At 56.3% G+C, this 69,988-nt stretch overlaps 1 protein-coding gene across 1 annotated transcript; it reads right to left on the reverse strand.

Annotated features, from left to right (window-relative positions):
• Positions 1 to 27,584: 27,584 nt before the first annotated feature.
• Positions 27,585 to 49,300, reverse strand: AHDC1 (AT-hook DNA binding motif containing 1). Its single transcript, XM_065893135.1, has 5 exons — positions 49,187 to 49,300; positions 43,989 to 44,205; positions 43,806 to 43,843; positions 38,508 to 43,409; positions 27,585 to 28,250 (listed from the first exon to the last, which is right to left on the reverse strand). Exon 4 carries the CDS (start codon positions 43,333 to 43,335, stop codon positions 38,551 to 38,553), a length of 4,785 nt encoding a protein of 1,594 aa, XP_065749207.1. The 5' UTR covers positions 43,336 to 43,409; positions 43,806 to 43,843; positions 43,989 to 44,205; positions 49,187 to 49,300; the 3' UTR covers positions 27,585 to 28,250; positions 38,508 to 38,550.
• Positions 49,301 to 69,988: the final 20,688 nt, after the last annotated feature.

Here is a 69,988-nt window from a genome sequence, read left to right on the forward strand (position 1 = left end):
GAGTCCCAACTGTGACACTTAATGGTTCTGTCTTAGCCAAGTCACACCCTCTCTCTGAGCCTCAGTTTCCTTATCTATAAAACAGGGATGATAATAGCTCTGCCTACAGGGCTGTTGTGAGGAGCAGAAAAAACAAGTCCTGCATAAACTATAAAGTGCTCTCAGCACAAGCCTTCCTCTCCTGTTGCTATGGGGATGGCAAGCACTCCAGGAAAGCAGCTGAAGCCAGTATAGCGTATAGCAGGAAAATTGCCATCTCTGGAAACAGTCCTGGATTCGAGTCCCAGAACTCCCTTTTATGCCTGAGTGACCTTGGGGAAGTCTTAGCCTCAGTTTTCTCATCTATAAAATAGAGTGAATAATACTGATCTTGTAGGGCTGGAGACAAAACATAGTAAAAGAATGCATAAAAAGCCATGAGCCAATGCCTAGTACAGAGCTGGCAGAGCACAGTCGGCTAAGGGATTCTAGGGATTCAGAACAGAGGGACTAAGGAGAATCACCCTGGCCGCTCCACACCACCCCTGCCTGAGGGCAAGAGGGTGGAAAGTACTGTGATCAGAGCCAGAACGGACTCCAGCCACTGCCCTGCCTCTGGCATCCTCAGCTCTGGCTGGGTCCACTGCATCTCTCTCTCTCTCTCTCTCTCTCTCTCTCTCTCTCTCTCTCTCTCTCTCTCTCTCTCTCTCTCTCTCTCTCTCTCTCTCTCTCCCTCTCCCTTTCTCGTCAAACAAGTTCTTCTCCACTGAGCAATCCCAGGGGGCCCCCGAACCTCAGTTCCAGCCAAGCTTGCAGGCTTTCCCCGCCTCCACATCCTGAATCCACAGCCTTTGCATTTGCCATTCCTTCCACCTGGAATGCTCTCTCCTCCCGGAGCGACTTTGATGGGGAAGGTGGGGGGCGGTGCTGGAGGGAAAGGATCTGGAATGATGCTCCCCCACCACCTCACTCCCCTTTCCTGCATCTCCCACACTGCAAGCCTGACCTCCCCCTTCCCAGCGTGGGGGACGAGGCAGCACCGGGAGGGGTAGGGGAAGGGGGAGGGCTCAATGAAGGGCCCTCTATGGGGTTTTTCACCTGCTCAGAAGAGGCAGACAGAAATGAAAGCTCTAGAAAAACGCCTGCCGCTCTGTTCCCGAGGCCCCAGCTCGGTGAAGCCTCCCTGCCTTCCCACTGTGCCATCTTCTCTCCCTCCCCCTCCTCCTGCAGGCAGGTGCCACACAGTCAAGGAACATGTGTGGGTGGCAGGCCAGAAAGACTTGAGTTCAAATCCCATTCCTGCTGCTTACCCAGTGAGTGGCCTTAGCAAGCTGTTTGGCCTGCTTACACCTGATTTCTTTGTAAAAGGGCACAACAATCCCTTCTTCTGAGGCTGCTGTGAGGACCAAGTAAGATGCCAGATAAAAGTGCCGGGGCGCAACCAAAGCGCTCAGCCATGGAGATAATAATAGTGATGGCAAACACACCCAGAGCCCATGTGTGCCTGGCACAGCTCTCAGTACCTTGCATATATTAGCCTATTTGATTGCTGGTGAGGTGGATACCATTACTATCCCCATTTTACAGATGAGGACACTGAGGCACAGAGAAGTTCTATAACTTACACAAGGCCACACAGGCAATGAGAGGCAGAGCTTATCTCTGTTCTTACCCATCATACTATGATGCTCTCAGTGGTAGTTTTATTTGCTTTTATCTGTACTGACTCTATGCCCTCAGTAAGTACATGTTATTCTTTTTTTCCTCCCACCTTCAAAATCCTGCCTGAATTTTCCCTCCTTTGTTACATCTTCCAGTCTATTAATTTAATGAGCATCTATTGCTGACAGCTCTGGCCAGGCCTGGGCACGGCACTGGGGACCCAGGGATCAATCCACTCAGTCTCTGCCTCGAGTGGCTCCCAATCTGGTGAGGGAGAAAACACATACATAAAAATTACAGTAAAAGAGGCAGACACCAATTGCAGCAGGAGCTGTGAGCTCACAGAAGCATAGAACTTAACTGGAGGATTGGGGCAGGCTTACCAGAAGAGGAGTCATTTGAGTGGGGTCTTGAAGGGTGAGTAGGAATTCCTCAGACAGTTATGAAGTAGAGACATAGAATATGATGTATAGTGCAGACCCTGCAAGGGAGACTGAGTCAATAAAGGCTAGAGAATAACATGCTGGGGTCAGTTCTATGCCACGTCTTGTACTGGGCGCTGCAGATACAGAGGTGGAAAGAAATTAACTGGGCCCCCAGGGAGCTTACAGACTTGGTGTCAGGGGATGGAAAGCAACAAGTAAAGCAAAAATAGCAACATTAAAGAAAAATCCAGAGGGGCTTTGGGACTACCAAAAAAGAGACCTAAGCTTGTCAGTGGGTCAGTGAAGGCTTCCTGGAGGAGTAGTTGATGTCTAGGCTGAGATTTAAAGATCAGAGCCAGATTATATCACCTACCACCACCCCAGCCATTACGTAAATGCAACATAAAAACAAAACCAACTGTGAAATGAGAGTAAGGAACCCCAATAAACGTCAGGTTTTTCCGATGAACACTATATAAATGTTTTTTAAATGATCAAACATCAAATTATTTTTTTTTAAATAATGCTTCTGTGCCCCTCCTTTGCTGGTGTTCTAAATGCGTGCTGCTCTGCTCATTGGGTAATCTGACGGGGTGACAGGCCAGAGGGAGTCAGCCAGGGGAGAGTTGGGGAGGGTGTGGCAGGCAGGGGGAATTTCGCATAAGTACAAAGGCCCAGAGGCAAGAGAAAAGATGGCATGTTGGGGAAAAAAGGAAATCCTTTGATGAGAGCTGGCAAATGGGACGAGGTAGGGACAGAGAATCGGACTGGATTCGAAGGGTGCTGGGGAGGCACGGAAGGGTTTTAGCTGGATGTGCCATGATCAGATGTCCCTTTTGCAAGATAATTCTGAACATGGCTAGAGACCTTTTTGTGGTTTGAATTCATTCATGCAAGAGACACCAAGTACCCACTATGTTTCAAGCACTGACCCAGATGCTGGGGCTGCAAGAGAGAATTAATTAAGGGTTCTGCAGACAGAGCAAGATGTGGCAGGGACGTTGAGTGCCCCTTCTACAGAGCCGTCTGAGTGTATAGAGGCTTGGATTGTGAAAGGGTACGGCTTTCACAAAAAGAAAGCCAAGCCCTGTGCTGGACAACGAAGCAGTGAGATGGGAGATGGCACTCAGGGAACCTGCAGGGTACTTGCAGTGGAGAGACCGACAACTCCTAGGAGAGAAGAAGGAAGGAATGAAAGCAGGAGTAGAGGCAATGGGTTAGGGGTGGAAAATCCTGATCCTATAACCTCCCTAGAAGGTGGCCAAGTGGGCAGAGGGGCAGAGGCCCTGGCCAACCCCGTCAGCACCCCCATGCTTTCTTAGCCCTGCTGAGCCTTGCAGCTTGTCTCCTCCTGGCTCCAGAAGTCAGACCAAACCCTGAAGGAGAACAGAGGCGGGTGAGGAGGGGGCGGGCGGGAAACAAGCCCAGGCCTCTCACCCCAGCAGGGCCTTCCTTCCCAGTGGCTGGAGCCAACCCTGCTGAGGAGCCAGAGGTTACAGGGGAGGATTAAGGAGTTGGTTGCTTTTTTACCCAAATTGTGGCTGCATTTCTCTCTCTTTCTTTCTCTCTCTCTCTCTCTCTTTTTTTTTTTTAAGAAAGAAAAATGTTCCTGTACACGCACCCAGAGGCTTTTGCAGGAGGCGGCTATTGGAGAACCAGGAAAACAAGCCAAGAAACAAGAGAGAGGAAAAAGACCACGCCTCGCTTGGCAGATTCCTAATGGCCCAGGAGACCTGAGGCTTTACAGTGGGAGGCCGGTGGGGGCTGGCTCGGGTGGGAGGGAAGGGCAGGCCGAAGGACAGCCACTTGCTGGCCAGTGACCTTGGGCGGGATGCTGCCTGCTTCCCTCTGGTGAGAATGGGAGGAGGGGGCAGGGGCAGGGCTGGCTGGCTGAGGTCACAGGAAGGCCTCTTCCAGCCTGAAACGCGATCTCGGGATGTGGGGCCTGCCAACCTGCAGCGACCCTGGGCCAGCAGAGATGAAAGGCTGCCTGTCCCCAGCTTCCGGACCCCCGAGGCCCCAGTGCCTCCAACTTGAAGGGCAGCAAAGCTGCTGCAGCTGGCTGAAGCCAGTTGCTGGGCTCCCCCCCGCCACACACACACCTGATGTCATCCAACCCTCCGTTCCCTGTTTTGCAGAGGACACTCAGGCCCAGAGAGGGCTGGTGGCCTGCCCGAGGTCACACAGCAAGTTGGAGGCTGAGCCAGGACTCACCACAAAGTCTTTGGACTCCAAGTCCAGGCCTCATTCCCTTTCCCCGAAACTTGGCTGCCTGGGGGCTTACCCTGGGGAGTTGGAGAGACCCAGGGTTAGGGAGGACAGTTGGGAGCTGTGTCTGTTTGAAGTCACGACTTAATGTTGATTAAAGTGCCTTTTTTTAAAAAAAAACAAAACAAAAAGAACGTTCCCAGCCCTTGCCATGAGCCTGGACTTGCTCTGCTGGCAGGGGAAGGAATGCAGCTCTGGCCGCCACAGCTGCTGGTGGCCAGCTGCGGCCTCAGCTCCTGCCGCTCCCACCCCAGCAGGCAAAGGGACAAAGGCCTCTTCTCAGCCTGTCCCCTCCAGCCCCCTGGATCAGTGGGGGCAGAGCAACAATTAGGAGGCTCTGTCACTGACCAGCTAAGACACTCTTCCTCTCTGGGCCTTAGTGCCCTTTCTGGAAAATGGGGGCAGAGTATCTGCCTGGCCTATGTCTCAGCACCATTTTGAGGTTTCAAAGAGGTAAAGTTACAGAAATACAGACCTCTCAGCACCTTCTTCTGCCTGAGGGTCAGCCTACTCAGAGACCCCTCTGCCTCAAAGGCCCCTCCCTTCCTCACACTCCACCTGGCCAGCCCCAGCTTGCTCAGCTCAGCTCAGCCGGACCATCCCTCACTCCGGAGCCCTCCCTCACCTCCAGACCGTGATGCTCCTTCAAGGTATTTATCACTGTTGTAATTAAATAAGTAATTGTGTAATTGGCTCTGTCTCCCCACTAAAATGTGAATTCTGTAATAATAATAGCTGACACAGAAGGCTTACCCAGTGCCGGAGACTTTCCATGTATCAACCCATTGAATCCCTGTGCCAGGTACGATTCGTGTTCCCATTTTACAGATGAGGAAACTAAGACAATGAGAGATTTAGTAAATAACCTGACGTCACAGCAAGCTGGAGGCTGAGCCAGGACTCAATACAAAGAAGTTGCAGAGGGCTTCCCTGGTGGCGCAGTGGTTGAGAGTCGGCCTGCCAATGCAAGGAACACGGGTTCGTGCCCCGGTCTGGGAGGATCCCGCATGCCGCGGAGCGGCTGGGCCCGTGAGCCATGGCCGCTGAGCCTGCGCATCCGGAGCCTGTGGTCCGCAGTGGGAGAGGCCACAGCAGTGAGAGGCCTGCGTACCGCAAAAAAAAAAAAAAGAAAAGAAGTTGCAGAACCAGGATTCAAATCCAGACCCCAGGCTGCCCCACTAGTCAGGCAGATTCAGCTTGTTCCTTGTCCATCCCAGCTCCCAGAACATCTGGCATACAGTAAGTGCTCCATATACATTGGGAGAATGAGGGCACAAACAGGTTATGAATATACACATGAGTATTTGGAAAAGACTAAAGCACCTTCCAGGAGTGAGTTTTGCAGGTGCCACGTGTAGAGCCATGGTGATGGGAGGGGGTACCCAATATATTGTTACAGACCAATTATTGGGCTTCTTTCTCAAACATACAGGCCAAAAACCTGAGACATCATCTCTGATTCCTCCTTCCACTTTATCTACCAGAGCCATTCAGTCCCCTGGTTCTGCTCGATGTCTCCCAGTGTACCCCTTCTTCTCCATCCTTCAACCCCCATCTTTTCCTTGGATTTTTATAGCAACTCTTACACAGGCTTCTCTGTCTCTAGTTTCTCCTCCTTCAAAGTGGGCCTTTAAAAACAGAAAGCTAATTGTGGGTGCTACCCCTCTTTACCCCCTCCCTCACTAATGAACCTTCCATGGCTCCCCTTTGCTCTCTGGATAAAGCCCACCCTCCTCACCAAGGCTTCTACCACCCAACTCCTGCCTCCACCTGTCCAGTCTCACTTCCTGCCCCTCTCCTCCACATGTCCTTTGCCCAAGCCACTCTATGCAGTAGAAGTTAAGAGCATGGAAGAAGACAAACCTGGGTTCGAGTCTGAATTTTGCCACTTACTAGATGTGGAAGTTTGTAAACAAATCAGTTCCCTTCTATAAGCCTCAGTTCCCACATCTGGGAAAATGGGCATAATTATGATGCCTCTTCATGGAGTCAGTGTAAGGATTAAATGAATACATACAGTACTGAGCACAGCACCCGACATGCCCAATAGTTCCTGTAATTCTTATCCTTTCCTCTGCTACAAAGAGCATTTCTTTTATTTTTTTATTATTTATTTTTTTATTTTTATTTTTAATATTTGGCTGTGTTGGGTCTTCGTTGCTGCGCGCGGGCTTTCTCTGGTTGCGGCGAGCAGGGGCTACTCTTCATTGCGGTGCACGGGCTTCTCACTGCGGTGGCTTCTCTTGTTGCGGAGCACGGGCTCTAGGTGCGCAGGCTTCAGTAGTTGTGGCGCGTGGGCTCAGTAGTTGTGGCTCGCGGGCTCTAGAGCGCAGGCTCAGTAGTTGTGGTGCACAGGCTTAGTTGCTCCGTGGCATGTGGGATCTTCCCGGACCAGGGCTCAAACCCGTGTCCCCGTCATTAGCAGGCGGATTCTTAACCACTGTGCCACCAGGGAAGCCCAAGAGCACTTCTTACTGTCAGTCTTACTATTCTTTATGACCCAGCTCAAATGTCACCTCTTGGAGGAAATTTTTCTTGATATTCATACTCTGTTCCCTAAGTGGAATCAGTCTCACTTTCCAGACTCGCTTGCACTTTGCACCTCTGTAAAGCACTTGTAATATTGTTGTTGCACTCTTTTCCCCATTACCCCAAGAGTTCCAGGAGAGCAGAAACAATACATTCTTAACTCTAGCCCATGCCTGGCATGCAGCAGGTGCTCAAACAGTGTTGGTAGAATTGAATGGAGTCACCACTTTCAGTGCTTTTCTTGAGCACCTTGCAGGGAGGAGGCCTGAGAGATGCTGGGACCTGGTTGCCTGAGTCCCACTCCAGCTCTGGTGTGGGGTATGTTGGTATGTGTATGGGAGTGGAAGTGGGTAGAAGAAACCCCTGACCTCTGGGCTCTTTGTCCTGGCCAGGACTCTTCAGTCCTCTGAGGGAAGAAGAGAAGGGAGAGGAGGTGAGGAGGTCCAGGTGCTGAGCAGGGGTGAGGTAAGGCTATAACAGGAGCTGGGGCGTGGGTGGGAGCTGGGAGACTCCAGTTGCTCTAAGACCAGGGCTGGGCCCGCCAGGACAGGGCGTCATAGCCCAAGTTGCCGCCTGCCATGCCCCGCCTCATCCTGGCACCTGGATTAAGTGACTTTTCAGGTTGTAAAACTACATCTTGATTTGCAAGGAAGCAGAATCCAAGCCTGGCCTTGTCTGGTTGCTGAGCAGGGAGGAAGGGGAGTGTTCCCTTTTATTCTCCTTTTTGTGTTGGCAACCCCTTGCAATCCTGGGCACATCAAAGAAGGTAGTACTCTTTGTAAACCCAGGTTAAGGTCACATTATCCCCAACTGTTGCTTCAGTTGGTGCTCCTGTCACTCCCCCTATGTAAAAACGCTTCTCTCACTGCTTAGTACCCTCAGGATAAAGTCTCAACTCCCAATACAGCCCAGAAAGTCCTGGGTAGTCTGGTCCCTGCCTCCTCGTGGACTTTCTCTCGCTTCCCTGTCCCCCTGCCTCCACGTCTTCTGGCCCTTTCTCAGTTCTCTCAAGCACACCTTGCCCTTTCCTCTGGGTCTTCACACATACTGTTTTCTCTGTCTCAAATGCCTTTCCCCATCACCTGATAATTATGTTTTATGTTGAGTGCTTTTGATGCCTAAGAAATCTTTGCCTATCCCAAGATCATGAAGTTATTGCCATATGTGTTCTTCTAGAAGTTTATAGTGTTAGCTTTCACATTTAGGTCCATGATTCATCGTGGATTAATTTTTGTGCGTTGTCAGATAGAGGCTGAGACTCATTCCCGCTTTAATTCCTACACATTCTTGACAGTTCAGCTTATCCCTCACCTCCTTTGAGAAGTCTTCCTTGACTGCTCCCAGATTAGATCAGTTCCTTCCACTCCACAGCCCATAGCACCCTGTGCTTTATTGTAGCACTTGTCACAATTGTAATTAAACAATTATTCGTGTAATTAGTTGTTTAACATCTCCTCTCCTCTTGTATACGGTAGCTCTCTGAACTCAATGCTTGTGACGGTCTTCTTAAAAAGCTTTGTACTGAAATATACATTCAGAAAACTGCACATATCAAAATATATAGCTTGATGAATTTTCACAAACTGAACACGCTATATAACTGGTACCCAGATCAAGATGCAGACCGTTATGATGCTAAACATTTTCTGTACCCAGGAGTCCCCTCCCCTCAGCTATGGCTGTCTTTTTTTACCTTTATATTCTTAGCACCCAGCACAGAGCTAGGCATTATTAAGCGCTCAAAAAAAAAACAGAAAAATCCCAACTCTTCGCTGAATGAATGAATCAGTTGATGATGCCTAATTCTTCTTCAAAGAACTAGACATGGAATCCAATTTTGGCTCTGGGTCTAGCTCAGCGTGACCTTGAGGAGGTCCCTCTGCTTTCTGGGTCTCAGGTTGCTTGTTTACAAGATGGGTGGGTGGGTGGGGTGATGGAGGGAGTTTGGATAATAATCCCTTTGGGCCTTTTCCAGGTTATGGCATTTGGGGCAGAATTAGCCCCCTTAGGTTCTGACAATACATTGTCAGGAACTATTTTGGTTTTCTGCCTGGAAATGAGGACCTGGCGGGATTAGAAACTATACCCACGTAAAGCACCAGGAGCCTGGGCCTAAGAGTCAGAGGATGTAGGTTTGAGTCTTGGCCTCGCCTGTGGGTGACCTTGGGCAAGTCCCTTCCCTTCCCTGGGTCTCCTTGGTTTCTTCCCTTAAAATGTGGGGCAGGTTGACCTCAAAAGCTTGACGAGCAGTGATGCTGGCTCCAGGCCTCTGAGCACCAAGTTTCTGTTCCTGGAGCGCGGGAAGCTGGCTCTGGGCTCCTCCCTGCCAGGCACTGTGCGGGGAGAGGAAAGCACTCGATGTGATAACCACCCTGCAAAGGGAACTCGCAGTCTGGCCAGGGGGACCCAATGTTCAGCCAGGAACCGAATGGAAAATGGGCTGATGGTCCAAGTGATTCTCTACGTGTGGGGCTGAAGGGAGAGGAGCTGGAGTGTTCCAAGTAGGGGTAGGAGACCTGGCAGTGGGGGTTGGGAGAAGACAGAGATGGCTTCCTGGGGGAGAAGCCTTTGGAAATTGGCAGGGCAGCCCAGGGGCGCTTCCCAGAGATGGGAGGAGGCAGGAAGGAGGAAATTGGGTCCAGGTGACCACAGAGCAGCAACTTGGCCAGGGAGTAGGAGAGGCGGGAGCTTGGGCAGCCGCCCCACAGCTGAGCCTTGAAGGGGAAGGGGGGGCTGCTGCCTCTGCCTTGGCCTTGGGAAAGCGCCATCTTCTCAGGCCACAGGCTAGGAAGGAGGGCATTGTTGTGAGCTCAGGCTAGAGGGGCCTCTCTTGGAGCAGCCCCCCAGGGCCCTGCCCAGCTATGCTGGGGCTGCAGGACAGAGGGTGAGGAGCAGAGTCAAGCCCCAGTCCCCAGTTCCTTCCACAGGGCCCTCCCTTCAGCTTGGATCACATTTCTGACTCTTCCTGGCTTTACAACCAGGGGGCACTCAGAGCACCTTTACTGAATCCCATTCTTCAGGCCCGATGACTGAGGCAGAGTGGTCAGTGGCCAAGTTAAGGAGCTGAGTTACAACTATGCAGATGGTAATAGACAGCAGAGCCTAGAGTTAAGAGCTTGACTGCCGGGGTTCAACTCCCAGCTCTTCCATTTACGAGCTGTGTGACCTTAGGCAAATCCCTTAACCTTTCCGTGCCTCAGCTTCCTCATCTGTAAAGTAGGATGATAATATTACTTATATCATAGGGTTGTTGTGAGGATTAAATGAGGCAATAGATGTAAAGCATTAAGATATAAAGCACTGCCACCTCAGAGGCAGCAAAACGGACAGGCTTTGGAGTCACTCCTCTAGTCCAAGACTTAGTTTCTTAATCTCTAAAATGGTGCTAATAATTCCTGCCTCTCGAGGCATATGTGAAGATTAGTAAGGACAAGCCGGCCCCTAATAGGAGTCCACTGGAGGCCTCTCTCTCGCATCCCTTCCCTGCCTCATCGTTAGCATGTTCAAGCTCTATTCATCTGTCCCCAGCAAACAGCTGCCCCTTGGCCACCTTGTAGGCCTAGGAATCTACCCTGGCAGTGGGGTTTGGATTAGACAAGGGTCATTCAGTCTCTGGGACCTAGCTCAAGGGATTCTAGGATCTGGGTACCCAGAGGTGGTCTAGAGGGGGTGGAGGAGGGCTCCAGGTGGGCATGGCCTCTTGGCCTCTCTCTGACTCCTCATTCCATGGGGAAGGGCCCAGTAGAGGAAGCCTAGAGTGGGCCCTCTGAAAGGGGGGGTTCCTACCTCCCTGGTGGCCTGGGCCTAAGGGCCAAACTAACTAAGAATAAATGATAGGGACTTCCCTGGCGGTCCAGTGGTCAGGACTCCACGCTTCCACTGCAGTGGGCACAGGTTTGATCCCTGGTTGGGGAACTAAGATCCCACAAACAACAACCACAACAACAAAAACTCTAAAAAAAAAAAAAAAAAGAACAAATGACAAAGCGCATAGTAGACCCTTGGGAAATAGTAAGAATGGCTGCCATCCATTATCTTCACAACATTCCTGAAAAGCAGGCACTATTGAGCCCATTTTGAAGATGAAGAAACTGAGGCTCAGAGAGGTAAAGTCACTTGCTTGGGGGTCACACAGCTATATCTAAGGGCACATGGGCTTCCCTGGTGGCGCAGTGGTTGAGAGTCCGCCTGCCGATGCAGGGGACACGGGTTCGTGCCCCAGTCCGGGAAGATCCCACATGCCGCGGAGCGGCTGGGCCCGTGAGCCATGGCCGCTGAGCCTGCGCGTCCGGAGCCTGTGCTCCGCAACGGGAGAGGCCACAACGGTGAGCTGCCCACGTACCGCAAAAAATAAAAATAATAAATAAATAAATAAATAAATAAAATATATATCTAAGGGCACAGCTGAGATTCAAAGCTGGATCTGTCTGATCCCAAAGGGGCTGCCAGCCAAAGGCTAGGAATCCCAAGGTCACCAGCAGACTCTTGTTAGGGCTGGACCAGAAGCCAGGTGATGGACTGGGCATGGTGTGGTCCCAGGATGATAAGCAGATCCACTCAGGACAGAGGGGTTTAATGTACCCTCAGAAACCTGCCTGTGAACCCAGCTCCCAACCCTCTAGTATCGTTCTTACTAAGGTTATTTATTCATTCTACGCACATTTGCACACCCCTTCCCTAAGTGTAGCCATGTGCTGGGCCCTGGGGACCCTGGATAAGTCAGACTTGGACATTGCCCTCTGAGTGCTGCTAGTCTGCTAGGGGAGACAGAGGCATGGCTAGAAACTGTACTATAGGGTGAGGTGGACTAGAGAGTAAGCACATGAGCTGTGGCAACCAACTCCCTGGGCCCCAGCTCTATCACTTATTACCTTTAGAAATGGGGCCAGTCACTAAACCTTTCTGAGCCTCAGTTTCATGTGTGTAAAATGGGGATGATGATAAGATATTTTCTTTCCTTTTTTTTTGGCTGTGCCACACGGCATGCAGCATCTTAGTTCCGGGACCAGGGATCTAACCTGTGACCCCCTGCAGTAGAAGCACGGAGCCCTAACCACTGGACCGCCCGGGAATTCCAAGATATTTTCTTTTAAGATAGCCATGAGGCTTAAATAATATCATGAACATGATATGCTTATATAAAGTCTGGCACATAGAAAGAAGCATCCAGGGGACTTCCCTGGTGGTCCAGTGGGTAAGACTCCACTCTCCCAATGCAGGGGGCCTGGGTTTGATCCCTGGTTGGGGAACTAGATCCCGCACACATGCCGCAACTAAGAGTCCACATGCCACAACTAAGAGTCCATATGCCGCAACTAAAAGATCCTGAATGCTGCAACTAAGACCCGGCGCAGCCAAAATAGATAAATAAATAAATATTTAAAAAAAAAAGAAAGAAAGAAGTATCCAATGAGTATTAGCTGTCTGTAATTAAGTGTAATGGGGGCATAGAGGAGAAACCTATTTTTTGTTGGGGAACAGGAGTCAGGAGAGGCTTCTTGGAGGAAGGGACATCTGGATTGGGCCCTGAAGGATGAAGACTTCATCTGGAGAAGTGGGGGAGGTCACTCCAGGAGGATGTACCACAAGGACAAGTGCCCAGAGACCGGGAGGATATAACCTGTTTGGTTGTGGCTGAGCAGAGTCAGCTGGGAGGAGTGACTGGAAATGAGGCTGGAAAGCTGGTTTCAAGGACCTCGAGTGTCTCGCTGCCGCCGAGTCTGGACTTTAAAGGGCTGGGGACGGAGCAGGGCTTTCAGAGCCGGGAAGGGACATGATTGTGCCTATTTTAGGAAGATGACTCTCACTGTAGTGTGGAGAGTGAACCGGAAGGGGAGAGACTGGATGTCAGGGAGCGGATCTGAGTGTGTGCCCCCCGTGGGTTAAAGTCCCCCAGGGGCTCCCGAGCAGCCTGCAGATCAGGCTCTGACCTCGTACTTCCCATCTGCGCACACAGCCTCTCTCCTTTGCATGCAACATCGACATCTTCCCCCTCAGTTTGCCCACTAATTCCTGGTTCTCCCTCTGGTCTCCGTCTAGCCATGCTTCCTCCGGGAAGCTGTTCTGGGCACCCCAGGTCTAGATTAGGTCTTCCTCCTCCTCCTCGGGACCTGTAAACTTGCCCAGACTGGACTCTGGCCGAGGGCAGGGACTGTGTGGTCCTGCTCAGGCTTGAGTCCACAAGGCCCAGCAGAGCGTGCCCAGCACATAGGGGGCGCTTATCCCACGATGGGAGGAATGATTGAACCGCTGAGTGAAGGGACAAGCCCGTTAGCGGGCAGGTGTGATAGTCAAGTGAAAACGATGAGGCCTGCGGTGCCGTGAGGAGAGAGATCCAGCGGGTGAATTGACAGGACACACGATTGATGAGAAGTGAGCACAGGGGGAAAAGAAAGAGTTGGCGATAACTCAGAGGTCTCTCCCTCTGATAGCCCGATGCCTTTAACCAAGATAGGAAACATGGGTGGGGGCGGAGGTGGGGAGGAGGAGAAGGCCTAGGCAGGAGATGGGGCCCCGGTGCACGCTGTTCCCCGGAATGCCCTTCCTCCCTATCTTCCCACCGGTGGGTCCCCATCAATGTCTGTGACTCTGTCAGAATGTTGCTTCCTCAGAGAGGCCACTCTGCCCACCCTAGGTAGGCTGGCCCCCTGTGGATCACTCTCTACCAACGTACCCTCTCCATTTCCTTCCCAGCCGTCTTTATCTATTGATTTGTATTTTGTTTGTAGTATGTGTTTCTCAATAGATGGGAAGTTCCACGAAGGCAGGGATCTTGCTTGTTTCATTGACCATGTATGACCTGGCAGGTTTCGTGAAACACAGTAGGTGCTCAAAACAAGATTTATTGGTACGAATGAGTGAATGAAGGAAGGAAGGAAGGTCGTGAATGCCACGATAAGGAATTTGACTCAGACTCGAGGAACGGGGAGCCATGGAAAGTTCTTAAGGGAGGCAGTGTCAGGGTTCAGCTTGTGTTTTAGAAAGCTCACCCTGGGGGCTGTGTGGAAGATGAATTGGGGAGGGAGGCAGGAGGAATTGAGACAAAGACAGTACCTGGGGCCAGGCTTGGAAACCCCCTGCCTGTGGGGGCCTGGAGGCCCCTCCCTGTCCTTCCCCACCCCCGGCCAGGCCTGTTGTCTCAGACCCCAGCGGCGAGCAGGCGGTGGGAAGAGCAGGGCTGGCAAAGCTGACACTCACTAATCACGGCCCTCACCCCGGAGCCGCACTGACTGTCTGGTCTCCATGGAGACACGGCAACCTCCGGCCACTTGTTAATGGCAGCTCAACAAGGCTGCAGCAACGGGGACGGGCCTGACCAGCATGCCCCAGCCCGGCACCACCTGTCCCAGCCTGGGCCTCTGCAGCAAACCCCAGGGGCGCCTGAGCTGGGGGACAGGACTGGAGGTCTGGTGGCTGGGAGGCTCCCCCCACCCCTCCGGAGCCCCACCTCTCTTGGCACTGCCAGGCAGCGAGAGGGCAGAGGCAGCCTCTGCCCTGGCTGACTCCTCCGCAGGGCTGCTGGGAAGCTGAGCTCATGCAGGTCACCGAGGCAGGGCCAAAGGGCTGGAGGGGGATGGTGAGGAGAGTGTGTGTGGGGGGACCTGCCTGCATCCCACACACAAGAGGAACGGAGGAGAGGGCGCTTCGCCTGCCACGACAAACCTCTGCTCTGCTAGCCCGCGGCAGGGACCCGACTGGGAACCATCTGTCCAGAACCTCTTCCCTAGTTTGCTGTCACTACATCTGAAATCTGAAATGCCACCATTAGCAATTCACTCCTTCGGGAGGCAGCGTGGCATAGCACAAAAACACTGGCTTTGCAGTCAGGCAGACCTGGATGTAAGACCTGGCTCTGTCTCACCACCTCTGAGCATTGATCTCCCCATCTGAAAAATGGGATAGTAATTGCACCCACACAGACACACATTCGAACATGCACACTTCTCTGGGCCTACTCTGAGTTATCCTAGGAGGCTGAACTCAATACCTGTGACTCCTCCTCCCACAGGCCTTTCTTCACACCCACAGCTGAGCTGGGTGTCTCCTCCATGGTCCCCAGGACAGCATTCACCCTCCTCCTGTAACTGTCTGTCTCACCTTTATCCTCCCCACAGACTGCCCTGTAGGGCAGGGCAAAGTGAGCGGCAGGAGAGGTTTGTCTAGTAAACAAAGGAGGCGGGTAGGGGGAGCCTCCCTCTGCCGTTTGTCCTCCTTCCTCCGCAGGGGGTGCTCAACCCCTAGAGCACTGCTTGAGGGCCTCCTTTCCCTCTCTCCTTCATACCTTTGTCCATCTGTCTGTCCACCCAGCCATCCTGCAAAGACGTGTGAGAGGGCCCAGACGTGACCCCCCGCAAGCAGGTGAGGCAGAGACCAGATTCCTCCGGTCAGGCACCTGAGGCCCGCCCACGGCCGCCCCCAGCCGTGTTTCTCCTCAGTCACTCCCTAGGCAACATTCCAAGCTGAGAGGGCCCTTGGAAATCAGCTAGTCTAATCCACTGCAGCCAGATGAAGAAACCAAGGCCCAGAGAGGACTGGGGCTTGCCCAAGATCCCACAGCAGCTCTGTTTTGGGGTTGACAACGTACCAATTATGTGGGCCTGCTCGGGAGGTGGCTTTTGGCTCTCTTGGCCCTGCCGACAGCCATGTGCCCAGCGGCAGCTGGAATGCTGGTGGGAGGCCTGTCTGGCCTTTGCACCCTGACTCCCCAGGGCAGAACCAGGTGGCTCTGAGGGGGCTTAGGGCCTGGGGGGGGTGGGGGGGGAGTGGGAGGATCTCAGAGGGGCAGCCCGGGTACCAGCAGGGGCATGGGATGTCTGAAAGATAAAGGAGGCAACACTGATCTTAAAGACTAAATCAGAAGCCCTGAGCGTCTGTCCCAGCTCTGCCACACTCACTTGCTGGGCAACCTTGGGTGCATCATTTGACCTCTCTGAACCTTAGTCTTCTTATCTGTAAAATGGTGCTACCTTTGTAGAATGAAAACAGTGTTGTCAATGGCGACAGCAGTTCAGAGGTGAGGAGTTTTTAACTGCTGGACTGAAAAGCTGTCTCTGAAAGGGGGAGGGACTAGCTCGAGGCCACAGAGTGAACCCACGTCTCCCTCCCATGAGGTCTTTGCTCTGAACTGGATACAAGGTTTAGGAGCTGGAGGAAGCATCCAGACCAGGCTGTTCGCTTGCTGAAGGAGAAGGAAACAGGATCAGAGAAGGGGAGCAAGTTCCCCAAGGTCACCCAGCGAGTCTGGGGCCAATGTGGGCCCAGAGCCCGGGCTGGGCACGAAGTCCCCTTGCCCAGCTGCCTCGCTTGCTCATCCAGCCCCCTTGGTTTTGTCTCCCCCAGTGAGTGGGCGCAGAATGGGCCCAGCTTCCTTCCTGCCGCCCTGCCCGCCGTCTGCCACGTTGGCAGAGCCGCCCGCAGCCTCCTCGCCCCTGCTGCTGCCGCTGCTGCCGCGCATCAGCCGAGACCAACCCGCCGAGAGTTTGCCCAGAACAGCCAGGGCTGCCGGAGCCGGGGCTGGGCTGGCCGACTCCGCCAGACAGGAAGGAGCGAGCCAGCCGGCGTAGGGAGGGAACAAGGGTTGCGCCAGCCCCCGACCTTCCCAGTCCTTCCCCACCCTCACCAGCCAAGAAAGGGAGGCAGGAGGCTTGGGTTGGGGGCCTGGGGCCGGGGTGTGTGTGTGTGAGGTTCAGAGAGCCGGGTCTGTCTGTGGGAGTGTGCACGCTTAGGTGTGCAGGGAGGAGCATGCTGGGGGTGATTCGTGAGTCTGTGTTTGCCTCAATGCACACAGATGACTCTGCGTGTGAGTTTGTGCTGCTTTGTGATACACAGGGGCCACTGCATGTTTGTGTGAGCACAAGGGAGGATGACGAGACGACGACTGTTAGTGATAAGGAATCTGTGTGCGTAAAAGGCTCAGCATGTGTGTCTGAGTCTGTGTACTCACCTCATGTCTGGGTGCGTTGGGGCCCCTGTGAATTTGTTATTGTATGCAAGAGGATAACGACGTAACTGTGAGTTTGAGCTCCTCTGTGTGTGCCCAAGGGACGGCGATTGTATGTGCACAGCAGAGTCATGCGTGCGGCTGGGATTTTAGGCCGGTCTCCGTGCCCAGGAAGACACTGTGTAACGGAGCGCGCTGGTCCAAATGTCCAGGGCGTGGGCACGGGGTGTCTCTGTGCCCAGCGGGCTTTGTAAGCGTGCTTATCTCTGGTGATGCAGGGGATGACCGTGCGTGATTGTCGATGCTCGGCTGTGTGTGCAGAGAACAGGCGGCACGGCTGTTGTGTTCCTGGGGTTGCATCCGCACAGGGCCAAAGCAGCCACGGCGGAGGTGGCAGTTGCGCTATGCAGGGAGAGACAGTATGCTACGGGTTTGCACTTGTTTCTCTGCTCGGCAGGGCCCTGTGTGTGATTGTGTTTGTGCGTGTCTGTGAGCACCGCGTGCTGGAAACTGCGTGCTTCTGAGTCTGTGGTGAGCTGAGTGTAGGAAGGGGGAGTACATGGCCGTGTTGGTACTTGTCTGTGAGCCCCGGGTCGGATGCGCTCCATGTGCTGCCTCCTGTGTGCACAGGTGGCCGCTGTGTCCAACCGTGTCTTTGTGTGTTTCGGGTCGTCTGAATGTGCACAGGAGGACGTGGAGGGGGGGATTTGAGTGCGTGCCTGTGCAGGCCCCTCTAACGTGGCAAGTCGAAGAAATGTCGGCCTTCTTGGCAGCAGATCTGGGCTTGGTTCCACTGGGGGTGTCTGCAGAGAGGGGCTCTTAGAAGGGACGTGCTTGAGCGAGAGAGACAGGAAGGGAAGGGGGGGCCAGCCCCAGCTCGGGGTTTCCAGGAGGGAAAGCCAGACATTGGAACTTGTCAACGCTACCTCCTTCCCCACCCCCACCTCCCCGACTGCTGCCTCCCCTCCTGGCGCCTGAAGGCTGCTGGCAGCCGGACAGACAGACAGACAGTGCACACATCGACTGGCTCACCGGCACAGAGCCCGAACGTGAGCCCCTAAATACACGAGCCTGGACGCCTAAGGTCCAGAGAGGGCAAAAGACGTGGGCACATGTGTTTATACGTACTGGGGGGCAGGGGTGCTGTTGGCCTCTGGTGCTTCAACCCAGACTAGAGCCCAGGCCCAGATGGGGGAGGAGGCTGTCGGGGAGCCTCTGAGGAGGGGGCTCTTGTTACTCTGATCAGACTCCCAAGGCTCCCAGGCCCCCGCCCTGTTTATGCAACTGCTGCAGTGACTTTGAGAATCTCCTCGCCTCAGAAATCACCAACTGCAGCTCTCTCTTTGTTAGAAGCAGAAGAGAGATCCAGAGAGGGGCAGCGGCTGATCCAGGGTAACACAGCAGAGTCGGAACTGGAAGCCAGGGCTGCTTCCTCCCCTGGCTGTGTCTGCTGTGCCCACTGGCCCGTGGCCGTCTGTCCTCTCCTAGCCTTCCTGTGGCCCATTGAGCTGTTTCTCCCTCCCAGTTCTTCATGATACGACAATGACCTCTGGCTTTTGCTTTTCTTTTCTTTTTTTTGTCCCAAGTGATGTGTTTGTGTGCTTCACGGCCCATCTGTTTATCACAAGGGCTCCAACAGCCTCTAGGGCAGCAGAACCTGGAAGAGAAAAGGAGAGTTTGGTTCTGGGCCAAGGGCTACTGGGGAGGTGGCGATGGGATGGGGAGATAGAGAAAGAGAAGGAAAGGAACTCAAGAAGAGAGGGAGGAGGGGAGGAGAGCAAAGCGAGGAGGGGCCTGGTGGCGCCTCTGAGAAGCACAGCCTCTCCTGGCTCCACCTCCAGTCTGGGCACCAGGGGCAAACTCTGAGCTCAGAGGGAGCCCTGCCCCTTGCTGGATTTCTCTAGGGCCTAGCCTCAACCCCCAGTCCCTGGGGTCAGCAGGGTTGGAATCTTGGGGGCAGAATTTTGAGTGCACGTATGGTGTGCAGTGACCACACTCACCTTGAGAAAAGAGGGAAGGGGCTGGGGGTGGGAGGATGGGCACGAACCTGGGTGTGTGGCCTCTTTGGAGCTTGGGAGTTAGGTGTGTATGTGAAGTTGTGTGATAGGGCTCTGTGTGTACATCTGTGAACATAGGCAAACAGGCTTGGATTTCACTGGGTGGGGGGAGGATTGTGGGAATGTGTGCATGTGTGTGTCTGCTATAGGCAGGAGAGGAATTTTACCCTGAGGGGATGGTTGTGAGCATGTGTGTGTGTGCACACGGGCACGTAGAGGGGCGTGTGTGAACCTGCGCTTACATGCTTTTGCAGAGGCTATATTCTGTGTACGAAGGTAAGTAAATTATATAGCTATGCACAGTGTGTGTGTGGTTGGATTTGTGCGTGTGTATCGTGTGTTTGATTGCATGAGTATTTACACGGCAAGTGTATAACTGCATATGTGCACAGCTGTGTACACGTCTGTGATTGTTTTGAGGGACAAGGTGGAGTTGTCTGTAGGAGTCCTGACTATGGGTGAGTGCAGTTTTGTATATTTGTGGGACAGTGACTGTCAGGGAGCTGTTCACACGTGTGGTTGTGTATTCGGGGGGACTGGGTTAAATGGGTGGTTCTCGAAGCAATACTTTATTTCCGCCCCCCCCGCCCCGCCCGGGATGTAAACTCTATGAGGGCTGGAATTTTGGTCTGTGCGTTCACGGTACCCTTTGTGTCTAGAATAGTGCCCAACACACAGTAGGCACTGAATCACACTTCTCAGCTGAATGATGAGCGAGTGTTGCATGCTCGGCTAGGTGTGAGAAGTGCGTTATATGTCTGAATTGTGTGTGCGTGTATCTGGGTGTGTGAACAGGTACATTTCGTGTTGTCCGGGAGTGTGAGGTTTTAGGCATGAGTGGCACGTGGACCAAGTGTGTGCACAGGTGCATGTGTGTGTCTAGATCCACACATAACTGTGTACCTGAAGCCGTGCCCCTTAGGCGAGCATTGCGAGTGTTGGGGGACGTGGCTGTGTGCGTGCACAGTTGTGCGTGCATGTGCAACGGGGGCGGGAAGGCGCTGGCGGCTTCTCCCAGCCTTCAGCACTCACTCAGCTTCACCCCAGGTCGCCTGCTGCGAAATGTCAGTGGCAGAGAAGCTAAAAATACCCGCTCTCCTCCTCCTGCTCACTGCTTGGGCTGACAGGGCTGTGGGGCCCCAGCAGGCCCCTTGGGCCCTGGCGGGAGGAGGAGCTGCTGGGGGAGGGGCGGGTGTGGGGTAAGATAAGGAGGCCCTCCTCAGCACACTCCCTCCCCCTTTCCTCCTGGGCTCCAAAACCAGGCCCCAGGCTCACCTCTGTCAGGAAGCCCTCCAGAACCCCCCAGGAGCTGCCACATGCTGGTGTGTGTGTCTATGTGTCTGTCTGTAGCGTCCAGAGCTGCCTGGGAGGGAGACACGGCCTCCGTCAGACCGGACCTCATCTGGGCAGGACAGTGCCTCTTCTGTCAGTCCAGGCAGGGACTGGGGAGGACAGAGCTTCAGACAGGGCCTCCTGGGGATGGGCTGTATCTTTCCCCTCAGTCTGAGGGCTCCCAGGGAAAGAGCTGGTGCTGTTTCCTCCCTAGTGCTGAGGGTACAGCCCAGGCTGTATGGGTTCATCTGGAGCTGGTACTGAAGCCACTAGGGCCCTCTGACCTCAAGGCACATCTGCTGCTCCTCGGGGCTTGTGGGCAGGGAGGAGTCTCCGCTCCGCTCACACCCTAGGCCGGCATGTGTTTGTGCTACGGGTATTTTGTGTGGGTGCAGGTGGGACATGTCAGGGCCCATGGTCCTTCAGGGACTTGTGTCTCTTCACATGTTGGGCTCCTGGGTGTGTCTTTGCTTACATCTGTGCTGTAGCAACTGCCTGCCTTAAGCATTGTGGGCAATCAATAAAAGTTTGGGGAGTTGTGTGTTTCTCAGTGTGCGTGTGGGTGACTCCATACGTGAGGCTGGGTTTCTTTCATAATGCAGACCTGCAAACTCTAGCTGGAATGAACTGCGTTAGTATGATAGCTGCTGGTGTTACCACATGGGGATTTTGGTGTGTCAGTGTTTTGGAGTGTGTGTCTCTTATCAGATGGTCATTGCCTGTTTGTCTTCTGTATCAAGAGGTCTGTGCGTATGTCTGTGTGTTGGGGTTTCAATCACTTGATTACTGCACTTCTGTGTGTCTACCTGGATGTCATTATGTCAATGGGCATCTCTGTGCCTGTGTGTGTGCCTATGTTAGTTTGATTTCGTGGATCTCTGTGTCCATGTGTCCCTGCAAATGCTGGAGGTGTCTGTGTGGGTTGAAATCTGTGCACAAACTGGGCACCCTCATCCCCCAGCCCTTTCTCAGGGAATTTTTTTTTTTCGGCCATGCCACACGGCTTGCAGGATCTCATTTACCCCACTAGGGATTGAACCTGGGCCACAGCAGTGAAAGCCCAGAACCCTAACCACTAGGCCACCAGGGAACTCCCCCAACCCTTTCTTAGTCTCCCACCATTTCTATGTTGAAGGCCTTGGGTTTTGTGTGTGTGTGTGTGTGTGTGTGTGTGTGTGTGTGTGTGTGTGTATCAACCGTCCCCAGCCCCAAAGCCTCCAGCTCTGCGTTCTGCCCTCCCACTCTCTCTCCAGTTGGACTTGAGGTAGGAGCTGAAGCAAAGAGGGCAGGCGGGCACCAGGCACGAAGCCCACCACAGCCAGGAGCTGGGGCCAGGCTGCCACCAGGGCACTGCCTCAGCTTTCCTCCAAGCAAGCGGGTAAGCCAGAGCCTCGGTTACATGTAAACACCAGCTGTGTCAAGACAGCGCAGCTTCTTCTAGGTCAACAGACAGCTGTGGGGTTGCTAGGCAACCGCCTGGCTCCCCCCCCATTAACCCCCCCCCCACTGCCTCTACCTGCAAACCCTCTGCTGGCTCCCCCAACCCTAGAATACCGCCACGCCCCTCCATGCCAATTAAAACAGCGGGCCTGAGTGGGTAGGGGGTCAAGGCTGTGTGAAAGGGGGGCTCAGAGACTGGGATTAAGGTATGGGGAGTTGTAACCCTTCTGGTGCCAATGCCCCCCTGCCCTCAGTCCTCAGTACACTCCTCCACAGCCCCACCTCACCAGTCAGATGAGCAGAACTGGAGTGACGGTAACTGATTCCCCCCCACCCCCACCCCGCCCCACCGCCACACACACACACCATAGGCCAAGCCAGAACTGGAGAGATGCTGGAAGCAGATGGAAAGTGAGGGGTGTAGACTGTATTAGTGATTGGTCAAGTCCCCTCACTCTCCCCAGCCAAGCCTGGCGAAGACTGGCTGGAGGGACCTCTGGCAACAAAAGGGTTAAATTCCCCCTTTATTTTCCCCCCTCCCAGGATTGCCACCCCGGTTTCCAAGACAGCACCTGCGCTCCCAGCTGCCGTGCCCGTTTGGTGCCCGTGCCCAGGCCGGGCAGCGCCCCAGGCCCTCGCCCGCGCAGCCTTTCACCTGGCCTCCTCCGGGGGTCCCGCAGCCCCGGGCTTCCCGACCGCCCCAGGCCCCAGGCCGGCATGGGGGAGCGGGGGGAGGCTCTCGCCCTCTGAGTCGGGTGCGCGGGCCAAGCCGCGGGACGGGGCGACTCGGGCTGAGCTGGAGGAAGGAGTGGGAGGAGGGAGCGGAGCGGACAGGGGGCAGCGCCAGTGGCCGCCCCATTAGTATGCGGCCGCGCTCTGCGCACCATGGCAACCGCTCCCCCAGTGCCGAGCCGGCCAGGCAGCCCCGGGCGCAGCGCGCACCTCTCCTCCCACAGGTGGCGGCGCGCGCGGGGCGGGCACGCTCGCACGGGTACGCACGCGCGGGCACGCACACTCGGGGCGCCTGGGGCCGCCTGGGGGCGAGCCGAGGGCGCCAGGTGCGCTGGGCCGCCCGGGCCCCGCTCCCACCGCCTGTGGGCGTGTCCCCAGGTGCTCCAGAGTGAGCCCCGAGGGGGGGTGTACCTGAGGATGTTCTTCCTGTGCCTGGGTGTGTCCCTCAGTGTGCCTGTTGTGCCTCCGTCTCTGGTTGTCCTTGAGGCTATTTGCCTGTCTGTGCTCACTTGCCTCCTTACTCCTGACTGTATGTGGCTCTGAATGTGACTGTGCCTCTGTATATTTGTGTCTCAGTGTGTGATTGTGTCTCCTATCTTTTTGCCTGTGTGTCTGTATGTTTCTTAGGGTGTGTGTACGGTTGTGTCCGTGTGCGTGCCCATGGCCCTGGGTTTTCCTCTGGAAGAATGCCCCTGGTGCCTGTGACTGTGTATCCCGGTGTGCCTAGATGAGTATTTGTGTGTGTGTGTGTGTGTGTGTGTGTGATTTCTTTGCACGTGACCCTCGGTGTTTAGCATCCGTGTGTGGGGGGTGCAGCTGTGTGTTGAATTGTGTACCTGTGTGTATGTCCCCGAGGACCCACCTCTCCATGTATGACACTGTGCGTTCCTGTGAGCTCCCTGAGTATGTGTCCTGGAGTGTGGCTGTGTGTCCAGGGGCTCCTGGCTCTGTGCCCTTCTCAACTTCACTCCCTGCTCCCTGAGCACTGGGGCCCCTCCTCCCACCTGGCAAGGACAAGGAAGGACACGGAGACAGAGGCGGACATAGAGGCAGAGACAGACAGACTTGGAAGGGGACACAGAGAGCCAAGTAGGCTGGAGAGGTGGTGACCCAGAGTCATGTGATCAGCCTCAGAGCCCAAGACCCAGAAGAGAGAAACAGATCCAAGATCCAGACATTAGAGAGAGGGAGACCCAGAGTCACAGAGAGACCCAGAGCACTAAGTCCGGAACTGCTGAAACAGACCAGAGATCAAGGATGTGGCTCCCCAGCCTCCCTCCCTGTCTCTCCCTCCCTTCCTCCCACTCTAGAGTTTCCAGCCCCAGCTGTGCCTCCTCCACACACCCAAAGCAGAATTCTCTTGGCCCTGGGAGTTTGTGCCCTGAGACTGGAACTCAGCCTCCTCTCTGCAGCAGCTGGCTGTGTGTGTGCTTGAGTGTGCATGTGCCACCATCTGTGTGCCGTTCTAGGCTGGTGCCTACTTTGCACACAGCCCTCCCCCATCACCCCCTCCTACACACACACACACACACACACTGTTGTCCACACTTTCACTGGCCCAGATCATGCACACCTTTATACACATACCACATAGTCAGCCACACTCATTCAAACCCGGAAACATGCCCTGGGTCTCCCTCTCTCAAACACATCTGCACACAGGGCCAGAAGATCCACCCTGCACGCAGCCAACCAGCAAGTCTCACCTTCCTAAGCCCTCCCAGCCAGCCATTCACCCCTTAGCAACCCCCCAGGGGTTCCCAACCCCTGCCACCCACAGGGAAAGACATAAGACCAAACACTATCAGACCATACACACAAAGGCAGGGACCCCATTTGTCTTGTTCACTGGTGTATCCCCAGGTGCCCAGGACAGTGCGTGGCATCTTATAGATGCTTAAGAAGTATCAGTTGAATTAACGTGTTCACACAGTGTCTCCAACCGTCACTGAGAAGAACCCATGGTAATTTACAACCAGCCACTCGGTGATAACCACTGATGGATACCACAGTGTCCACACGAGAAAGCATCTTATGCACACCTAGGACAACTCATTAAAGAGAGATGTGTGCACAGGCGGCTGCTTGTACGCACTCAGCACAACAGCTAGATTAGAGGTTCGCAACTTTGGCTGCACATTAGAACCACCTGGGGAGCTTTTAAAAATCCCCATGCCCAGGCCCCACCCAGACCAATAACATCTCTGGATTGAGGACCACTGATCTAGATGAAGGGACGCGAAAATGTTGACACAAGGATTGTTACCAGGAATGGGGGTAGAGTGGGTTTTCCCCTTGAACAGCATAGTGAAACAGACTCCTGAAGGAGATTGCTTGGGTTTCAACCCTGGTGTCATTATTTACTCACTGAGTGGTCTTTGTAAATTACCTCTCTGCACTTGAGTTTCCTGTCTGTAAAATGGGAATGGTAATCATTACAGTAAAGCCTCATGGGATTGTTGTGGGGATGGAATGAGTCTATATATATGGTTTAGAATAGTAACCAGTACATAGTGTTATATAATTATTTCTTACTCTTATTTCTATCATTTAAAAATTTTATTATAGAATAGATGAATTGAGGGATGAATTTTATAAGCAAGATTTTTTTTCCTTTAAATTGTTATGAAAAAGTAAGGGCTCAGAGCCGGACTCTGGGCCAACCTACTTCTGCCACCTCCTGTGGGATCTTGGACAGGTCACTTACTCCGTGTCTCTGAACCTGTCTTCCCATCTGTAAATGGGGTGAATATTTTTCTCTACCTCAAGGATTGTCTTGAGGAATAAAAACCTCAGGGAAGCGTTTAATAAATGGCGGCAAAACCCAAATATCTAGGAGCCACATTGCCTCGATGTATTCCAGGATCAGGTGTGGGATTGTGGCTGCGAAGGCCCTTCCCCCAGAAGCCCCAGGGCCCAAGGGCCAAGAGAAGCTTCCATCCCAAAGGCTGGGCCCTTGGCCATGGCAGATGTCCCTGAGCCTGCTCTTCAAATACACCTCCGCCCCCCTTAGCCCTCTTCAGCCCAGACTAAGCCACAGACCCTAGACTGAGACCCCTCCCCTTCCTGAGCTCCATTCTCTCCAGGAGCCCTTCCTTAACCTTTCAAGGAGCCCCAGTTCTCACCAAGCCTCCCTCCCATCCCGGAAACCACAAGGCCTTCTCTGGGTTCCATCCCTCTCCAGGTGCCCCTCTCTTTTCAGTGAATCCCCACCCCTCCTACAAAGCCCTCTTCAAGTTACAGAGCCCCCTTGCTGGGCTATAATTTCCTCCCTAAACTCCCATTTCCTTCCTGGGTCACCCGTCTCCACCCCCACCCCAATTCCTGGGCACACAAGTCTTCACCGTCCCTCCTCCCTATCTTGCAGAGCTGCAACAATCCCTTCCACGGAATAATCCTCCCACTACCCCTTCCCCACTGCACCTCCATCTCCCAGCCCTCAACCCCCTCACTGGGCCCCACCCTCTACCCAGCCGGCCCCACCTGGACAGCCTTCCCTGATCTCTTCCACTTCCTCAGCAGCCGCTGGCTGAACACACTCATTTTCTCCCTGCGGGCGATTGATTCTTGGGGCTGAAAACAAACTTCTCCTGGCCTCTCCCACCGGTGCCTTTGAAGCCACCCACCCCCTCCAACCAACCTCCCCCCTGCCCAGGGGTGACCTTTCCAAAGCCCTCTCCCCTCCCCAAACACACACAGTGTCTACTCCAAACAGACCTAGCCATGTGTGGCTTCCACCCCCTGCCCTGCTCTTTCCTCCTCTGGGAACTCCCTCATTCTTCTGCCTCGCACCCTGGTCTTGGCCTCCAGGAAACCCTCGCCGGGTCTTACTGCCCCTGCCCCGACTCCCAGCCCCACCCCGGCTGCAGCTTGAGTGAAGTGGATGCCTCCGCCCTCACTGCGCAGGAGGGTAGGAACAACGGCGTCTTCAGCTGAGTCTTGGGGCTGCACAGAGGGGGCTTGGTGGGAGGCTGAACCTTCACATCCAGCACAGAGAATGCAGTCTTAGGGACTGTTACCTGCCCCTGTCTGAACCCGCCAGCGTCCTCTTTCAGACAGGGGTGCCCAGAAGGTGGGTGTCTGTCTCCTGCCTCAGGTGGAGGGCTCCTCTGACCCTCCCAAGGCCTGGGCCTTACCGGTAGGGTCAGGGAGGGGGGCAGGTGGTGTGGAGCTGTCCCTTGGGGTCTCCTTGAGCTTCAGCAGGGAGGGACATAGAGCAGAGCTTTAACGTAAACTGGGTCTATGGGAAAAGCTGCTTGCTAAGGACCAGGCAGCCCAAAGTGGGCGTATTTGGTCAAGGGCAGCCAAGAGCTCCCCAAGGTCAGGGGGTGTGATACAGTTCGGTCCTGCCAGGTCCACCAGAAATAGGCACAGGATTAGCAGTTTTCTTTTTCCAAAGTTTACAAAAGCTGGGAGGAAACACAGACCCGGCATTTGGGGCTCAGAGTGGAAAGAAAGGAGAAGGCAGATGGGTTTGGCCTAGTCAAGCCCTGGAGTTTGCATAGGCAGAGGCAGGTGTGTTGGGATGAAATAGAGGGGGGCCTGGAGACAAAGGAGACCCAGGCCCTGGGGTAGATGGGAGACACACAAACAGGGGATACTCCAGTCTTTGTGGGAAAGGGGGGTGTGCCACAAGGGTTCTTGCACTCAGGATCGATGGAGTGTCTGAAAGACAGGTATCCTGAACCAGAGTACAACGGTGGGGCCCAAAGGCTGAGGGGACACAGGACAAATGAAGGGGCTGGAGTCAGAGACCTGGGACTGAGGATGGAGTAAGGGGGTCTAGAAGCAGGGGAGACCCAAGACCGGATTTGTAATGGGGGTTCCTCAGGGAGAGGAAACCAAGGACTTGGGGGAGAACAGGGGTCTCAGAATCATGGGAGACCCAGGACCTAGGGCAAAAGAAAGGTCTAAAAGGCAGACTCCTTGGACCTGGGACAGAATGCATGGACCAGGGGCCAGGAAACCCCAGGGGCCAGTCTGGGGAGCCCAGAGGCAGGGGAGACCCAGGGCCTGGGGTGGAAAGGGAGGGGCCCAGATGCAAAGGTGACTCAGATCTCAGGCAGAAGGGAGAGCTCTGAGGGAGGGAACGCATGAAGGTATTTCAACACCTCCGGGGACCCAGTGGCTGGTGACGACCCCCAGCTGTCACACCCCTTCCACTCTGTCCACCCTCACTCACCCCCTTTCAAAAGACACGAGGTTGTTTTTTTGTTTTTGTTTTTTTTTTTTTTTTGCTTTTTTTCATTTCTTTTTAATACAAACTTGGATCTTTGGGTGTGTCCTGCCAACAGAAAACAACAACAACAACAGAAGAGAAAACCCAAAAGAGTGAAAAATAAGAAAAAAAAAAAAAAAAAAAAAAAAAAGCTCCCGCAAGAGGTTCTTCTCCCTCCCCCCCACCATGCGAATTTGCACACCACGGGACCACAGCAGGTTTACAGAATGCAATATACAATCCACGATTTATAATAAAACAGTATATACAATAAATAGGATATTGTTCATTTTTGTCAAACGACCTGTAGATAAATTTCTCAGTGCATACTTGCAGGGGCTCTGGACACCTTGAGGCCCCGCTCACAACCTCTTGCACACGCTCGCGTTCTCTCTCTCTCTCTCTCTCTCTCTTTTTTTTGTCTTTTTTCTAAAACTGTGTTTTGTTTTTAAGTTTTGTACATTTTTAAAAAGTATTTACAATTGCTGGTTTTGTGCAGAAAGGGCTCACCTTCGGCTTCTGCGTGGAGGAGATGGGCAGGGAGGGGTGGGGTGGGGCGATGGGGCTGCAGGGGGTGCAGGGGAGGTGGGGCGGGAGGCAGAGGGGCAGGCGCCTGCCGGAGGACCATGTGGACGCTGGGAGGGGTCTTGGCGTTGGTTTTCTGAAAGCTGCAGAGAAACACAAGAGAAGAGGCAGAAGTCAGCAGCAGGGACAGACCCTGAGCTCCGGGAACAGGGAGGTTAAAAGCAGGACCTCCACCCGGTTCCTACCAGGATTCTGAGAGAAGGGAACTGCATTGTTCCTTCTCCCAGAAGATTCCAAGCGGCCCCATCCATGAGCCTCCGGACTGCTTCTGGCCTGCTCTGAGCTCACTTTCCCCATCTGTAAAATAGGTGTGTGTCCAAGGCCCACACCACTGAGAGGTAAAGGATGTACTGGATGAGGAGCTGGGATTCCAGGCAGTGCAATCTGTTCAGAACCTGAGCTCCTGAGTCAGACACAGCTGAGTTCAAACGCTAGCACCACCATTTAATAGCTCTATGACCTTGGGCAAGTCAGTGAATCTTTGTGAGCCTCAGTTTACTCATCTGTAAAAAGGGGATAACAGAACTATCCCGTAAATTTGTTGGGAAGGTTCAGTGGTTTGAGGCAGATTAAGCCTGGTCCATAAATGTGTCATAAATGATCCTAATTAGTACTAGTCATTATCTTCATGGGGCCTGGGCCAGCTAGGCTCCCCAAGCCTCGGCTTCCTCACGTAACAGTTCGTTTAGTAATTCCTCCTACCTAGGCTGTTCTGAGGAATGACATAATGCGAAGACGGGGCCTTAGCACAGCACAGGTGTGAACCACTGCTTTAATTTCTTCCAAATCCAACCTTCTCCCCATTCCCTATCAATGTCATTCTGTTCCTTAGAGGGGTGAGGTGATGAGGAAGTCTGTCTGAATAAAGAAATTGCCCAACACAACACCATGTGTGTTTGGCTGCACCCCGCCTTCCTGAAGCTCAGAAAATCTCGAGTCCCCAGTCCCTACAATCACTAGACAATAGAGATCTCAAGTACCCCCTTTCCCTAGACAGTCGGTCCTAGTTATGTTTGCAGGGCTCTGGGGACCTGACTCCCTATCCAGACCCCCAGCTTTGCTGGGGTGAGTGGGAAGATGCCCAGTGGGAACGGGGTGGGCTCAGTTATTCTCAAGACCTCCAGTCGTTAGCCTGGCTCTTTCAGAGCTCTGTCCTCTTCTCGGAGCCCTGAAATTCATGTCTCCTACATTGGGTGAGTGACCAACCCACCAAAATTAAGGGGCAGGCGTGGGGGTCCCAAAACCACCTTCTGAGACTCCTCAGCAAGCCATCCACCCTCCCCCACCCCTGCAGGAACCAGGCGGCCACAGAAAGCCTTCCCTCTCTTGTCCTCTTTCTTGGCTTCCCTTCCCAACGGGGCCACATTTAAATTCTGCTCAGCCTTGGCTGCTGTCTGCTGGGCAGTCAGCCCCCAGGAAGACTTTTGTCCCGAGGCTGGACTTGCCAGGACTCCCCTCAGGGAGCCAGGTGGGCTCCTGGGAGGTGGGACAGCACCCCATCCTGGTGCCTCAGCCCAGGTGGCAGGCAGAGGCATGAGGGGGAGGGTAGGAGCTGCATCTTTGTTAAGCTCTCGGGTCTCCTGCTGGTGAGGGGAGGATGGAATATTAGCCATAGGGGTAAGAGGTGTGCTTGTTAGGGCGACAGCTGTATTACAACTGGGGTGATGGGGAGAAGAGCTGTATTGCAACTGGGGTGATTGGGGCAGGGGATACAGTTGGGGTGGGTGTCAGTTCTCCAGTTAGGGTGATGAACAGGGTGGGGGGACAGGTTCAGCTGGAGGGCTGGGGGCATCTATCTGTAGGACAGCTTTACTGCAGTTGAAGAACAGCTGCCAAGCTAAGGAACCTCTGTTGGGGTGACAGATACGGTGTATTGGGGTGACAAGTGAGGGGGAGATTTAGGACGGGCAGCTCCAAACTACTTAGCAAGCGAACTGTGCTGAACCCCAGCCTTCCCTGCTCCCCTTAAGGGCCCCGGGGCAGGCTGGGAGCCTCTGCACAAATCCCTGTCACCCCCGCCCCCTCCAGCCCTTAGCCACTGCCAGTGACCCTCTCCAAGCCAGGTCTCCATGGTGATCTCAGCCCAGCAGGCAGCTCCTGCCAGAACCATTCCCGTGGTGCCCGCGGCCAGGCAGCAGGGAGGCTTTCTCACCCTCTGCTAAGCCACCGCTGTCTCACCTTCCTCCTCACACCGCCCTCCCCAGCTTTCATGACTTGGCCAGAATCTGGGGGGATGGTGGGGGGTGGGGGATGGGGAGAGAATCAAAACCAGAGGTTCCTGAGCCAGGGAGAAAGCAGAATGCTATGGCCATGCAGAACCCTGACTTCACCAGGTTCAACTCGCCACGGAACAGAAGCAGTGCTGCTGGGCCAGGTGGCCCAGTGCTGGGCACTGGAGACAAAGCGGACAGCAAGACGGATCTGGTCTCTGCCCTTGAGGGGCTCACAGAGCACAGAGGGAAGCAAAGCGGACCCCAAACCAGGCGATCACACGCAGGGAGATGGGGGAGTGTCAAGAGGAGCCCTGGGGGACTCAGGGAGCACAGTGGGGGCACCTCACCCAGCTTTGGTGAGAGGGACTGTGGCTCTTCAACACACCGCTGAGCGCGGCGCGGGGCACATGCTGGGGTCAACAAGGTGTGCCGACTGAACGAAAGAGCCGTGACCGGTCCAAGTCTGATCGGCGAGTCAAGGTCCAGGTCAGGTGTTGCACATCTCCGGACGCCTCCTCAGACGCCCTGTTACCATAGCTACCGGGGCACTTATCATTCCCTTCCGTGCTCCTCCTGGGCAGAGACCTGCGTGGGGTACCTCCGTATCCCCGATGCCAGCAGTGGCTGGCGCCCCAGGACACCAGCCATTGTTCACGAGACTTAACCTTTTAGTGCCTCCGTAACGAAGGACTGCACGTTCCAGAGTCTCTTGAAGTGGTCTCTGCCTGTCAGTGGGCGCTGGCGCTGGGGGTGCCAAGGGAGAGCTGAGCAGGGATTTAAAATGCTACAGATCACATATAAGTCAGGTCGTCCAAAGAGAGCTGCTCTCCCCGGCAAAAGGAGCATTCATTCAAGCAACCAGCAGACATGTATTCACAGCCGCTAACTGCCAGGCCATGCGCTAAGGTCTAACCCCACCTTCTAGTCTCTACCCTCCAGAAAGGGGTCTCAACATCAAACAAGGCAGTGGAGCAGAAGGCAAAGAGTGCATGAGGATTTGAGAGACGGATATGCCGTGTGACCTAGGGCAAGTCCTTTCCCTCTCTGGGCTTCAGTTTCTATGTAAAATAAGGGGGTTGAACAGGGAATGGCAGAGATCTTCAGGCACTGAGATAGAGCACCAAAGACAAGGGGTCAGAGACACATCACAGCTGTCCAGGGAGGCTGATCCAGCCTTTCTGATGTCCTCAGGCAGTGTCAGGCTTTTGAGTCCCTTAAATGTGGAGAGGATACTGCTTCCCTGAGGCCCAGACCACACCTGACAGATGGAGATACCCTCTGGACCCAGAGTTCTCTGAGGGATGAAGCTTCCAATTGGGGATGGGTAGGCTGTGGCATGTGGGTGGGTGTGTGGCTCTCCTCCTCACTCCAGGGAAGTTTTTCAAAATCTGTCCACCAGTGACTAGAGGCATTCCTTAAACTCTAGCTCTGCCAGTCATTCATTCCCTCCTTAGAGATCTTCTCCTACCTCCCCCACTGCGGGGCATAGAGAGGGATGCTAGTGGGACCAAATGGGGTTTACTTCCATGGTTGCCCACCAAGCTTGTGTGACCTTGTGCGTATCTCTCACCTCTCAGAGCCTCACGCTCCTTACCTGTCCCGGGAGGAGGCTATACACGCCTCCACCCCGAACACCCACACTCTCCACCCTCCTGATCGGAGATGCCTATATAAGGACAGGCATCTGTCCCACATCTGGGTATGTGTTGGGCATGCAACTGAGTGGAGGCTGAGGAAGTAGCAAGAACATGGAACTGGGTGATCCCCGAGCGACCTTCCTGACTCTACCTTTCTGGGCTTCCCTGCCTGGGTGGCTCTGTGTCTTTGGGCGAGTCCCTCTTCCTCTCTGTAAACTGGAAGGTGCTGAATTTACAGAACTCCAAAAGCCCAGTTAGCCTGAGAGTTGGAACTGGTTTATTTATACACCCCTCCCCTGCCTCATCCTTAGGAGCGCATCTGATAACAGTAGGGTTGAGAGAAACCAGCTCATGCCCTGTTACCCAATGCCTAACCTTTTCTCTCACAATTCTCCCTAGTCTACGTGCCCTTCTTTGACTCCTGGAAAAAAAAAAAATCCTGACCCTTGAAGTGTCCCCGGCATGATGAAACACTGGGGAGACAGGGACAGTGCACAGAGATGAGTAACCAGCCTAAAGGAGCTGATGGCATGGTGAGGAAAACATTCCCGGGAAGGGCTGTCATGGATGCATAAAGGGCTGGAGATTAATTGCGCCTGGGAAGGATCCTGGAACGCTTCTTGGAGGAGGCAGTGTCTGAGTGAAAGATAGGAAATGACAGGTGGGAGATGGATGATGACTAGGAAAGGGCGGCCCAGGCCAGGGAGCAGCTAAAGCAAAGACACAGGGCACACTGGGGAAAGGGCCTGGAAAGCTCCCTCCCGATCCCACAGTATGGAGCTGGAAAGGGAGGCTGTGTGAGCAGGAGGTCAGGGCTGAAGAAGCAGCCTTGAATACCCGGAATACCAGGTTAGGAAGTCGGGCCTTTATTTTGGAGGCAAGGAGGCTGGCGAGGGGAGGATGCAATGAAAAGGTGTTAAGCGGGGAAGTCACCAGAGCAGACATGTTTCAGTCAATTCATCCAGTAAATGTTCTGGGGGGGAGGGGGAGGCTGCTCCAGACACCATGCAACCCAAAATGCTGAGGGACATGCAGCAGCCACAGTGGGGGCTATGGGCTCAGGAAGCGGGGGCAGGTGCCGGGGCAGAGACCTGGCACGCACTGGCTGTGCTGACCCAGGTGGCCGAGCTAGGGCTATAGCTGCCGAGGCCTCAAATTTGTTCAAGACCCATTTTCTGCGCCCCCCCCCACCTGGCCCCCCACAGGAAGCTCTTGCTGTCTGCCCTGCCCGTGGTTCGTGGTCTCTGGTATTTCCAGTGGGAGCATTTCAGTCCCTCCCCTGGAGAGTGATGCCCACATGGAGGCTTGTAATGAACACCTGTTTCAAGGCTGTAAACTCCACGAGGGCAGGACACTGCTCGTCTTGTTCAGTGGTACCTTTAGTACCGGATGCGATGCCTGGCCCGGGGCAGGCGCCTGGTTCGTGCTGGTTGAACACAGAATTAACCTACTTCCTCCTGCCCTCCAGCACAAACAGAGGGCACTATGGCAGCAAAAGTTAGGATGACGAGGAGGGCAAATCTGCCGGGAGAGAAATCATGATGTATTACAAAATCAAAAGGCAATCTTCTTTCGGATTATCTGTACCAAAAGAGAGGACTGCTGTGGATAACTGTGTGTGGACAGAGTTTCTAGCTGACCTGGCTCATTTAGGAGTCTGGGTCCTGTTGCCCAACAGGTTTTAGGTCCCTTGGTGTGGGGTCTGTGACTTACCTTGTCTCTGGACCGCCCAGGGAGGACTCAGCCCCACTGTTAAGGCATATAACTAGGTGGTATTTCACAGCCTCCTGCCTTTAAAGGCCCCAAACCCATACTAGAATACAAGCTCCTTCCTAGAAGGGAAGCAGGAAGAGCAGGTGAAGGAGTGCTGGCTACAGAGTCCTGAGCTCGGAGGAAAGGGTCAGAGGTGTGTGACGTGCACAGACGGCGGGGAGGTATTTTATTCACCCATCTACCAACCACTGATTACATGCTTCCTGTGTGCCAGGGACAGGCTAAGCGCTTCACGGGTAATCTCATTTAATTCTCACAAGAGATGCAGTGAGGTGACGTGACTCACCAGGTCACCCAGCTGGTAAGGGATGGAACCGGGTTCTGCACGCAGCCCTGCCTGTGCCCACAGGCACGCTCCTAGCCACCACCCTCCAGTTTCAGGGCCTTGCTCCCTTGGGTTCTTCTGGGTCCACAGGGATGTGGGGAGATGGGAGAGGACGAGCGTGAGACGGCATGCTCATGGAGAGATTATATTTCCAGGAAATGAGGGCTCAGCACAAGAAGGCCTGGCCTGAAAATGGCTGCAGGAGAGGCAAGAGATCGGATTGGAGGGAGGAGAGCCCCAGAGAGTGGGAAGAGGAGCCCAGGAGAGGCAGGGCAGGCCTAGCTGACCCCTGACGTGAGGGCCTCTTGCCTAAGGAACAGAGGCAAGATCAGGTGACCTCTTGAGGTTTCAAGACGTGGAGAGACAAAGCCCAGAGCGGCCAGTGCCTGGCCCAGGTCCGGGCATGCCTGCTGACCCTGGCTGGTCGGTGGCCTTGGAAGCCGCCTTCTGCTCCGGTGAGGCCCCAGCTGGTGTAACCTTGGAGGACCTGTGACATTTCTCTTGGCCTCAGGTCCAGGCCTGAGAGGGAATAGGGAGGAGAGGGGGGACTCGAGATCCCTAAACACCTTGGAGGGCCCTTCCCACCCTCCCACCCTTTCCCCAGGGTCTAGAAGGGCTGATCTTCAGCCGTGAGGGCCCAAGGCGGAGCCAGTCTGTCTGGCTCTGCATTCCATCTAAGGGACTAGAAGATGTTTGCGGGGCCCAAGTCTCCCTCACCCTCCCACCCCCACCCCACCCCGGCCCCACTTCCCTCTCTGTCCCATCAACTCAGCTCCCAGACCATTCAGGACCCCCATTCCCCACTCTGGCTCCCCCAAGCTTTCTTCTTCTAATTCACATTGGGATGTGACCTGCCCTGGCTCACGGTTTCCTCGGCCTGGAATGCCCTTCCCCCACACCCCGTCTCCATCTCCAGGTGTCCAAATCTTGCCTATTCTTCAAGGACGAGCTCAGACGCAGCTTCTTTCACAGAACCTCAAAATCCGTTTAAAATGTCAGACCCAGAAAGGGTTGTAGTGAGCATCCAACCAAGCCGTCATTTTGCGGATGGGGAATCAGGGGCACAGAGTGGAGGGGGAGCAGAGCATCCAGGCTGGGAGGGGGTGCAGTACTGGGTTCAAATCATGACTCTGCCATTTACTACCTATGGATCCCCTGGGCAGGGTTCAGAGCTGTACCTGTTTCCTCAACTCTCTGATGCGGGGGGTGAGGGTGAGGACCCGCACCTTCCAGGCTGCTGTGAAGGGTCAGTGAGGCAGTGTTGCACAAAGGGCCCGGCACGAATATATGGCCCTTCTCTCACCAAAGGGGCAGAGAGGTGACTTCTGACCCCATGGCCCACCTTCCTGGTGCACGAGCTTTGCTTCTCCCTGTCACTTCCCAACAGGTGTTTGAGGCTCTCTGTGTGCTTGTTTTAGCTTTTTAGGGGTGGATGGGCACTCTTGAGGACAGGGGCCACGTCTGCTTCGTCTTCCCCGTGTCTGGTCTGGTATCGGGACGGGCATGGAGGGGCTCAAGATGTAAGGCTAAGCTCAGTGACTGCTCCCCCTCTGCCAAGGGTCAAAACGGCTCAGTGCCTGTTGGTGAATGAGTGTGTCACTGTCCTCCCTGCTTAAGCCCTCTGTTGACAGTGACACTCCCTCTGTTAACTCTTTTTCCTCACTGTTCTCCTTCCCTATATCCCCAAGGCTTCTTCACTCCCACAATGATTGTAATCAGTCCTTGGGCGGGGCGGGGCGGGGCGGGGCGGGAGCGGCAGGGGGTGGGGGGGTAGAGTTTGCCCTAGATGAGGGAGTGTTTGGATAAAGAAGGGGGACAGCCCTCCCACCACCATGGTCCAAGCCACCACCACTGCTTGCCTGGGCTACCGCAGCCGGTCTCCCTCCTTCAACACCGGTCCTGCTCCACTGTGGCCCACGACATTCCAGCTGAGAACGCTTCAGTGGTTCCCCATTTGTCTTGGGACAAAGTTCAAACTCCTTCCAATGCCCTGCATGATCTGGCCCTGCCCCCTCACCCCCTCACTCAGTGTTGCTGTCCTCCCATCGGCTCCTCAAAGCTGAGCTGCTTCCTGCCTCAGGGCTTTACCCACTGCTGTTCCCTCTGCCCAGAATGCTCTTCCCACTTCCCATTTGGCTGACGCCCCCTCATCTTTCAGGCATCAGCCTCAGCATCTGGTCAGCTGGCCGCAAGCCCTCATGGCCTCCTAGCTTTTCCCCTCTTGCACAGTCCTTCCTACAGCGATAATTACCAACATTCTGTTTACTGTCTTTCCCGCTAAACTGGAAGCCCCCTGAGGACCAGGACCTCGTCTGAGGTGTTCACTGCTGTGTCCCCAATGCCTGGCATGCAGTGGGTGCCGGACAGACGTCTCTGGCTGGAACAACTGAATGCATCGGTTTGAGGACAGTGCTGTGAACTCCCAGCTCTGAGTGGGGAGCGGGGCCAGAATGTGGGGCTGGATGGCATCCCAGTTCCTCCTGCGTTCAGGGCTCACTGGGTGGTTCCATTATGTATCTCACTGAGCCGTGACCTGCCCAAACACCCAGCCCCCTCACCCGTTTATTTTCCCACCCAGAGCCCAGGAGGAAAGGTTTTCGGATTATTTCACATGTCTGGATTATCCATGAGACATCTCCCCTCCAGTGAGAAGGATCAGGAGTTTGACATTTTAAACCCTAAGCAGCTTCTCCCTGGCCTGCTTCAGATCTGCGGCTCTGCTGCCTGCAAGGAGGTGCATGGGGAACGGAAGGCCATTTTTAATCTTGGTCTGGTTTCATCAGGAGGAAATATATGCTGTCCCCCAAGAAATTCTGGTCCACTGTCTATGCCATGCAGAGTTTTAAGAGCCCAAGAGATTATCAAAATCAACTGCCTTCAACAGATGGGGAAACAGAGGCGGGGATGGGGTGGGGGTGGAGGAGGGGCGAAACTTGGTCAAGGGCATGTAGCAAGTTGGCCAGTTGGGGAATGGTCCTTCCCCAGGCCTCTTGACTCCCATGTGCTGCCCTCTGCCATCTTAAGGCACCAAGGGAACCGAGGTCAGGCAGAGAGGGGGTAGTAAGTTTCCACTGACATGACTTCAAGACCCTGAGTCACCCTGGCTTCGAACAGCCTTCCCAGAGCAGGGACGGGGCTTTCCAGGAGCCCTGCTATTCATTCTCCAGGAAAAGGCACTCCCAGGAGGCTGCAGTATACTGTAGCAGAGGTCGGGGGGAGTGAGGGGCTCAGAAAGGCCCCCAGCCCACTCCATCACCACCCACCACGTCTGGGTCAATTTTTGTAACAGGTCTGTTCCAAAAGTGGGATCTCATGGGCCAGTTACGGCTGCATTTCTGGAGCAGGTTGTTCACCAAGAAAATGATTCTTCCAGCTCTGTCCCGTTTTACCACTTTGGGGGCATTTCCCCTCTTTTATTTTCCTTTTCCTACACACAAAATCTTAAGAAAACTCAAGGAGGTGACAGTACCTGATAAAACAATATCTGAATACCTAACAATATTTAACGGAATTCTTTTTTTTTTTTTCTTTTTGGCCGCGCAGTGCGGCTTGCAGGATCGCAGGATCTTTGTTCCCCAACCCGGGATCGAACCCACGCCCCCTGCAGTGGAAACGAGGAGTCCTAACCACTGCACTGCCAGGGAGTTCCCTAATGGAATTCTTAAGAAAAGCAATTGGCTTCAGGAAAGGGACTGGCTTTTTCTAGGTAGGAAACATCCTGCCTGGGGATAGACCCGCGCTGGCTACAGGTCCCCAGGCACAGGGAGATCCCAACACCCCTGTTGAAAAATAGCCTTTGGGGTACTCTGGGAGACCAGAAAAGGACATACTGGCCACCCCCTCAGCCTGGCCCTTGCCAGACTGCATCGTGAACTAAATGAAGCTCCCAGGGAGACAAGGAAGCAGGCAGGGTCAGTATCCTGGATGGGCCTCGGCGGATAATTATCCAACCTGCTTCTTTCTCCATCTGTCACATGCAGGGCGATGCAAACGCCCTCCCTTGCGAGAGGTCAAGTGGTGACCGCTTCCTGGGACTCAGGTGGTCCCTGCCCACGACCTAGCATGGATGAGGGAAATGAACGCTTGATGAACCGAACTAGATGGCCCCATCCAGTCTATGGTCCTCCAGCCATTTCAATAACAGGACCCCCTGAATGCCCAAGCCCCACACTGGGTTCCCCACCCAAGACCCCATCTCCTCCCTAAGACTATTCCCAACATCTAACGCCAGACTCCCTGAATCCCAACTCGGGTCCCCAGTCTTGTCCTCAAATCCTTCCTGCTCGTTGCTATACTTCTTCCCCTTGCCCGAGCTCTAACGTCCTCATCCCCCCACCCCACCCCCACCCCACCCCCGGCTTCTTCCCACTGCACCCACATCCTCAGACTCACCCAGGAACAAAACCTCGAGGTCCAGTCGGCACTTCAGTTGGCACTACAGGGAGGTGACGGTGAATGTGTCCTCAGGGTGAGGTTCCGCCATGGGCCCCAGGAAGCCGCTCTTGGGGCCCCCACCCAGGCCGGGATGCGCCTGCGGCATGAAGCCTGGATACCTGTAGGCGGTATCCTGCAGGGGCAGCAGCGAGTCCCTCGGCACAGGGGACAGGGTTAAGTCACTAAGGAGTGGGCAGCCATAGCCAGCAGCAGCTGCAGCGGGGCCACGGGGTGGGCCGGGCGGCCGGGCCATCTCCAGTGGCTCCTTGTCGGCCTTAGGTGTGGCTGGTGGGCTAGCCAGGTGTGGGGCACTGAGGCACGCGGCCTCCGTCCTGCCCAGGAAGTCAGCCAGCAGCCCTGAACCCACCTTGCCTTCATAGGGCGGGCTGCGGGCAGCTGAGCCTGGCGGGTACCAATATGCCGTACCCTTGCAGCTGGGGGAGTCGTAGTGGGGCTGGCCCAGCGGCAGGTCCCGGCAGCTCAGGTGGGCCTGGGCTGCAGCTGCATGGCTCAGGCTGGCCCCCTGGAGCCCATGCTTGAGGGGCTCACAGGCAGCCAGCTTCGTGGGTGGCGGCCGCAGCTCTTCCTTGAAGCCCAGGGTCGGGGAGCAGGTGGGAGAGTAGGCCTTCTGCAGGCCAGCATCAAACACCGTGGGCGGGTGGGCCAGTGGCGGGAAATGCTTGCCATCCAGCTCAGGGGCGCCGAGGCTGGGCGAGTCGCAGTGGAAGCCTTGGCCGAAGGTGCCGTCCGATGGCGTGGACGGGTTCATGGAGTAGGGTCCCATGAAGTCACAGGGATCTCGCTCGCCCACGCTGAAGGCCCTCGACTGCGAGGGCAGTGGTGACATGCTGCTGTCCCCGCTGTAGTAGTCCAGGCCGAGGTCTGGGCTGTCCTGGAACAGCGGGTTGACCGGCTGGGGCTTGGGGATGAACTTGGCTTTGGCCGCCGCCCCGCCCCGCTCCTTCTTGGCCGAGCAGGCCCCGCCACCCCGTCCACCCCGAGGCTGCCGGGGCCCGGTGCTCCGTTTGGATGGGTAGCCCGCGGCGCTGGCCGAGGCGGTTGACGGGAAGCCCAGATGCGAGGCCTCGAACAGGTCCACCTTCTTCCGCCGTCCGCGGCCCGGCTTGGCGCTGCTCTGGAAGAGGACGCTCTGGTTCCAGTTGTAACCGGGGGCGGACGACGCCTCGTTCCAGTCCATCATCAGTTTCTCCAGGCTGGACAGGCTCGACTGGCCCTCGCTGCTCGAGGCCTCGCTGCTGGCGCGCCGGAAACCGCCGCCGCCGGGCTGGCTGAGCTGGGTGCTGTCGGAGGACGACTCGGAGAAGGTCTCGGACGCGGCCGTCTGCCGCTTCACCTTCTGTGGCGTGTAGTTGGAGATGTCCAGGATCACGTTGGGCTCGCTGACGTGGCAGTCGAAACCGGGAGTGTAGAGCTGACTGAAGGCCTCCGAGGCCCAGTCCAGGCCCCCATAGCCCTGCCGGAAAGGCCACTGAGAAGCCCCCGCAAACTGCCGACAGTTCTCAGGCGAGGGCTGGAAGGAGGAGGACGACGAGGACGCGGCAGAGGCGGCAGAGGCTGTGGTGCCCTTGGGTACCATGTAGCCGCCGGGTGAGACCGTGCTGGCCCGGCTGTCACAGCGCAGGGGTGTGGGGGCCGAACCAGAGAAGGGGCCCCCCTCAGAGCTGTTGAAGAAGGACGCCTTGCTTGGTGGCAGGCAGGGGCCACCGGTAGGCGGTGGGGCGTAGCCAGCGCTGTGGGCGCTGCTGGGTGAGGCAGGGAGGCTGTTGCCACTGCCGTAGGCAAAGCTGCAGTCCTTGCTGTTGGCGCAGTCCTGGCCCGTAAAGGGCTTAGTGGGTGCGAATACACTTTGTCCAGCCCCGTAGCCCCCGTACTGCGGGGGGTAGGTGTTGGTGGGCGGGTGTGCGGTAGGTGAGCGAGCCACGGCAGAAGGCAGAGGGGCCAGCTTCGGGAAGGTCTCGGCTGCCCGGCAGTCTGAAGTGCCGGGGGTCAGCCCATAGCTCGCTGCCCGGCCCGGCGGGAAGGTCTGGCGAGTGGGCAGAACGGGCTGGAAGGAGGGCTCCGCCCCAGCCCCGCTGCTGCCCACTGCCACCGGGCTGGCCTTGGCTCCCCGGCTGGGGAAGGTGGCCAGGCCCCGCTGGGTGGGCAGGGCGCTGCTGGGGGGCCCTGTGTAGGTGCCTGATGCCTTCCGGGACTCAGGGCGAGAGGCTGAGAGGGCAAAGTCCAAGAGGTCGGAGGAGTCATCCGAGTCGAGCAGTGAGCGAAAATAGCCGGTGAAGAGGTTTTGGCGCTCCTGGCTGAGCTCCGTCTGGCCTGCAGGTGCGGCTGTGCTGTAGTAGCTGCCACGGCCCGAAGCCCCGCTCTCTAGCCCAGTGGAGGCAAAGGCCCGGGCTTCGGTCCCCTGGAACCCGCAGTTTCGGCCAGCTTGCCCGCCCGGGTGCCCATGGTGAGGGGCCCAGCCACCACCCTTGTCCCCGGCCCACTCAGTGCCCGCCTCCCCAAAGCCTGGGCCACTGGGCACCTGTTCCGGGAACAGAGTCCCGTTCTTCCGGGACCGCCTCTTGCGTTTGGGCTTCCCAGTCACGGCGTCTACCTCTCCCCGGCCCCGTTTGCGTGGGTGCCCCAACTCAGCGAGGCCAGGGCCCCCGACCCCGGCGGCTGCCACGGCCACCACCTTCTTTTTCTTGCCAATGCCCTCAAAGAAGTCGCTGAAGGAGCATCGGGCCGCCTTGGCCGCGTGGCCCCCACCCCGGCCACCAAAACCGCCTGCCTTGCCACCTCGCCGTCGGAAGCCCTGCACACGGTGCAGGAAGTGGGAGATGCTCTGTGTGTCGGGCGCCTGGTGCACTGACTCGGGCTCACTGGGTGTCCAGCAGCGGGGCGGTGAGCACCGCCCAGCGCACTGGCTCTGGCGGTTCAGGAAGGCCAGCTTGGCGAGGACGTCTGAGTACTCGGCCTTGCTGTCGTTGGCATCTGCTGCGTAGGACGGCTGGGGAGACGCCAGCTTCTGCTTCCGCCGCCGCCGTTTCTTCACCTCCGGCATGGCCATGGTGGCTGCTGCCACAGTGGCTGCCTCGGCCGCCACCACCGATGGCTCCTTGGGCTTGCCGGGGCCCAGGAGCAGGTTCTTAGGAGGGCGGCCGCGCTTACGCTTGAGAATGATGGGCATCTCGCCGGGTGGGAAGACCACCACCACGTTCCGCCCATTGTTCTTCATCTTCAGTAGCGGGGTGGGCTCTGTGGACACGCGCAGGCCCAGCTCCTTGCCCTCCACGCTCAGGCTGCTGCTCAGAGACGACACCTTGTACGTGGTCTTGTTCCGCCTGCCCAGTGACACGGGGATCTTGGCCATCTTCACCACCATGCGCCGCACGCCCCGGCACTTGCCTCTGCGGGTAGGGACCACTGGGGTCTGGGAGGATTCGGGCTCCAGCTCTGGGACTGGGCCTGGGCCGGGCAGGGTGTGAGGTGGGGGCGGGGGCGGGGGCTCAGCCAGGGCAGCCGCCAGCCCTGTGGGCACAGGCAGGGGCAGCAGACGGCCCTCGGGGCCGGCGTCTGCCTTGCGTCCCCGTCCGGCTTTCCGTCGGCGACACAGGATCTTTGGCCTATCGGTGCGCCGCAAGGCGTATTTGGGGTGACCCTCGGGCCCAGGAGGGCCATGGGGTGAGCACAGGTCCAGGCGCAAGGGCTCAGCCAGCGGGCAGGGTCCCAGGGGCTGCTGGGGCTCCAGGCGGCGGCTAGGGACGTCAAGCAACTTGGGCAGGGGGTCAAGTGCCTGAGGGTCGAGCAGCTGCGACTCCAGGGAGTCGGGCAGGGTTTCTAGGGCCTGCAGAGCCAGGCCCGGCAACCCCAGAGGGTCAGCAAGGGGTTGCAGGGGCGGCAGCTCCAAAGCTTCCCCGAGCGGCTCTAGTGCCTGCGGGTCCAGGAAGCGGGGCTGGGGGTCTAGGAGCTGAGGCTCTGGCTCAGGCGACGGTGGCTCGAGGGCCTGGGCCTCCAGCAGCTGGGCCTCGGGGCAAGTCAGGGAGGCCAGCTCACTCAGGATGTCGGCGTCAGCGAGTTCTGAGTAATCAGGGCCGTCTGGCTCGGGCTCTGGTGGCAGACCGGCGGCCGCGGCCGTGGCTCCGGGACTATGGCCTTGGCCGGGCTGGGGACTGTCCCTAGGCTCAGGCTCAGGCTCATAGAGGGGGTGGCTGGACCGCTCAGACTTGGCATGGGGGGTGGCCCGCTCCTCAGGGCTGCGGATGCTGTTGGCCAGGCTGGGTGAGGAGAAGAAGCTATACTGAAGGTCCCCGGGGGGCGGGGCAGGTGGGCGGCTGAGCCGGAGGCCACCGCAGTCCAGGTGCACGCCGCTGTGCTGAAGGTCCTGGGAGAGCCGGGTCAGGTCCTTCATGATGTCAATCAGCTGGACCACTGGACGCAGGTTCACCCGCCCGTTGTCCCAGCGCCGTCGGGAGCTGCTGCCGTCTCCCGCGGGGGTGGGGCAGCGGGCCTGGGAGACAGGACGGGCCGCCCTCGGGGGCAGCGGGTCGTCCCCCTTGGCAAGGACTGGTGGGCGCCGGGTGCTGGGGTCCCGGCGTGGGGGTGGGCGCGGGTTCTCGGAGAAGGTGTGGGCGAAGGCCTTGTCGGGTGGGCTGGCAGGGGGCCGGGCGGGAAGCAAGGGCCGGGGGGTGGGGGGGCCGCCGGGGTAGTACTTGGGCTCCCGGAGGTAGTCAGGAGAGCTGCACACGGCACTGGAAGTCACCACCAGGCCCTGGGGCTTCACACGCATCCTGACCTTGTCCTCCGCGGGCCGCCGGGCGGGGCCGGGGCTGACATGAGGGTGCGAGAAGCCGGGACCAGGACCTGCCAGGCAGCACAGCCAGGAGGTCCCTCACCGAACGCCTAAGTCCTCATCAGCTTCCCATGTCCTCAGTGATCCCCGGCACCCCTCCCCTGAGTCCCCTCCCGAAGCCCTATCCCCTTGCTGACCCCCAGCTTTTCCTAAACCACCACACGCATCGTGAACCCCCACGGGCCCCAGTTCCACTTATTGACAGCTCACCCACTTTTGTCTAGACTCTGGCTAAGGGCTGGGGGAGAACAGTTCACCCGCTTTGGGGAGGGAAGCCCATCAGCAAGGTGGATCAAACGTCAGGAGAGGGCCAGGCCCCTGTCAGAGGGCCCGGAGGTCCTATCAAGGACACGGCCTCTTCCTTCTTGCCCCATCCCCAGGGCTCTAGGAGAAGCCCGGCCACTCACCCTCGGCTCTGCCGCCTGGGCTGTCACACTGGAGATCTCTGTGGGCAGCGAGACAGGCAAGAGGAGATCTCAGCGGTCTGCTGGCCACAGCCCAACCACTGCCCACCCGCCCACGGGGCCCGGTCTCCCCCACATACCAACCCCAGCTCCCCCAGTACTCCCTCCAGCGCACGCCCAGCTGACCTGAAAAAGAGAGGGCCCCCGTGCCTGGGGGCTCTGCCAGTCGCTGGCTGTCAGCTGGGGGTGCTGTGGAGCAGCTTCGGCCTGAGCCCAGGCCTCGGGGCGTGGACAGCGCCTGGAAAGGACCACCGCAGCTCAGGTTTAGTGAGCACCTACTGCGCGCCAGGCACTGGGCTGGAAGCTGTCCAGGCATCGTTTCATTTAATTCTTCATACCGATCCTGCGAGGTAGGGGCTATTAATAACCCCATTTTGCAGATGAGGAAATGGAGGCTGAGATGAAGTGACATCATTCACTCATTCATATACTCATTATTTATGGAGTGCCTACTTTGCACAAGAGCTGGGTACACAAACATTTAACAGATTATGGTAAGTGACTTAATTATTAGCGGGATGAGAGCTGCAAAGAAAAACTGAAGAGTGCCTGAGGTCAGAGGTTTAACAATCATACCAGGGCGTCAACAACGACAGAAGCACGTATTCTGGGGACGCCTTCTCTTCTGCCGAACACTGGACTAAGCGCTGTATGTGGATTACCTCATCTGACCCCCCTGCAAACCTGGGATCAATACGATTATCATCCCTGCTTCCACAGTGGAGGAAACCATCCGCTGGAAGGTGGTAAGCACCACGAAGACAAGGATTTCTGTCCTGCTGACTTCCGTGTGTATCTCCCAACCCCCGGATCAGCACATGGCCCACAAGTGTGCTTCAAAAAATATTTACTGAACGCATGAATGAATGAATGAGGCACACAGAACAATCAGCCCTGCCTTTCCCCCTGAGGCTCTCTCTCTTTCCTCTCCAGACCCAAAAGTGGGACCCAAGTAGGATGTGGAAGGAGGGAAGGAGATTAAGAATGTGAAAAGGGACATTCTCCGCCCTCCATGCCACCTCTAGCCTCCATCCGGCCCCTGCTACCTATTTTTAGAGCCCTCTTTGTTTCACCTTCACAGTATTTATCATGACTGCAGTCAATTACTTGTATGACTGGGTGTTCAGTGTGTCTGCTCCCCAAGTATGGGCTCTTCAGGGGCAAGGACTGTGTCTGTCTTGTTTACCGTTGTATCCCCTGACCCCAGGGCCTGGGCTATGGATGCTACATAAATATTTACCGAGTGACTCCCTGAGCTGGTCAGGGCAGAGTTGGGATTTAGATCCAGGCATGTCTGACACCCAAGGGAGCCTGGGGACTCAGGGCCCCGGCTGATCCCCAAGAGCTGGGGTTTGGGGGAGCAAGGAGCTGAATGGTCCTTGACCACTGGGAGGATCGCTACCCAGGGTTGTTAACTCCACAGGAAGACTGCAGAGCTGACTTGGAGACAGGAGAGTGTGGGCAGGGACACTCGTCCACTCGTCTTTGGTGGGTGGCAATTTGCAATCTATGAAGCACCTCCACATATATGACCCACTGAATCTTCACCGAACCTGGGAGACATGGTTTACTGTCTCCACGTTACAGAGGAAACAGGCTCAGAGCAGTTGTATAACTTGCCTGAAGTCACATAGCTGCTAAGTGGCAAGATTCCTAATTCTGCCAAGTCCAAAGCCTCCTTCCGCTCCCAGCTCCTGCAACTCTCCTTCAGCCACTCCTGAAAGTGCTGCTTCTAGAGCTGTGGCCTCACTTAAGGCTGCAAGGAACCTTAAAATCATCTAACCCATTGGCTTCCAAACCCTGGGCCTGGGGAAGCTATGTAACCTTGCAGATACCCAGACCCTAGTCCAGGGGAATCTGACTCATAAATCTGAAGGGACATCTGGGAATCTGCATTTTTAATCAGCTCCCCTAGTGGCTATGCTGTTCTAGTGCCACCTCGTGTGCCTCCCATTTTATAGATGAGGAAACTGAGACTGGAAGAGGGAAAGAGACTTCGCCCAAGACCACAAAATGGCATGAGGAGGGCCTCTTTGTCGCTCATCCAGGCAGAACATCCCCTGTCCCTGCAGGTCCCAGGCCTCAGCTGTTCCTCACTGCCCCATTTACTCGATCACTCAGGGTTCTGTTCTTTCTCATGCCTGCCGGCAGACTGTGGCCTGGCCCCTTCTAGGCTAGGCTCTCTCTGCTTCAAGAATCTCACTGTTGCTCTTGCAGGATGGGCTGTGGGTAAGACTCACAAAGGAGCAAAGGGGCTCAGACTCTGTGGAGTCTCCAGGTCAGATTTCCAACAGTACGGTTGATCCACAGTGCTGCCCTCTTTGAGATGCCTACCAGAAGCCATCATCCCTCCCTTACTGAGGGTGGGGCTCACCAACCCTCCCTGCTCTGGAGACCTCCCACTTGGGGCCTGAGGGTGTGATCTTGGCAGAAGAGAGAAACCTCCACTCCAGCGGTTGCTTCTGTTCCACCCACCCGTGAAGACCTTTGGGCACGTCGTCCTGCCAGACCTCCTGACTCTGTCCACTGCTCTCTCGCAGCCTCCAGGATCTGAGGGAAGCAGCTGGCACCCCTCCCCACCACACCCAGGCATCCATTTTCTTGGACCCCTCCCAAGGGCACCACCTATCCCACGTCTGTGAACAAAGTCGAAAAGGTTCTTCTGTCCATCTGTCTGCTTCTGGGTCAGTGTGTCTGAGCCTGCCTATGGGGACACCAGCTGGCTGGGAGGGAAGGGGGCTGGGGGCCCCAACCTGCTGTGCACAGTGCCGGGAAGGGCCAGCCCACATCCTTGAGTCCCCAGCCCCACCCTCCCCCGCTGCGGCTGTGACCACCCCACCCCTTCCCCAGGCAGCCTCCCCTCCCCCACCCACAGCCTCCCCAGGGGAGCCAGGCTGCCAGCCCCAGCTCTCACTTCCGGCCTCATGACCCTCTCTCTAGCCTGCATACTCCTCCCCGCCCCCCCAACACCATTTCCCTCCCAGCCCAGACTGAAGCCTCAGGGATGTCCTCAAATGGAAAACTCTGCATCAAAGGGGCTATCACTGCTGCTGTGAAACTTCCCCCATCACCTCCCTTCAGGGCCTTTATCTCCCAGGATCTGCCCCTTCAGGAACTATGCATCACCCCTCTCAGCTTCCTTATCTTCAGCCGCCTCCCAGCCACCCAATTGTACCTGAAGATTTTCTTCCAACCTGACTCCAGACCAAAATCGTAACAAAAATAACAATGATGAAAAAAATAATGGCAGCTGTCACTTATTTGGCATGTAAATGGTGGCTCAGAGAGGTTAAGTAATGCCCTTAAGGACAAACAGCCATGACAGGGAAGACCTGGCGCCTGCACTTAGGTTTGTTGGGCTCCTCTAAACCAAACTTCTTCACTGTCCAGAGAGTCAGCCCCCTCCCCTGAAGCTTCCTCTAACTGTCCTAGTCCCAACCACCAGTTCTAATTTTTGACTTCTAATCTACCCCGACCCAGCTTCGGCACCCCTCCCACCTAGGTCATCCCATGCACTACCCTCCCTCACCACTAGGTGTCCCCTTAGAGCCACTGACGCCCCCGAGGGGAGCAAGCCCCGCCCCACCCCCTGGAATCATCAGGGCTCCCCACCACAGCACAGCACACCCCACCCCACCCTACCCCCAGCCACACAGAGCTCCTTTGTGCAGCCCTTGTCCACCCCCTTCCTGCCCGGAGCGGGGCACCTGGCAAGCAGGTCTGCCCCAGGCCCGCCCCCTGCCAGCCCCCAGCCCAGGGTGCCAGGTGTGTGGGCACCAGCGCCAGCTCTGGCTGAACCTGAGGGTCACCCTGCCGGGCAGCCCTCCCTTCCTCTCTCCGAGGTCACCCAGGGACTGTGCTTCCCGCCCTGCTCCGCCCCCATCCCCTCCTGCCCTTGGCCCTTCCAGACTCCTGTCCTTGTCTTTCCTTCTGTCTACTGGAGGACTTCCCTCCTCCAGCCCCACCAGGCCCTCCCCACAGCCTCTCACCACCGCCCACCTCCTTCCCCTGAGAGCTCCTTGTTCTGCCCCCCCCTCCCCGCCCAGGTCTGAAGAACTCCTCCTCCTGGAAAGTTGCTGCTGGAAAGGAAGTGACTTCAGCAATTTGGCCACAAGGCTGGGCACTGCTGAGCCCAGCTCAGCTGAAGGCTTGCCCAGCCCACCTCCAAAGCACCAACGGAGCCACGTGCGCACACCACCCCCAGTGTGCAGCCAGAACCCTGAACACACGCTTCCCCGGTGATACGCGGAAGGATCTTCGTGGACACACCCCACCCCACTGTACTCACATATCACCCCAGTGTGTTCAGATTTTTGTCTACACACCTCTCCAGTGTACACTAGCGCCCTGCACACAGGCACCGTCCAGCGTGGCACACACAACACTCCAGTCTCCCCACACCTGCCAAGGACACGCTCTGAATCCTGCACACTCACTCCGATGTACCACATACACAGCCTCTGAATGTCCCCCAGCCCAGTCCACTTTCTCTTGTGTGCAGATCCCTGCACACCTATGGACAGAGTCCTGCATGTGCCTGCTTGCACACAAGCCAGAGGACTTTGCACACGAGATGCTCTATGCATATACAGTCAGGTACATCCAGCTCTGCATCCTCCCACAGCTGAACCTCCCCACCCTTACAATCCCAGGAGGCCCCGCCCCCAGACCTCAGGCCCCAGGAATGCTCTTTTGGAAGTTGGGTGGGGTCCCCAGGCAGGCTGGGCTCTAGGGAGCTTCCTGGAGCCCGAGGCTTGAGGCTTCATGTGTCAGTTCAGGGAGTTGCCTCTGCAGGGCAGGGCAGCCCCACCTGGCCTCTGTGGCTCTTGAGCCTGGGTGGGCTAATTCGGGCCCAGAGTCAGGAGGTGGGTCCTGCCCCCACCCCTGCCCCATCTCATCTCAGGAGGGCAGCCTAGCATACCCGAATTACCCAGGTCCTCTCAGCTTCCACAGATTCTAGAAGGGAGAGGTCCTGTGGGGTCAGCTTCACACATCAGGCATCCTGGTCTCTACCTCTGTCCTGGGTTCTGGTCACTGTCACAACCCCTTTCCCTTCCCAGTTCTCTCAGGTCATCCAGGTGCAGGGAAGAGTCCCCAGACTAGGAGGAAGGACTCCAGGGAACTACCTGTATATCCATGGACCTCACCTTTCTGGATAATGGGGAGTCTGAGTAAGTTGGGTTAAAATATTTTGATTCTAAAGGGCCTCTTTTTGGCCTAAGCTGGGAGGGGGGAAATCCCTGCTAGGACTGGGAAGGAAGAACCCCTGATCCCCACTTCCTGGGCTGGCCAGTCACAGACCCGGCTTCCCTATACACTGTTACCTGAGCAGGCTGTGCAGACAGGCCCAGCTCAGCAAGAAAGGCCTGTCTTCGCCAGTGGTTCCAGAGTGGTCTCTTCGGCGGCCTGAGAGTCGCCCCAAAGCCGGGGCCCTCTGCACGCACTCAGCTGGGCAGGCTCTGGGGTCCAGGCCAATGGGCAGACAGGCAGGCAAGCTCCCATCTGTGGAAACAAAAACAGCACCGCAGACGTAAGCATGGATACAGGATGAGCCAGAGAGAGGGACCAGGAGGCCACCCTAGATGCGGCCCACTCTTGCACAGGATGAAACTGGCTCCGACTTCATTTCACTGGGGAGTGTGAGCCTACCTCCTGAAACCCCAGGTAGTATCGTCGTGCGGGTAGGTACACGTACGCGTGAACATGAACACACATGCTATGGCGAAAAGAACCTGGCCTTGGGAGTCAGAATGGTCCTTGGCTCAACTCTCACCAACTATGTGATCTTGGGCAAGTCAGTTAACCTCTCTGTCTCTCAGTTTTCTCATCTATAAAAAGGGGAGAGCTTATGAATGGGGAGAAGCAGTCTGGGGAAACTATAAATGCTAAGAGCTCACTTACAACGTAGGTGTGAGAGTTGCTGTTCAAAGTGATGGTGAATGCAGATTTTCATGAGAGGTGTATACGCAGCTAGCATTTACCCTTCTCCATCAGCGACTGGTTATATGTCTCTTGTTTTCTTTAATAACCGTGGCCGTCCTTACCCCCCCACCCACCCACCGGCTTCCTGCCCATTTGTCTGCCTCCCTGAGGTCTGTACTGAAGCCGAGAGTGGGTCTGGGAACCAGGCCTCATGGACTGCTTATAGGTTTTGGTTGCCTGGGAATATGTATGTGTGTGTGTGTGTGTGTGTGTGTGTGTGTGTGTGTGTGTGTGAGAGAGACAGATCCTGCCTGTACAGATGCACGTCTGTGAGCGTCAGCTGTCTGGGCAAATACACCTGTGTGTGGCTTCCTGGGTCTACTTAGCCTTCTGTATGCTTCTCTGGGTGTATTTGTATGTCTATACGAGTATATGTGTAAGAGTGTTACACGCATGGGACTCTGTGTGTGTGTGTGTAAGCTGATACTTGTGTTCAGTGTCTTCAATTATATGTGTGGGTGTGTGCACCTGGCTCTGTTCAGTTCTTTGTGTGTGTCCAGCTGAGCCTATGTTTGCACGCCTGTGGGGACACAGAGGTGTGAGTGTGTACCTAACGTGTGACAAGGTGTGCCCAGCTGTGGTCAGAGGGTGAGTGCCCATGTGTGCACACAGCTCTCTGCATCTCACTGCTGTCAGGAGCTGAACCGGCTTCTGCCCATCTCTGACTCTGGGCGTGTGTACTGGGGCGGGGCGTGTAGTGGATCCTCTGCCGTCCCTGCAGGTTTCCAATCTCGAGGCCTGTGACTGTGGGCACTGGTGTCACTGTGGATCAGCGTTGCCTCTCCCCTACCTCTGCCTTTCTCTGGGTTTTCAGGGTCATGGTGTGATGGCATGACTGGTCACAGTGTCCCTGTGGGTCTGTTTCACTGTGGGTCAGTATGTGCTCACGTGTGTAACTCTGCGTGCGTGGTGCGTGTACTGTATGACTTTCTCGTTGTGCATCTGTGTATGTCAGTGGGTCCTTGTGCCATGTCATTGTATGTCTGTGTCAATGTCAACATGGGTGAGTCTGTGTGCCATGGTATGCCTGTCAGTAAAACGGTGCCTCAGTGTTTGTGTGGTGCCTTTATGTAACTTGTCAGTGCGTGTGCACATGTGTGTGTGTGTGCATGGGCGACCCTTTGTGAGACAGTGTGTGTCTGTGTCACTGTGTTTGTATGCCTGCTTCCCTCCTCCCTCCCTATCTCCTGCGTTCTCTCTCTCTCTCTCTCTCTCTCTCTCCCTTTCTGTAGGAGCCAGACAACTCCCCAAGCCTGGATTAGGGACAATTTATCCACAGGCAGAGACGGAGAATTCCAACCTGCCAGAGCCTCCCTCCTCTGATCCATCCCCCCTTCCCCCCTGGTTGGGTGGGCAGAGAAATGCAGCCGGGCAGCTCCCAAGCCCTTGGGGAGCCCCCACCTCTGCAGCTCCCCAGAGGCCCAGGAGGGCGGAAAAGATGGAAATCTGGGTGGCCCCAGAGCCCTCCAGTGGGGGTGGATTGGCCGCCCCCCACCCAGGCCGCCACAGCTCAGCTCATCTTGGCCCTGTTCTCCTACATATGGTGGTGGTGGGTGGGGGGAGTCTGCATGAGGTCTGCCTGGCCCTGGGGGCTGGGGCGACCTAAGGAGTAAAGCTGCTCCCAACCCCTCCACAGCCTGATACTCCCCAACTGATAAACGCCAGCTCCGACACCCCCGGAAATGTAAATGGCTCGGGAACTTGCGCCTGTGCCCGCACAGGCTGGGGGGATGCTGGGAGGCAGGGGACAGCGTGGTGGGGGGAACGCAGCAAGGGGGGAGCAGGGGCTGAGCTGGGACTAAGGCTCCCTTCACGGTGCTCCAAGCGCAAGGCAGAATCACATGTTTCCCATTAGCTGCTCTGGCCTCCTTGTTCAGGGGGTGTTGGCTGGGGGAGATTTGTTCTGGTTGCAGACACCAGCCGAGACCACACAAGAGAGAGAGTAAAAGACAGAGAGAGAGAGAGAGAGAGAGAGAGAGAGAGAGAGAGAGGAAGAGAGAGAGAGAGAGAGAGAGAGAGAGAGAGAGAGAGAGGAGAGATTGAACGCCAGAGGGAGAGGAAAAGACAGAGAGCAAGCGAGAAAGATACACAGAGACACACAGGGAGAGAGACAGAGACAGAGAGACATGAGAACAGAGACAGGCACACACAAACACAAAAGCAGAGGGACAGAGACGGGTGATGGGAGAGGCTAACAGAGTGGGGGACAGGGAGAGCGACAGGGAAGGCGACTGAAGTGGAGAGAGACGAGTCAGAGGCCGAGGAGCGAGTCAGTGAGGCACAGAGTGCGAGTCAGGCCAGGAGGGACTGAGGGGGCGGAGGGCGGCACTGGAGCCGCAAGCCTGATGGAGGGGACCCGAGGGTGACAGAGCGGGAACCTGCCGTAGGGCCAGGGAGGGCAGGGGCGGTGGGTGGGGATGCGGGTGGGCAGGGGGAGTGGCTGCCCCAGAGCCACCGGGTGGGGCGGCCAGGAGCCTGGAGTCTCCCGCCTCCTGACCCTCGAGCCTGGGAGAGATAACAGGCCGGAATAGTGCTGACTTGCGGTTCAGAAATCCAATATCCTCCGCGGCGCACTAATCGACTACCTGAGCCCCGGTCCGCGCCGCTGCGCGGCCCCGATTAATCCTGCGGCTCCACAGCCTTCATTAGTTTAACAGTTTCAGGGGCAGGAGAGGCAGGCAATAGGGGCTCCCAGACCTGCGGGGACACTGCCTGGTGCCCCACCTCCCCGGTCACACCTGCCCCAGCCCCAGCCCCAGAGGCCCCTTTCCACACCATCTGCAAAACACTGGGTCTTTCCTCCTGGGGGACAGTCCCAAGGCTGGCACCTGGGTCAGAAGGTAGGTCTTGTGGAACAGAGACTCCCCCATCCCAGCTTGTCCCTGTGCCCGTGGGCCTGGGTGCTTGCTCTGGCCTGCCCTTTGGGGCCCTGCCAACCGTCAGCCCCATACCACTGAACAACATGTCGTCTCTTTAGGGTGACAGACAAGCTCCCAAGTTACTGACAACCCCCCCAACAGCATGAGATAATCACACATGTCACTCCCCACACCGGCATGAGATAGGCACATGGTGACATCTCACACATACCCAACAGTCAGAGACACAGGAGTACGAGTGAGTGACTACCCTCCTAACAGGATGAGCTAAGCACAGAACCTGTCACTTCCTCCAAAGCCTGAGATGGGCACAGCTGATACCCCCAGACAGTATGAGACAAGAACACAGGTTGTCACCCTCACAATGGTGTAACTGACATACAACCAGGCGCCCCCTCAACCCACTGATAGGATGCGAAATGCACAGAGAGCCTGTCTCACACACACACACACACACACACACACACACACACACACACACACCCCCCTCCCTCACCTTCCAGGTGTGACAGAGGTTCGGACCCCTCCCCCGAACACACAGAGTATAAGCCAGGGACACTACCTCACCCCTTCCCCATCAATCCTCTCTCCAGACTGCAGGATGGGTAAACGACATGTCACCCTGGCTGCTTTGGACGGGTGACAGCCCACCCCACCCCTCCCCCGTCACTGCCAGCCTGGTGGTGCCGTCCTCTGCCTGCAGAGGCGTCACAGCTCACAGGGCATGAATGTCACCCCAGCACTGCCAGAGCCGGGCCCAGCCACATGTTGCCCCAGTGACAAACACCACTGGCCCCAGGAGGTGGAGGTGCACAGGGCTCTGGGCGTGACCTTGGTCCCTGAACACCAGGAGGGGAGGTGCCGTGGCCTCCCTCCTGGGTAACCCACTGGCCCCGGAGCTGGGGAAGATGAGTGCTGGGAAGAAAGCCACCTGGGCACACAGACAACCTGAAAATGCCACCTCCCCAGGCAGCCACCCCCACCCCACTTCTAACTGAATGTAGCTGTTATCGAGGGAGGGGGCAGACTGTGTAGTGGAGGGAGGCTGTCAACGAGGCCTGAGGAGCAGTTCCTACAAGACTTCTTAGAGGTGGGGGAGGGTAGGCAGGGTAGGGGTTGCTGTCACCATGCCCTCGGGGCCCAGGACTGAGGGAGTGGGACGATAGCTTCAGACTCCCACTGTGGCCAGGGGAGCCCCTCTTTCTTACAAGGGCCCCCTCTCCAAATTCAGGCCACAGAGCCTGACAAGGAGGCCAAAGTCCAGGGGCATGACTCACCCAGGGAACAGGCCCAGCCTGCTGGCCAGAAAGTGAGGGAGGACAGGAGCCAAGGGGCCTGGGTTCAAGTCTGAACTCCTCCCAGGCCAAGTGCAGTGACCTTGGAGCAGAGGCTCAGTCTCTTTGGCTTTGGGGAGGTGGGGAAGAGGCAGCAGCCAGGGAAGCGCTGAGGCTGCAGACCAGCAAGCAGAGAACTGGGGGCCACGGGAAGGAGGACACAGCAGGTCCAGCCCCTGGCTCCACCGCTTCCTCACCAGGAACCTCAGCTTTCTGTACCTCAGTTTCCTCAGCTGTAAAGCAGGAACGATAACGTCAGCCTCACGAGATAACGCAGCATGATGGGGACAAGTGCTCAGGAAACGGGAGCTTCTTGTTGAAGAGGGGAAAAGAGACTAAGAGAGGGCAGGAGACTTGCCCAAGCCACGGATCAAGCCAGTATCGGCTGAACTCGGCCTCCACCTCCAGGCTTCCCACCTGAAGCTGTTTCTTAAGACTGCTTGGAGACTGTGTGTGCACGTGTGTGTCAGGGTGTTGTTGCTTATAGAGCGGGCCTACTGTCCAGTGAGGATCCAGGAAATGGATACGATATAGCCTGACCTTTACCCTAAACCCCACTTGGCCCACCTTCAAACTTTGGACCAGAGGGCCAGCTCTATGGGAGGGAGGCAGCCCACACTCCAGCCCCCATAAGCAGCACCAGCACCTGGTGCTCGGAAGGACTGGGGGACTGGGGGGTCAGTGTCTGGGGCCCTCTCATTGTACAGGAGCTCAGAGAGGGACAGGCCTAGCCTGAGGTCACACAGCATGACAGCAGCAGAGTCCAGAGCCCTGGCCGGGACAGCCTCAGAGCAGAGTTGTCTAGCCCCTAGGGTGGCTGGAGCTGGGGGGCCCTGGGGGACTGAGCAAAACGTGGCGACAGATGGCCTGCCGAGGCAGCGGCGATCTGGGCGGCTGGCAGGCATGCTCGCTCCCGCGCAGGGAAGCGGCTAATTTTAGCTGAGGCCTCGATGCCAGCTTTGTTCCCCCCACCCACCCGCCGAGGGGGCCCAGCATGCCTTGCGTGCAACCCGCCTCCCCCAGGCACCCCTACTCCCCCGCCTGGCCACTTGGTGAGTAGTGCCCAGACCCCAGGGTCCTAGAACTGTCTGTCTGGCCAGGTCTCATCACACCCGGAGGCAAGGGCTGGGCCCTGGAGGCCTGGCATCCCCGCCCCAGGGCCTGCTTCCCATGACGGGAAGCTCATTCTGAAGAGGGGCTGTGGGGAGAAGGGCTAGAGGCCACTGCCCAGACTGGGAGGGAGGGCCTGACAGCAGGGGCTGCCAGTCTTTGCGGGGGTGGGGTGGGGTGGGGGTGGGCATTGTCCTCCACCAGATACTTAAGGAGACAGGACCCTTATTCTACCCCTGCCCTGAGTCCCCCTCCAGCACAGAGTCGTGTCGAGCAAGGGGGTGGGAGTCACTTTACCCTTTCCCTGTTCTTTATAAGCCCGATTTTGCGCCAGGAACTCAAAGTACTTTAAAAAAAAGTCAGAGATAGAGCACGGGTAGTACCCCACCCGCACCCCGTGCCACTGGGGGAAACTGAGGCACAGTCTGAAACAGCTTTCATTGTAGCAGGGGAGGAACAAATCCCAGGAATCAGTGAGGGAAGCCTAAACATGCTCTACTTTGAGTTCTTAGAGCCGGGGGCTTCTTGGGCCAGCTCAGCCCCTAGGACTACCCTCTGCCTCCACCTGGGCTGGTAGAAGGTAAGCTAGATGGATGGAGCCCGTCCTCTGAAACCCTGGGAAGGGAGGCCTGGCATTCTTGGTTCCTGGTACCCCACTCCCTGTTGGCTCTTTGACCTTAGAACCTCCCCTCCTCATCTCAGGTTCAACTACATGTGCCCAATGGGGTGCCAGGACATCTGGCCCCCGCCTGAAAGGGGGACTCCTTCGGGGTGATTCTGGAGGGGCCCCCTCTCCCAGTTCCAACCCAGGGGCCGAGAGGGTAATGGCCAAGTGGGAAATAGATAAAGAAGGCTAGAAAGAAATCTATGTACTAGAAGGAGAGAGTCGGAAGAAGAGAGAGAGAATGAGAAACCAAGGCAAAGAATTAGATTCAGGAAGAGAGAGACGGAAAGAGGGGGAACGTGGGGGCAAGAGAAACGGGGCAGAATGAGGGTGAAGAGGCAGGAAGAGCTGAGAAGGGAAGGGCTGCGGGAGAGACAGAGAAGCAGCCAGAGAAAGGAGAAGAGTGAAAAAGAGACTCAGGAAGAGAGGGACAGAGGAGGAGGAACAAGACAAAGAGACAGAGAGACAGGCAGGATGAGGCAGAGACAAAGACAGAGAGAGAGAGCAAGACACACGCAGAGGGGAAGGAGATGGAGAAGGAGTTGCCGCGGACGGGGCAAGGCTCAGGGAACTGAAGACACCACAGGGAGCTGGAGACACACAGAGGGACTGACACACCCAAAGACCAACAGACACAGAGTGAAAGGGCCAGACGCACTCAAGAGACTGGGGAGGGAGGAAGGGGGAGACACTAAGTGATAAAGTGTGTGTGTGTAGGGGGGCAACAGGAGTAGACAGAGGCAAGGAGGGAGGGGGCCTGAAGAGGAGGAGGGGGAGATGTCGTCGTCAGAGCTGGGGGGGACCAGACAGAAATGGAATGTGGGTCTGGGCATGAGGCTCACAGATGCATCGGCTCCGGTTTCAGCTGGGGCAGTTGGCTGCTGGGGCTGGGGTGGGGGGGGGTGTGGGGGGGGTGGGGAGATGGTGATGGTGGGGAGGGAGAAAGGAGCAGAGCTGACAAGGGAGGGGGGCCTGTTGTCATGGCTGCGGGCACGGCAGGGGCACAGTCTGCTGGCACTTGTAGTTCTGGGCATGGTAGGGGGCAGACTGAGGGGGAAAGAGGGCAGTGATGAAGAAGCCTGGCCCCTGCCCTCGGGGCTCCACCAGGAAGAAAGTTTCCAGAGAGAGGATGGGAGACCTTGGGAGCTGAGCAGAGCTCTGGGCCCTGCTCCACTCCATGGGGGGGACCACTCTCTGGGGTGCCTGTGGGCATCCCTGGTTCCCATCCGTGCCTCAGGCTGGGCCCTGGGGATCCTCTTTCTCTGTCCCCTCCAGTCTAGCTGAAGATCCTGCATGCTGCTGCTGCTGCTGTTTCTGCTTGCAGGGGAGCAGCAAGATTGTGAATTCAGGATCTGTAATCCTAACGCAGAGCCCAGGCCTACCGGGCTCCAGTTGCCAAGGCGACGGAGGGTCAGAGGGCAGCGCAGGGCGCCCGCTCCTCCAAGTCAGAATCCCAATTGTTAAAGCCCAAGAATAAACAGCTGAAGCGGCCATGGGGGGGCCGGGAGGGGGGCTGAGGTCTGCATCGGCTCAGTGTGGTGTTGTCAAGCGAGATGTCACTAATTGTCTGAAGGAACGGGCTGAGGCAGCTCTTAACTGCTTCTGTGCCACCGGAGACACCTTGGCTGCCTGGCCCCATCCCCCGGGCCTCGCAGCATTCCACCGGGCCGGCTCGGTGGCGGGGGGAGTGCTGGCCCAGCACAATCCCTGCCTCCCTTGCACTGAACCCCTACATACTTTGGCTCCCAACCCTCCTCCCTGCCCCGCTTGGAACCTCCCACCTGCAAGCGAAATGCTTTATGTCCCCAGAACCAGTACCCTCCAATTACTGGAATCACACTACTCCTTATAAGCCCAGAACTGCCACTCTGGCCTGCAAAAGCCCTCCCAGCTCCTCCAACATCTCTTCTTCCTCATCCTCTCAGAAGTCAGGGATTCTGGTACAAGGTGTGTGGACTGCGGAGGAAAACAGATTTCGGGTTCTTCTGATCTTTGGTGGGGGGAGAAGCCCTCCTACGGGAAGAGGGAAGGTCTGTGGCATCCTCTGTGCAACTCCCTACTCTTAGTCACACGCCAGAACTAAAGACCTGAATGGAGCCTGGAAACCTGGTTTCGAGCTTTGATTGTTCTACCTACTTGCTGTGTGACTTTTGCCAGGATATTTTCCCTCCATGAGCCTATCTCCTCATTTACTATCCATCCTAAACATTTAGTAGTGCCTATTCTGAGCCATGCCATGTCTGGAACCCCTGCCCAGAGGAACTTCCAACCCAGTGGCTGAGAAAGGCTCATAAGACAAGGTAGAAAGCAATCAGAGATCCATCAGGTAAGATATTCAATGAAAAACACGGAGCAGTCTGGTAAATCGTTCAGTGGACGGCTGCTGCTGTTTAGGAGCAGTCAGTACTGGTATCGCCGTTATGACGGAGGATCGCTAAAAGGGTGTAGGTCATCAGAGAAAAGATTGGGGGGAGGTCGGTTCTGGAAGGCTTCCTGCAGAAAGTGATACCTGGTAAGATTTGGACAGGTGGGCAAGAAGGTAGAGTGCACCAGGAGAGAGATCTTGTAAGCTGCTCTGTACACTCTCAGGGTCGTGTGCTCAGCCCCGCCCAGAGCAGGAAGGGCGAGGCCTTCAATGGTCTCCCCGCCCCATGGGCCGGCGCTGCCTCCTCCTCCACCTACTGCGCCTCCAGATCTCCGGAGAGCGGAGCCTGGGAGGGGCGGGCCGCCCGTGGGCACGGCTCCCGGAGATTGGTAGCACCTGGAGTGATGTCAGGGGCGGGGTCAGGTCTTCGGACACGCCCCCTGCCCCAGACCCCGCCCCCCCGCTCCGGGCCGAAGCCTGGGTCCCGGGAGGGGTCGCTCAGGCAGCCTCGCGGCCCCCTCAGGTGGCAGGCGGGGCTGGGGCGCTGTCCGTGGGCAGGGAGCTGGGCGCGGAAACAGGGGATCCCCCAGAGAGGGCCTAGCCCAGCCCCGGGCTGGACTCGTACAAAAGGCGACTTGTTCTTTCTTGGGATGCCTGCGCCTTCTCAAACATACCTAGAGCCACACTCCGGGGAGAGCTACACCCACACATGGCTGCACAAACCCGCCGGGGTGGGGAACAGGGGGCTGTCGCCAGCCCCAGACGTTGGCGTTAAGAACTTTGCCCCAGCCACCCCTTGCCACAGACTAAACATCATTCACCTCACCCCATCCTAGCCCAAGTGACCTGGATACTCCCACAGTCTCCTGCAGAGCCCTGGGGACACTGACCCAGTCACATTCTCATAACTATCCTCTCCCTCAGACCAACTCTAGCGGCTCACCAACTCCTCTGGAGCTAGAATGCCAGTTTTAAAGCGGGTGCCACACTAGTGTGTGACCTTGGGACATAATGAGGCTCACTAAGGGTTACTTTTTACTGAGCACTTCTGTGCCAATCTTTACAATTGCCCTTTATGTTGAGTACTATTAGTCCCATTTTGTAGCTGGGGAAACTGAGGCTTAGGTTAAATAGCTTGCCTAAGGCAGAGAGGCAAGGATTTGAACTCAGGTCAAACTTGACTTCATAGCCCACGTTCTTCTGTGTGTTATCTCTGCCTCCCATCACACCATGCTACCCTCTAACACCCCACCACACACAGTAAAGCCATCTCAGAGTTAGGGTGTAATTCTCCACCCCAAACACATCTCAGTGTCACCGTCTAGTATCAGGCAGCTTCTCTCACTAATCAGTGTGTGTTCTGGGGAGTAGTCTCCTACCTTTAAGCTTCCCCAATCCCCAATGTTGGCTATCAGAGTCATAAATGGGACACAGTAGGAGCAAGGCCAGAACAGGCTACCTCTAACCTTTACAGCAAGCTCACCTCCACCTCCCCTGACCTTAGGATGGAAAAGCACTGCCATACTGGCTGGGGCTCCAGGCCTGTAGCTCTCCCTGACCCCTTGGGCCAGGACCTTGCCCTAGCCCCCAGTGCTTGCTGAGAACAAGTCCTCGAAACAAACTCCTTCCTGGGGATGTCAAAGCACCTTTCCTGGGGGAGGCGGCTCTATGATCCCCTGAGCAGGGCTAGGATCCGGTTACTCTTTCCCCAGCTGTGCCTGGACTCCTTGGGGCTGACCTTTCACCTCATCCAGGCCAGGACCCAAAGGGGGCTGGAGTCCAGCCCTCACCTCCTGTTAACCCTCTGCATTCCTCATCTTTCCATTCCAGAGCCCCCGCGGGGAGGGGGTGGTCTCAGGAAGCCCAGCCGGGCATGCCAACCTTTTCCCACCCTCCCATCCTGGGGTCTGGTTTCCCAGAGAGCTTTACAGAATGCTCCTCCCTGCCCCCTGCCCAAGCTGCCCTGCCCTGCTGGGATCAGATACCTCCGCCCAAGCAGCTGAAAATGACCTGGGCTATTTTCGCTCTGGGATCACGTTGCAAACTCCCCCTTGAGCTGGCAGCTTCCCACAATCCCTCCAGACCATTGCCCCCCACTCCTCATCCCTCATCCAGAACCACTAACCAATAGGACAGGAGGGCTGTAAGAGACCACTGGCTTGAGCCCCTCAGATGGGGAGACTGAGACCATGAGGAGTCAGGTACAGGACTGGGCAGAGAACCAGGCTTCCTGGGTCCCCGCCCAGGTCTCTTTCTACTATCTAGCACAGCCTGCTCTGTACCCTAGATCTCAGAGCCTCTGACCCAGCCAAAAACCCAGCCGACCTCCTCCAAGCACCAGAAAGTCACACTGGAGGCTACCCACAAATCTCTGGGCCACCCTGCATGTCAGAAACTGCTTCTGCTACACTCTTTTCTTTGTTTAGAACTGGGACCAGATCTGTACCTGTGTCACAGCTATGTGGACCACGGGAATGTTTGGGGGGTTGCAAACTGGGAGGAAAGACAGGGAGACAGACCCAGAGGAAAAGGAGGCTGATTCAGGCTTCCAGAGGTTTACATTGTACAATCCTTCCATGTTCCCAGCAGCCCCTTGCCCCACCTTCTCGGTACCCACCCCCCCTCCGCCCGGACTCCTACAAACCCAGCCCCCTCCAGGCCCCTGCCCCTCCACCTCAAGCCCTGGTCCTCCTGGGCAGGAATGTGACTGGTCAGGTCTGAGCTGACCACATGAGTGGCTATAAGGCGACAGACCCCCATCCTCCCATCCCCCCAGCCTGGGGGAAGCTCACATACCAAGGTGAGGTGGGAGCTGCTTTAACCCTTTGCAGCCACGCTTCCAGGGTGAAAAAGAGGGGTACTCTACTTCCAATGGCCACTCCCAAACGAGTGCTGCCAGGCTGGGGAGTGCAGGCAGAACCTACTTCCCCCAGTGGGTGGAATGGGGGTACTTGCCCTGCTAGTCCCTGTTCAGAAAAATTATCTTTTGCCACACCAACTGTTTAGTCTCATCTCCCATGACATTTAGATAAACAGTCAAGAACTGGTGCTGAGGGAAGAGAAGGAAAGGAGGTATCATGAACCCCAACCTCGGGAGCCCCTGGTCTGATGTGAGAAATACAACCCTGCCCTGGGGAGTCTGATGGGGGAAACCAGGCACAGAAGCTGGGACAAAGAGCTGAGAGCAGAGAAGAGCATGGAGCCGCACAGAAGTGGGAGGAAGCCAGGGCAGGAGCAGAACAAGCCAGGTGGGGTCAGATCGGGCAGGCTTCCCGGAGGCCCCTCTGCCCACACCCCTCCCCCCAGGCTCTGGAATCTCGGGGGTCAGGGCTGAGGGACAGCCCCGCCCCCTGCTCCCCTCGGGCTTAGGAATTCCACCAGCCAAGGGGGGGGGCGGCTGCTTCGGCCTCAGTCCAAGTTGGCTCCCACTGGACCGGGAACTACAGCTCCTCCTCGCACCCCCCCCCACACACCCAAGCCCCTGGGCTGGCCCCCGGCCCCCTCCTTCGCCCTCCCAGGCTGGCACGGTGTGTGCCAGGCGCTGGCAGAAAACAAACCCGCCGGGGTGGGTTTGCAGGGAGCGGGGTAACCTTGACACAGTTGCGGCAGTCGCTAATGGCAGACACACACTCCGCCTGTTCTGGGGGGACTGTTGCCGTTGCTAGGAAACCGGCAGCCGCGTGAATGGAAATGGGTCAGTAAACCTGGGGAGAGATAGTGTGACACTCGAACCACTGCAGCTGCTCCAGCCCACACCGAAATCCCTCCTCTTCAATATTTATCACTCCCGCCTGGGCCCTCGGCTCCTGCCAGGCCCTGCACCAGCCTGGCCCTCAGGCCCCCCGCAAGGCTCAGGAGAGGAGGGGGAGAAAAGAGATGTGGGGGTTGCTTATCCGCTCCTTGGGTGGGGGGGAGCCCCAGGAGGGATGGAACTGGTTCTGGAGGAGATTGAACAGGAAACAGTCTAATCCCGTGGCAGGGAAGGGGTTAAAAGGTCAATTCACGCCTGTTCCTGATTTAGGCACCGTGGTAAAATTACTGCGAGTGTGAGCGGGTTGCGACTGCCGGCTTGCCTACCTGCGGAGGGACTGATTAAGACAGGAGACCTCTCTCCCAGTGTGTAAGAGATGGCGGGGTAGGAGGCACCCAAAACATGGCCAGGAATCCCTCACAGCCTGGTAATTCCCCTAATACAGCCCAAGGCTTCCTAACAGCCAGAACTGATGCCCCTCGAACAATCTGAGAGTACCCCAAACGGACAAAAGCTGCCTATTGCCTTACAATGTCCTCCTGTACAGACACTCCCCGCAAACAGCCAGACACTTGCTGTTCAGAAAACCTTGACAACACCCCGGCACAGATACCCCACAATAGAACTGACAACTGCAATTCAGAACACTGCAGTTCAGCACAGCACCTATAAACAAGCCGTCAAACCTAGGCACAGGCAAAACTGTGTTTGACTGTGTGTTGAATCTTCTGTAACTTCCCCATAAGGCTGGAGCCTCCCCACACAGTCTGCCCTAACCCAAAGCCTGGCTCTGCGGTTCATCTATGTTTTTTCCTCCCTCCCATTGTCAGCCTCCTTGTCTTGCACACACCCCAGTAAACTGCCCCTGTGTTTGCTCTTCTGGACACACCATCCCACAAGCTAGCTGCCTCATGCACCGCACCCCCCATTCCCTGGAGGCTGGCTGGTCACTGACACACACATTCCCTTCCCCTAGAAGCAAGCAGAGTCTCACAGCCCTGCCTGACACAAGCTCTCATTCTTAGGCACAGGCCTCTCTACTGACAACAGGGACCCTGGGAATCAGCAGCACCACTTGGGTGATATGCCCCCTCCACCCATCACTATCTCAGCCAGGATCCCTGGAGGGTGTGTCTTGGGAAGGGAGGCACTCCAGCTTTCTGGAGGAGGGGGGGGATACCTCAACAGGAATCTCCCAGCTGACTCGGTTCTGTGTGCTCCTATCTCCTAGGATACATCAGTCAACACAGGCTCCGAGCCTGTCAGAGCTGGAAGGTGCCTTAGGGAGTCACTAATCCAGCCTCCTCTGCTATGCGGGAGGAAACCGAGGCACAGAGAGGGGAAGTGCCCTGCCCAAAGTCACACAGCCCAACTGCTGCTTCCAGCCCCTTTCTCTTCTACAGTCTCTGAGAGCCCTCCATGATAACTGGGGGTGGGGGACAGTCAGCCTAGGAAGGTTTCTCTGAGGCAGAGCGAGATGGGACTGGATTAGCTAGGAGAGGGAGAGCCTGTAGTCCTAGTTTATGAGAACTGCCCAGCAGTGTATTCAGACACATGGGCACATGGCAGCCCTGGAATCTGGGCCACATAAGCTTCCTCGAATTTGTACTTTGCCAAATTTATCTGGTAGACACTCACCCCCAACCCACTTCCTATCCCAGGGCCCCAGAGAGCTGCCTCCCCAAACCAAAGGTAAAGGGAGGCTGCTCTGTTCCCTATACCTGGCCTAGAATGTACATTCTAGGGAATCCCTGTCTTTTATTATTATTATTAATTTGTTATTATTTTTTGGCCACACCATGTGGCATGTGGGATCTTAGTTCCCTGACCAGGGATTGAACCCATGCCTCCTGCAGTGGAAGCGTGTGGAAGCATGATGTCTTAACCACTGGACTGCCAGGGAAGTCCCCGCCTTTTATTATTCAAATAGTTCTCTGCCAGGGAGCCTCTGGGATGCTGTGAAAGACGTTTTCTGCAAGGTAGTTTTAATTTCAACTCCATTTTGCCGAAAAGCAAAATGAGGCTCACAGAGGTGGTGTAGTTTGTTCAAGTTCACACAGACAACAAATGGAGCCTTGAGTTCCTTCCAGTACACAAGGAAGGCCCATCCAACAGGAAACAGGGAGAACTGGGGGGAGGGTGGGATAGGAGGAGAGGGAAGGGTGGGAGTTGACACAGGCCCAGGCCCAACATCCTGGGCTGAGGGGGAGCCAACAAGCATTTGAATTTGAATCTGGGTATCTGGGTTCCACCCCCCACCCACTCTAGCAGAGGTGGAGTGAAAGGTCAGCAAGGAGATGGGAGGGAGAGGAAAGCAGAAGTCCACCAGCTTCTCAGCCTGCATGGGCCATGCCCCAGGGAGCTGGGCCGGGGGCTGCCCCAACTTCCCGGCCCCAGAGCTGTCTGCCAGCCTCCACCCCCACCTCCACCTCCACCCCCCAACAGCAGAAGGAGCATTGTGAGGAGACCCTGCCTCCTCCCTGGGCCTCAGTTTCTCCATCTGTACTAAGAGCTAGCCTAGCAGGAAGGATTTCTTAAGGGCCCTTCCAACTTTAACAGAATGTGGCGAACAGTCCTAATTCTCAGTCTCCAGCACAAATGTAGTACGTCTCTCCCCCAGACTGGAACTAGCTGAGAACAACCTTAGATATGTGTTTAATGAATAAATGAACACTCAACAGAACCAATGTCTTTCCATCTTTCCAAGACCAACTGAGAGGCACTACTTACCTCGGAAGGCCGAATTTCTCGAGGTTGCTGGAAGGGAAGGGGGATTCGAACACTTTGAAGGCTCTGAAGGGGGCTGTCTGATACACAGGTGCCCTTTATCTCCTGTCCTGATCATATGCAGACACTATGGTGATTGCTTTAAATGTTCTTCAACTTCAAGGCCGTGGCCTACCTACTATCATCTAGCTTTTCAAATGAGCAAAGGGACTAAGGAGTGAAGGGACTTGCTCAAGGTCACACAGCCAGTGAGTGGAGGAAAAGGTATTGGAACTGCACCTATCCCCTCTGCTTGTTTCGCATGGTGAGGGTCTGCTGGGTTGGGGCAGGACGTGAAGTTGAACACGGACCACTGGCAAGGGGAGAGGGGGGTCCACCCCAGGAGGAGGAGGTGCCTGCTGAGTTGCCAAAAGGTTCATCAGTTTGCAGAGCACCAAATGGCACTGGAACTAGCAAAGTGGTGGGAAAGCATCTCTTCCCCTCCCCCACAAAGGGCAGGGTAGACCTCTTTCCCTCCCGCAAGACACCGTGCCCAGAGTGAGCCCTAAGAGGTCACTTACCTACTCCCCTGGATCCCAAGGCTCCTGTAAAAGGAAGCCCCTCCCTCCCGGGAGCCCTTTTCTTGACTCCGGGACCTGCAAGGTGCAGAGCCGCCCCCAAAGAACGCTGCCGCTGCCGTCCAGAAAATTGTCCAGGATTTTTCTGGCACATCCGACCACCATGCGGGAGATGGGGGTTGGGGAGTGGTTGCGAGAAGGTGGCCTCAACTCCCTCCTAGAAGCCCTTAGGCGCCTCCAGCTTGAGCAGGAGGCTCTGGTCCGCAGGCCCAGCCGTTCTCAGGCCCGAACGGTCCGTCTCCGACTTTTCCCGCCGCCGCCTCTCGGGCTACCTGGCAGGCCTGCACAGCCCCCTGATCCCTGCCACCCCCGCCCCCTCCCAGATGAGGCCGCGGAGCTTCTGACTCCTGGAGGAGGTGACGGGCCGAGAGGGAAACCAGGCGGCTGGGGGAGGGGCGCTGCCTGCACCTGGCCCCTCTCCGCCGCCCTGGCCGGGAGGGGCGGGACTGGACCCCCGCCAGACCCGAAAAGCACGGCGGGGGATGGCGGGGTGTGCCGCCTGCCTCGCGTGCAGTATGGGGGGGCGGGTCTGGAGATCTCCCCCAAGTACCCTCGCCGCGGGGGCGCCCCCTAGGGTCGGGTTGCAAGGCGCCCCTTCCCGAGCCGCGCGCTCAGCCCGCTCCCCCGGCCGGCCGCGCTCTCCAGCTGCAGGAAATTCCAGAAGCTCTCCATCATCCCGGCGCAGCGCGCAGCCCGGGCTGCCAAGGCTCCCCGAAGGAGAGCCACATGCCGGCCGGCCGCGCGGCCCGCCCTCGCCCCCCCTTCCAACCCGGCCGGGCAGCCACGTCGGGCCGGGCGGGGGCCCGGCCGGCCGCCCCTTCCCGCGCCCCGGGCCCAGCGGAATGCGTGGCAGCCCCGGCTGGGGGCTATTTTGAGCGGGAGGGGAGCGGCCCAGCCTCGGTGTTTTTGGCTTTTTCCTGGCCCCCGGCCCGCCAGCCCGGGCCCTCGGCTGCCCGCGGAGTGGGGGGGGGGGGGGGGTCACGTGGCGGGGGGAAGGGGAGGGCCGCCGCGATCCGTCTGGGGCTCGGGCCCCGGCCCCGGCCCAGGCCCGGGAGGCGCCCGGCGGCGGTCCGGACCTGCGCTCTCGGCCGAGGCCGAGCCGGAGCAGCGGGATTATTAATAGCGCGCCTGGCTCCGGCTGCGGCTCCAGGGCGCCCGCTACCTGCACGCCCCTCCTCCGGTGAGCGTGGGCGGCCAGGGCACTCCCTCCCTAGCTGCGGACTCAGGCCTCACTGGATAGCGCCACTGGGCACCAGTAGCCAATCACCGGCCTCGATTTCCTTACCTGTAAATTGGGGGTGAGCTACCTGGCTTTATACGGTGGGTACCAAATAAAGGTTTTGCTTGCTGTGTGCCTCTCCTTGGCCAAAATGCCTTCTCTTTTGGGGGCCTCAGTTTTCCCGTTTATAAAATGAGGGGGTCCGAGAGGACTCTTAACAGGGGAAGAATCCCTCATATTCGAATAATGCATTTTCACTTACAACCCATTTGAGCTTACGGTCCACCCAATGGCAAGATCCAACACTGGGCACTTGCCCTGTATAATTAGCATGCATCAACTCGCTTGATTATAAAGTTCCCATAAAGTAGGTAATGTTCCTTCTTTACTGATGAGGAAACTGAGGCTCAGGAAGGTTAAGTGACCCACCAAAGGTCACACGGTGGCAGAGGCCAGAATTAGCAAAATTCTGGCTCCAGAGTCTGCATGAACCACTGAACTATAGTACCCTGAGACGAGCAGGACAAACACTGCCCCGTTTTAACAGAAGAGTAAACTGAGGCTCAAAGTGATTTGCTCAAAGTTGCCTTTGGCCAGTTAGTGGCAGAGCTGAGCATCTAACACAGATCTTCCAACTCCTAGTCTAATGCCCTGCTGCAGTCCTCTGAATCTCTTCACCTCCTGCCCTGGGGCAGCTACTGGGGCCCCTAGGATGGGATCTAGAAATGGGCACAGAGCTGTGTCCAGGGCCCTGGAGGATCACCCTCTGCTCCCAAGGGTCAGTCCCAGACTCCACTGGGCCCCCAGGGTTCACTAATCCACCAAATTCTATCTAGGCTTAGCCCAGCCTCAGAGCCATGGGGGTGAGGACACCTAGGGGTAAGGAGAGATGGCATGCAGGGGTAACAGCCTGGGAGAGGGCCAGGAGTTGCTTCCTGTCCCCCCGACCCCTTAGCAAGGAAGCACAAAGGTTGGCAGGCCCCCCACTCTGCCCCGGAAACCTGGCAGTTTATTTCTGTCTCTGGGCCCCCTTGTTTCCACAGAGTCAGTCCAGGAAGGCTGGCAGCAGCTAGCCTGGAGGGGTGGAGCTCCTGCTCCCTCAAGGGTCCAGCTGCTACCCTGCCCCACCCCCACCTGCCAGGCCAGACCAGACTCCAGAGTCAGAGGTGACATTGGGATGAGGGAGGGAGGGGCTGGAGGCCAGTTGGTCAGGACTCCAAGGAAGGGATCCCACCACCACCACTACCACTACCACCTCCCAACCCAGGGCCTAGATGCTCTCCCAGGATAAGCCAGTCTATACCCAGTTCAAGTCTGCTAAGAATATAACCTCTGGTGTGTCCAACTCTATCTACTCCAGATCATCCTGGCTCATGACTCCTCTGGACCCTGGTCCCAAAGAAAAGTCTGCTTCCAAACTGCCCAATGCTGGTAGAATATGCTGCCCACTGTGGTAGAAACTAGGTATTGGGCACTGGGAATGTGGCTAGTTGCAACTGGGATGTGCTGTAAATATAAACTATACACCAGATTTTGAAGTCTAAACATGAAAAAAGAATATAAAATATCTCAATGATTTTTACAATGGCTATGTGTTTAAACGACTATATTTTGGGTATATCGGGTTACATAAGATATTAACACTAATTCATTTCTTTCTTTTTATTTTGTTTAATGTGCTACTAGAAAATTTAGATTACATATGTGGCTCCTATTACATTTCCATTGGACAGTGCTGTTCTAGATCATATGGTGTTCTGGCTTTGGACCAAGACTTTGCCTGCTCTAGATCAATATCTGTGTGGCTTTAGCTCACCCACTTCCCCATATCCAGACCACAGCCTTACGTGTGGGTCTAAATCTCACCATCCCACACCACCCCTCCTCAGCTTTCTGTGAATCTGGCTCAGCCAGAGATTATGGCTTAGTCTGCTTTAAACCACTCTCTAGTACATTTCTTGATCACCAATTCCCAATATCTAGATCCAGCAAGAGTGTGGCTCTAGAGTACCCAGCCTTGCTTGCTTAGATCACTGTCTAGCAATATTTAAGATCTAGACATCTGCAGGAAGAATAAGGTTCTAGATCAGGGATTGGCAAACTATGGCCAGAGGGCCAAATCTAGCCGGCTGTCTGTTTTTATGATTCAAGTATGATTGGACCAGAGCCATGCTCGTTCTTCTTTTTTTATGTGGACCATTTTAAAAGTCTTTATTGAATTTGTTACAATATTGCTTCTGTTTTATATTTTGGTTTTTTGGCTCCAAGGCACATGGGATCTCAGCTCCCCGACCAGGGATTGAACCTGCACCTCCTGCACTGGAAGGCAAAGTCTTTAACCACTGGACTGCCAGGGAAGTTCCCACCATGCTCATTCATTCAAGCACCATCTATGAAGGCTTTCAAGGTGCAATGGCAGAGCTGAGTACTCATGACAGAGACCCAATGGTCTACAAAGCCTAAAATTTTTACTATCGGACTATTTACAGAAAGTTTCCAACCCCTGTTCTAGACGACCAACAAGTCCAACCCACCATAAATCTAGATTCCAGCCTGAGACTATGGCCCAGTCTAATCTCGATCACCTCCTCCTAGATGGTACTGCTGATCAGGATCTCAACCAGAACCTAACATGTACCCAATGCTGTTTGGGTTCCAGTTCCCACTCTGATCTCAGGACATGGGCCCCAGTACTCTTCTCTGGGATGGAAAGGGTGTCCCCACTTCCAAACTCCCCTAGAGAGATCAAGGCCCACTGGCCCTTGTCAATGGCCTTGGGAAGGGGGAGGAAGGGTAGATTCCAGAGACAGCACTGGAGGCTGAGTCAAAGAGTCAAGGGTAAGCTCTTCCTGCCAAAGGGGCAGAACATAATCAAGCCAAGAAGACAGAGTAGCCCCACCCCTCCCCAGGAGGCTCCAGAGCAGGTCACTTAGCTGAGGGTCATGTGGGACAGATACCAATCTCCTGGAAGCTACACAAGGCGCCTCCAAACAGAATCTTCACCTCCAACCACCTGTGCCTATCACCTCAGGACCGAGCTTGCACCACCATCCGCCCTTCCCACAGTTTCTCTCTAGGTCTCCTTCTCCATGGCTTTCTTTGAAAATTCTCCCACATCTGCCCTCCTCCCTGCCACTTCTCCTTCCTCCATCCTAGAATCCTAGCCTTTAACCATAGCGGTTAAGATCTCAAGCTCTGGAGCTGACACACCCAGGTTTTGATTCCAGCTCTGACTTTGGGCAAGTCACTCTACCTCTCTAGGCCTCCTCAGTTTCCTCAACTCTTAACAGAATGATAATAATGGTACCTACCTCATAGGGTTGTTGAGCGGACTGAACGGGATTATGATGTACAGCACTTTGCCCATAATAAGCATGTTAACGCTAGCTGCTATTTTTACTATTACTGATGATCTACCTTGGTTCCATGAATGGACTTTGACAAGTCTGTAAACCTCACACGATTTTAACCGAAATGT

The sequence above is a fragment of the Phocoena phocoena genome, chromosome 1 (assembly GCF_963924675.1).
Source record: "Phocoena phocoena chromosome 1, mPhoPho1.1, whole genome shotgun sequence".
Taxonomy (NCBI): domain Eukaryota; kingdom Metazoa; phylum Chordata; class Mammalia; order Artiodactyla; family Phocoenidae; genus Phocoena; species Phocoena phocoena.

What these genes read in the sequence shown, in the direction of transcription:
- AHDC1 (XM_065893135.1), bottom strand. Translation starts at nt 43,335, where the DNA reads ATGCGTGTGAAGCCCCAGGGCCTGGTGGTGACTTCCAGTGCCGTGTGC.